This window comes from Halichoerus grypus, chromosome 9 (assembly GCF_964656455.1).
Source record: "Halichoerus grypus chromosome 9, mHalGry1.hap1.1, whole genome shotgun sequence".
Taxonomy (NCBI): Eukaryota; Metazoa; Chordata; class Mammalia; order Carnivora; family Phocidae; genus Halichoerus; species Halichoerus grypus.
Genome location: NC_135720.1, coordinates 117,758,968 through 117,829,731, shown reverse-complemented (window position 1 = coordinate 117,829,731; position 70,764 = coordinate 117,758,968). Strand labels below are relative to the sequence as shown.

The 70,764-nt window shown below is 48.6% G+C and overlaps 2 protein-coding genes, 1 long non-coding RNA gene and 1 pseudogene across 4 annotated transcripts; 3 read left to right on the top strand and 1 right to left on the bottom strand.

The window, feature by feature from the left end:
- The first annotated feature begins 12,408 nt into the window (after positions 1 to 12,408).
- On the top strand, positions 12,409 to 16,064 carry LOC118523053 (patr class I histocompatibility antigen, A-2 alpha chain-like). The gene is made up of 7 exons (XM_036072466.2): positions 12,409 to 12,552; positions 12,811 to 13,080; positions 13,283 to 13,558; positions 14,154 to 14,429; positions 14,545 to 14,658; positions 15,098 to 15,132; positions 15,530 to 16,064. The coding sequence occupies exons 1-4, from the start codon at positions 12,486 to 12,488 to the stop codon at positions 14,363 to 14,365; spliced, it is 825 nt and encodes a 274-aa protein (XP_035928359.1). The 5' UTR covers positions 12,409 to 12,485; the 3' UTR covers positions 14,366 to 14,429; positions 14,545 to 14,658; positions 15,098 to 15,132; positions 15,530 to 16,064.
- Positions 16,065 to 42,893: 26,829 nt separating this feature from the next.
- LOC144379104 (uncharacterized) lies at positions 42,894 to 45,786 on the bottom strand. Its single transcript, XR_013441346.1, has 2 exons — positions 44,172 to 45,786; positions 42,894 to 43,910 (listed from the first exon to the last, which is right to left on the bottom strand). It is a non-coding gene; the product is annotated as an uncharacterized LOC144379104 (long non-coding RNA).
- Positions 45,730 to 49,230, top strand: LOC118523051 (DLA class I histocompatibility antigen, A9/A9 alpha chain-like). 2 transcript variants are annotated; one of them, XM_036072464.2, is made up of 8 exons: positions 45,730 to 45,879; positions 46,164 to 46,433; positions 46,637 to 46,912; positions 47,516 to 47,791; positions 47,912 to 48,019; positions 48,454 to 48,486; positions 48,624 to 48,671; positions 48,804 to 49,230. In XM_036072464.2, the coding sequence occupies exons 1-8, from the start codon at positions 45,807 to 45,809 to the stop codon at positions 48,806 to 48,808; spliced, it is 1,089 nt and encodes a 362-aa protein (XP_035928357.2). In that variant the 5' UTR covers positions 45,730 to 45,806; the 3' UTR covers positions 48,809 to 49,230. The 2 variants fall into 2 exon arrangements, with proteins under 2 accessions (XP_035928357.2, XP_077911737.1); XM_078055611.1 differs by lacking the exon at positions 48,624 to 48,671.
- Positions 49,231 to 53,478: 4,248 nt separating this feature from the next.
- Positions 53,479 to 66,961, top strand: LOC118553418 (twinfilin-1 pseudogene; annotated as a pseudogene).
- The last annotated feature ends 3,803 nt before the right edge of the window (positions 66,962 to 70,764 follow it).

The following is a 70,764-nucleotide window of genomic DNA, read 5'->3' as shown; positions in this document are numbered from 1 at the left end:
ATTACTGTTTGGGACTCATTCATTCAATAATATATATTAAGCACCTAGTAATGCAGGCACTTTTCTAGTCACTAAGATAATTCAATGAATAAAGTAGATACAATGTCTGGATCTCAATTCTAGTCAGAGGGTCAGATAGTCACTCTACAAATCATAAGCACCCATATCCATAGTTCGTTAGGTGTAACATCTTCATGACCTACTCTAGGTATGAATGGACCCACCCATATTTGGATCATTATGATGAACTATAAGATCAAGAAAAAACATGATAGGTCTTTGGGTCCAGAAGAGGGGCCTGTTGCCTCCACAGAGCAGGGTGGGAGACTACAGGGGTTATGGTTAGGGAGGGACTTTCAGAACCATGGATCTCACAGATCTCTTGATTTCCATGGGAAAGCTTAATTTGGGGGGTTTCCTGTGAAGAAGGAAATGAGTCAAAGAGAGCTATGGATGGAGTCTCAAGCCCTCTGGGAAGCAGAGCAGTCTGAGTTGAGTTGGTACCTAAAACACCTATCCCTTCAACTGCCCCATCTTCCTCAGCCTTCTCCCCTCCATATCTGCCTCTGCTGACCACCACAACTGGGGCCAAGAACAGAAGATGTGGTGAGCAGACTGCTCACAATTTGCCTCAAACCTAAGCCCCAACACTGGTCTGCTTCAAGGATGGAATAGAGTAGCCCATGACCATGGAGAGTATAACTGGAAAAACCAGACTTATACAGGTTTTCTGGATGACCAGGCCTTCCACTGGAAGGAGAGCTACAGAGAGGTTGGAAGAGGGCTGGGGCCATTGTCTAGGAACCACACAGAAAGAATGGTGCTGTTGGAGTACCGTGTAGAATGAAAGGCCAGGCCTCTGACTCTGCTCCACATATGACTCTCCCCAGCACCCTCTCTCCCATCTTGGGTACCTGGCCTGACCAGAAATTTCAGTATACCTGACAGTCCCTGCAGTGTGCCCGTTTCAAGGTAAAGGTGACCTATGTGCAAAAAAAGTTACATGACTGGGACCTGAAGAACCATGCCCCCCTTATCCTGGTGCAGCGGGAACTTCTGGAGCCCACTGAGGCAGAGTCAGAGGGTAAGGGGGATTGCAAGCTGGGAAGACTATCTAAGATGGGGTACATGGGCTAGGTATTCCTTTAAAAGCCATGGGATCTCTCCTGTTTTTGGAAAGGTACAGGAAAGTCAGTGATGTGGATGAATCTTTCCCTTTATCCTGCTCCAATGCCAGGTCCAGGGCTCCCACTAAAAGGGCCTCCTCTGGAGCTAGAGACCACCCCAGCTCTGTTTCAATCATCACCTCAAGTGTCAAAGCCAGCATCATCTCCATCAGCTGTTCCAGAACTGGAACAAGTGCTAACATCTTCTGCATGTGTGCCAGGTCCTGAGCTGCAGTCTGCTCAACCATCAACTTTACTGGGTACTATAACCCCAGCTCTAAAAATAGAGACAGATCCAACTCCAGCCCCAGAGGCTTCCTGCTACTGGTGTGTAACCCCAAAGAACCAGCTGAATGAGGAGAGGCTCGACCTCCTGGACTTCCCTCCCAAGCGGGTGGCAGAGCAACTGTCACACATAGATGCATTGAGCAGCTGGGCGCTCAGGGCAGGGCAGGGGCAGGCTTTTCTTCTGCTCTCAGCTGTCCCACACCTGCCTTTCCCTGTTGTGGACTCCTAAGGTCGGAGTCCAAATCTCAGCTCCACCACTCACCAACCATGTCAACCTGTCAAGGTCCTTAAACCCAAGCTTTCACTGTCCAGCTGCGGATTATAGAGATAGACACTGATGAGAAGTGATGCAGAGTTACTGTGTAGATAAATGAGCCAGAAGAGATAGATAAATGAGCCAGAAGAGATAGACAAATGGGCAGGCCCTGGTCCTTTGGGTGGGGGAAGGCAGCTCACTGTGTGCAGCCAAGTCCATGGGTCACCCATCTGCCTTGGATGCTGAGCACCCTCAGCACTTATTAGGCATCTGATGTGTACTTAAGTTCAGGGCAGACAGACAAACCTGTGATTGTATCTATCATGTGAGAATGTGTATCTGAAAGGGAAGTAGGACCAGAGGGATGAACAGTTGGAGGGGAAGATGCTCCTTTGTGAGGAGCCATCTTGAACTGCCACCTGGAGCTTGGAGTTAGTGAGGATGATCAGGGTATAAATGCTCTCCCTCCTTCCCTGCCAATATTTGCCCCTGGGGCATCCTGTACTAGGTTCCTTCAGTGGAAAAGAATGGAATGAAATCCAGGGACTCCAGAGACAGGGTCATAGTGGTGGAGCACTGGACAAAGGTGGCCCAGGTATGCTATGGGAGTCCCAGCTGAGTTGCGCTCCTGAGTCTCAGGATCTGCTCTTCCTTGTATCAGTTCTCAGGGTTGAAGTCCCTGGTCTAAGCCCTAGGGACTGTGCAGTCCCTAGACTCTTCCTTCCAGGGGCATACTGACATTTACTTGCATGGCCCAATGTTGGAATGCTCAGTTCCTACCTGGCTGCTTCCTTGGAGTGAGGTAAAATCCTGCCTCTCCCCAGGAGAGTTACTCTGGGTCTTACACGTGCCTTTCTGCAGGTCCCTGTCTCATCCAGGAGCGGAGATTTAAACTGAGGGGGACTGAAGCTCTCGAGCAAATAGGGTTCCTGCTTCCCACCTGACAGCTCATTCTCTTCCTTCCCCAGGCCTGTCAAATCCTGCAGAACTCCTCCCTGCTTGCCATTCTCTCGGCTCTGCAGACTGCCTCAGTTCACCGCCTGAAGAAGACATGGCAGAAGGTTTCCAGGTAAGTGTGCCTCTTTCCATAAAAGGATCAGGATGGATGAGGGATCTTCCATAGGCCTGTTGTTTTCCCCCCGTCAGTCAGCTTGGACCTCCTGGGAGGCAGTAAACCCTGAAAACAGGACCTGGACTGGTGGGCTGCTCTCTCAGCCTCCCTGGGGAATAGACCACCTTACCTCCTGCTTTAGAAATCAGTTTTCCTAAATGTCCTACACTAGACTGAGACGAATTAAATATTTTCACTTTTACTTTACAGTTTTACTAAACTCTCTGCCCAACTGAAACCAAAATTGACCAAAACAGAGCTACTCCAATAATATGGGAATGGAGGCACTAGATGACCCTCATGAGAGCTCCCTCCCACATCCTATAAAGACCTTAAGGCTCAGAGGAACTCAGAGGAAACCCTTATCCAGGCAGTTTGACACATTTGGGTTCTCAAATAAAAGGGACTTGCACTCAACCCTGCCACATTATTACTACATTGATCCTGCCTTCTTTCCCCCTATTCAGGAAGAGCTTTCAAAAATTTAAAATGCTGTGCATTGAAGACAGCCCACAGAGTAGGAAATGTGCAGGTCTCGAAAGAGAGGAGGGGTGTGCAGGGAACAGGGTCCTGAGTGGATGAAGTAGGGAATGGCCTGAAGCATTCCTTGGAGAGGGGAAGCCTTTGGCATGAATGTGGTGACAACCTGGGGGGAAGATTTCACTGGGGCTGGGACGATCAGGTGCTGCTCAACCAGACTCCCTAGCCTGCACACCCTGTCTCTCTGTGTCGACAGCTGGTCCAGATGGGGGCCGGTACAAACCTTGAGAGCCCAGAGGACAGGCCTCTGCTCAGGGATGGGGTTGGGATGGGTTGAGGGCCACAACGATGATGTGAACAATGACACTAAGTCCTCAGGAGACCATGGGCGGTAGGTGGGTTCTCACTTTTCCTGATGAGAAAACAGGCTCAGGGAAGCCAGGCTGCAAGCTCAAGATCACACATGGAGTGAATGCTGGAGCTGAGATTGTTCTAAAATCACTCATGTCATGCTTAAGGATAATGTGGCATTGGTATCAGCTGATTTGGGTCAGATGTCCAGGTTCTGAAGTAAAAGATGATGGCGGGAAGTAGACTGAGGGTATTATGGTCTCAAGGAATTTGTCCTTCGTCCTGCAGGAGCAGCAATCTAAATTTGCCACCCTGGTGATGGACCTCCAGAGAACCCAGAAGAGGCTGCAGAAGAAGGTGAGTGTGCCTGAGGTACAGGGCCTCCAAAGTCAGAGGAGAGGGTCTCCTTCCTGATAGCTGGAAGCCTCCAAATCAAGACAGGTGGGGCCTTCCAACTCTAGCTCTGCCTCCTGTTGCCACAGTTTCTAAAATTCTTATTTTGAAGTGACCAGGAGGAGGGTCTATAAAGCTGGATACAGAATGGTTTTGTGCATGGGGAGGGGCCCAGGGCTACATACTCTGTGATTTTCTTCTTTTTTTTTTTTTAAGATTTTATTTATTTATTTGATAGAGAGAGAGAGAGAGAGCACAAGCAGGGAGAGCAGTAGGCAGAGGGAGAGGGAGAAGCAGGCCTCCCGCTGAGCAGGGAGCCTGATGCGGGGCTCGATCCCAGGACCCTGGGACCATGACCTGAGCTGAAGGCAGACGCTTAACCGACTGAGCCACCCAGGCACCCTGACCCTTGATTTTCTAAAAGCAGGCCCTGGAGGTGATTAGGAGGAGTCTGATGTTCTTGGAGGATGAAGGGCAGGGGAATTGAGGGAAGGCTGCTAAGCGCCCTAGGCCGCTCCACGTGGGAACCTGGGGTGGGCCAGGAGGCTGAAATGTTTTGAGGGGAGGGTCCATGTGGGCACCAGAGAGCAGGGACTCATCCCACCTACACAGGGTGTTTCCCCCTTCCTTGGCACTTTCCTCACTGACGTGGTGATGCTGGACATTGCAATGGAGGACTATCTGGAGGAGGGTGAGCCTGATTGTGGAGGAGGGACCACAATCCTGAGGTTTGGGAGCAGAGAGCCCCTGTACTGAGCCCTGAGCTCTCAGGACTTGGCAAACCTCCCTTCGTGACAGCCTCACAGCTGCCCCTGTGGGCTGGGATTTCTTGCCCATCTCAGTGATGAGTGAAGGGAGGCTGCACTTAGGGCACAGCTTGCGGTGCCCAAGACCGGTGAGGCTGCCTGAATGCAAAGCTGCACCAGGTTTGTCTGAATTGACCTGAGCCTCTACCTCTGAGGTTGCCTGTGGGAGGAGAGTGAAGTCAGGACCCTCCACATCAGCAAGCACTTCAGTAGCCTAGCAGCACCTTCCTACCTGAAGCTTTGGCCTCCCCTTCTGTCATCAGAGAGGGTTGTGCTACAGGGCGCCAGACTGTCCAACCCATATCCTCCTTTTGCTGGACCCCAGAGCCTGGCCTAGGTCCCAGTCCTGTTATCTGTGTATGCACAGCCCCCTCATGCGTCCTGGCCTTAATGCAGCATGAGTAGTGGTGGGTATAAGGAGCTAGTAATAACCAGGGGCTTTTTCTGATGGACTTTGATTGTCTGCTTTCCAGGGGAATGAGATCAACCACCAGAAGAAGAATAAGGTGAGCATCTGTACCACTTCCTGTAGGGAAGGGTAACAGAATGGATATCCGATATGTCCCTGGGAAGAACATTCCTTGGCTCCATCCCCTCCATCTCACCTTTACTGGGATAGTTTGATAATAAAGAATGACAGAGATCATGCTGCTCCAGGTAGCTGCAGATAATTACAACCTAGAGTCCGAGGATCCATTTCGGGCCTGATTCCAGTCTATGGAGCAGCTCGGCAAGGAGAGGTGAGGCCCATAAGGAGCTGGTGAGGGTAGGGTGGACTCTTTCTGGTGGCCATTCCAGGGATCCTTCTTCTGTGGTTCCCTGGGCAGCCTCAGGCCTTGCCGGGGGACCAGACTCCAGCTACTGGGAAAACAGTGGGAAGGACTCCTGAACTGAAGCTCCTGGTCAACTCACAGGTGTCACTCTGTCCTTTGCTACATCTTGTCCCGCCAGCTGGAGCCCTGGTCCTAGCTGACCAGCAGCACTCAAGAAAAAGTGGCCATAGTCAACCTCAGGGCTGAGCGAATATCCAATGGCAGTGCAAGGTTTCCTCAGCAGCTGGGGCACTTGTGGTGCATGCGCCCCATCTGTTCGACACCTCTTCCTCCCATCTCTTTACTTATTTGGAGGGGCAATATTTAATTGTCTTAAATAGTAAGTGATAGGTTTGAATATTATTATATTAAAGCCCTTTTTCTTTTAGAGCCCAGGAGTGTGGTTTGGTTCTTTTACTTCCTACAGTAACTTAAAAGATGTACAGACTTTGGCTATTGTATGTGGGAGGAAGGAGAAGAGCCAGTCCTCCTCCCTAGCTACCAAAGGCACCCCAAGGCCCCCTTTCTCAGAGGACAGGTTCATTTCAGTATAACGAATTTGGGCAAACAACAGAGACAGCCCCTCAGAACTCCTGAGATTTAGAGATTTAGAGGTTGCAGGTCCTTTCACAGGAATACCATCAACCACTGAAATTGGGTGTCTTTAAGAGTAACACTTGCCAGGGGCGCCTGGGTGGTCCAGTCATTGAGCGTCTGCCTTCAGCTCGGGTCATAGTCCCAGGGTCCTGGGATCAAGCCCCGCATCGGGCTCCCTGCTCGGCTGGAAGCCTGCTTCTCCCTCTCCCACTCCTCCTGCTCGTGTTCCCTCTCTCGCTGTGTCTCTCTCTGTCAAAAAATAAATAAAATCTTAAAAAAAAAAAAAAAAGAAAAGGAGTAACACTTGCCAGAACTACTTCCTGCCCCAGGACCGTGGCTGCCTTTCTGCACTTTAAAGGAAGGAGGACTTTTTCTTGCTTCTTTTATTGATGTGGGGTGTTTCTTTTTAATATTTTATTTATTCATTTGAGACAGAGAGATACAGAGAGAGAGAGCATGAGCAGGGGAAAGGCAGAGGGAGAGGAAGAAGCAGACTCCCCGCTGAGCCGTGAGCCCTATGTGGGGCTTGATCCCAGGACCTGGAGATCATGACCTGAGCCGAAGGCAGACACCCAACCATCTGAGCTACCCAGGCGCCCCTATGTGGGGTGTTTTTGGTTTTGTTTTTGCTTTTGTTTTGACCCAGTATTTGGAATTTGTAGTTTTCTAGTTCAATCTGTGGAATTGCATCAGCATTAAGTGGGAAAAACATGTAAAGAGATCAAATCCTGCATGTGGAAGGGACAAGGCCAAAGGAAGATAATTTGCAGATGGACTAAGGGCACGCAGGACTTTCCATCCTCAATCTCCATCTAAGGGCTCCATGTTCACCCTTACCAAGATGAGAATCCTCCTGGGATGCTTGTCAATGATCTCTGAATTCCTTTTCCTGCTTGTTTTGTATGTAGGGGAAAAGATGTTCAGTGTACCTTTAAGACCACAGCTGGTCCTGTTTCCATTAACATCTATGCTTACATATGAGCTAAGATTTCCAGCATTCCAGCATTTCCTTATGCAGTTATTTTTAAGGCAGAAATTCCCTCAAGGCCTAGCCTCTTGGTCAGATAAATGGTAGCCACTGTTCCCTGGCTGGGACCTGATGGGTCAGAGATTGGTTCTCTTGCCAGGATAATGGTCCATATCCCTGACCAAAGAAACCCCCACACTCTCCTTGCTGGCCAAGGTGACTTTTAAGTCCATGTTGTTCTGATGTCCATAGTCTCAGACATTCACCAAATTACACACTCAGTCTCAGTTTACACACTTACACTGACTTGTCCTAAATTGCTGAGCTTGACCCCACAGATCTTGTAGCCCCTGAGGTAGCTCTACTCTTTTCCACCATCTTGTGCTCTGGTTATGTCATAGGGCTCCCTGACAAAATTCCTGTTAGGAGCTTTGAAAGATGACAAATGAGAGGTGAGGATTCAGGGGGTTCCATCAGGGGAATGCCACCAAACTGATGACCAGAGCAACCAAATAGCAATAAATACATTCCTATCAATAATCACTTTGAATGTAAATGGCCTAAACGCTCTGATTAAAAGACACAGGGTGACAGAGTGAATTAAAAAACAAGACTCATTAAAACAACAACAATAAAGAACAAGAATCATATGATCCTCTCAACAGATGCAGAAAAAGCATTTGACAAAGTACAGCATCCTTTCTTGATCAAAACTCTTCAGAGTATAGGGATAGAGGGTACATACCTCAATATCATAAAAGCCATCTATGAAAAACCTACAGCGAATATCATTCTCAATGGGGAAAAACTGAGAGCTTTCCCACTAAGGTCAGGAACGTGGCAGGGATGTCCACTATCACCACTGCTATTCAACATAGTATTAGAAGTCCTAGCCACAGCAATCAGACAACAAAAAGATATAAAAGGCATCCAAATCGGCAAAGAAGAAGTCAAACTCTCACTCTTGGCAGATGATATGATACTTTATGTGGAAAACCCAAAAGACTCCACCCCAAAACTGCTAGAACTCATACAGGAATCCACATGGTGGCAGGATATAAAATCAATGCACAGAAATCAGTGGCATTCCTATACACCAACAACAAGACAGAAGAAAGAGAAATTAAGGAGTCGATCCCATTTACAATTGCACCCAAAACCATAGGATACCTAGGAATAAATCTAACCAAAGAGGCAAAGGATCTGTACTCAGAAAAGTATAAAATACTCATGAAAGAAATTGAGGAAGACACAAAGAAATGGAAAAACGTTCCATGCTCATGGATTGGAAGAACAAATGTTGTGAAGATGTCAATGCTACCTAGAGCAATCTACACATTCAATGCAATCCCCATCAAAATACCATCCACTTTTTTCAAAGAAATGGAGCAAATAATCCTAAAATTTGTATGGAACCAGGAAAGACCCCGAATAGCCAGAGGAATATTGAAAAAGAAAAGCAAAGCTGGCGGTATCCCAATTCCGGACTTCCAGCTCTATTACAAAGCTGTCATCATCAAGACAGTATGGTACTGGCACAAAAACAGACACAGAGATCAATGGAACAGAATAGAGAGCCCAGAAATGGACCCTCAACTCTGTGGTCAACTCATCTTTGACAAAGCAGGAAAGAATGTCCAATGGAAAAAAGACAGTCTCTTCAATAAATGGTGTTGGGAAAATTGGACAGCCACATGCAGAAGAATGAAACTGGACCATTTCCTTATACCACACACAAAAATAGACTCCAAATGGTTGAAAGACCTCAATGTGAGACAGGAGTCCATCAAAATCCTAAAGGAGAACACAGGCAGCAACCTCTTCGACCTCAGCCGCAGTAACTTCTTCCTAGAAACATCGCCAAAGGCAAGGGAAGCAAGGGCAAAATTGAACTATTGGGACTTCATCAAGATAAAACCTTTTGCATAGCAAAGAAAACAGTCAACAAAACCAAAAGACAACCGACGGAATGGGAGAAGATATTTGCAAATGACATATCAGATAAAGGGCTAGTATCCAAAATCTATAAAGAACTTACCAAACTCAACACCCAAAGAACAAAGAATCCAATCAAGAAATGGGCAGAAGACATGAACAGACATTTTTCCAAAGAAGACATACAAATGGCCAACAGACACATGAAAAAGTGCTCAACAGCACTCGGCATCAGGGAAATCCAAATCAAAACCTCAATGAGATACCACCTCACACCAGTCAGAATGGCTAAAATTAACAAGTCAGGAAACGACAGATTTTGGCGGGGATGCGGAGAAAGGGGAACCCTCCCACTGTTGGTGGGAATGCAAGCTGGTGCAGCCACTCTGGAAAACAGTATGGAGGTTCCTCAAAAAGTTGAAAATAGAGCTACCATATGATCCAGCAATTGCACTACTGGGTATTTACCCCAAAGATACAAATGTAGGGATCTGAAGGGGTACGTGCACCCCAATGTTTATAGCAGGAATGTCCACAATAGCCAAACTGTGGAAAGAGCCAAGATGTCCATCAACAGATGAATGGATAAAGAAGATGTGGTATACATATACAATGGAATATTATGCAGCCATCAAAAGGAATGAGATCTTGCCATTTGCAATGATGTGGATGGAACTGGAGGGTGTTATGCTGAGCGAAATAAGTCAATCAGAGAAAGACATGTATCATATGACCTCACTGATATGAGGAATTCTTAATCCCAGGAAACAAACTGAGGGTTGCTGGAGTGGGGGGTGGGGTGGGAGGGATGGGGGGGCTGGGTGATAGACACTGGGGAGGGTATGTGCTATGGTGAGTTCTGTGAATTGTGAAAGACTGTTGAATCACAGATCTGTACCTCTGAAACAAATAATGCAATATATGTTAAAAAAAAAAAAAAAAAGAAGAAGAAGAAGATAGCAGGAGGGGAAGAATGAAGGGGGGGAATCGGAGGGGGAGAGGAACCATGAGAGACAATGGACTCTGAAAAACAAACCGAGGGTTCTAGAGGGGAGGGGGTGGGAGGATGGGTTAGCCTGGTGATGGGTATTAAAGAGGGCACGTTCTCCATGGAGCACTGGGTGTTATGCACAAACAATGAATCATGGAACACTGCACCAAAAACTAATGATGTGGGGCGCCTGGGTGGCTCAGTCGTTAAGCGTCTGCCTTTGGCTCAGGTCATGATCCAGGGGTCCTGGGATCGAGCCCCGCATCGGGCTCCCTGCTCCACAGGAAGCCTGCTTCTCCCTCTCCTACTCCCCCTGCTTGTGTTCCCTCTCTCGCTGTGTCTCTCTCTGTCAAATAAATAAATAAAATCTTAAAAAAAAAAAACTAATGATGTAATGTATGGTGATTAACATAACAATAAAAAATTTAGAAATTTTTAAAAAACAACAACAACAATAACAACAAAAATAAAAATAGAGCTACCCTATGACCCAGCAATTGCACTACTAGGTATTTACCCTGAAGATACAGATGTAGTGAAAAGAAGGGGCACATACACCCCAATGTTCATAGCAGCAATGTCCACAATAGCCAAACTGTGGAAGGAGCCGAGATGTACTTCGACAGATGAATGGATAAAGACATGGTTCATATATACAATGGAATATTACTCAGCCATCAGAAAGGATGAATACCTACCATTTGCATCCACAGGGATGGAGCTGGAGGGGATTATGCTGAGTGAAATAAGTCAAGCAGAGAAAGACAATTATCATATGGTTTTACTCATGTGGAATATAAGGAATAGCTCTGAGAACCAAAAGGGAAGGGAGGGAAAACTGAAGGGGAAGATATCAGAGAGGGAGACAAACCGTGACAGACTCTGGACTCCGAGAAACAAACTGAGGGTTACAGAAGGGAGGGGGTGGGGAGATGGGGTAACTGGGTGATGGGTATTAAGGAGGGCACATGATCTGATGAGCACTGGGTGTTATATGCAACTAATGAATCGTTGAGCACTACATCAAAAACTAATGATGTACTATATGTTGGCTAATTGAACATGATAATTTAAAAAAAAAGACAATGAGATACCACCTTACACCAGTTAAAATGGCCAAAATTAACATGAGAGGGAACAACAAATGTTCGCAAGGATGTGGAGAAAGGGGAACCCTCCTACACTGTTGGTGGGAATGCAAGCTGGTACAGCCACTCTGGAAAACAGTAGGAGGTTCCTCAAGACATTAAAAATAGAGCTACTTATGACCCAGCAATTGCACTACTGGGTATTTACCCCAAAGATACAGATGTGGTGAAAAGAAGGGGCACCTGCACCCCAATGTTCATAGCAGCAATGTCCACAATAGCCAAACTGTGGAAGGAGCCGAGATGTCCCTCAAAAGATGAATGGATAAAGAAGATGTGGTCCATATATACTATGGAATACTACTCAGCCATCAGAAAGGATGAATACCTACCATTTGCATCCACAGGGATGGAACTGGAGGGGGTTATGCTAAGTTCAAGTCAAGCAGAGAAAGACAATATAAGGAATAGCACAGAAGACCATAGCGGAAGGGAGGGAAAACTGGGAAGAAATCAGAGAGGGAGACAAACCATGAAAGACTCTGGACTCCAGGAAACAAATTGAGGGTTTCAGAAGGGAGGGGAGTGGGGGATGGGGGAAATGGGTGATGGGCATTAAGGACCCAGCACTGGGTGTAATTCGCAACTAATGAATCACTGAACATATTACAATCTAATGATGTTACTATACATTGGCTAATTGAATTTAAATTAAAAAGAAAGCAAATGTGAACATCCAGCAGTCTTCTAATGTGAGAGACTTCCAACGATGCAATATGTACAAAGATCAATATTCTCACTACCCTGTTTATTTTGGGAAATAGTTATTTTTCACAAAACAATTTTTTGTTAACATGCAATGGTTTAATAATATCATTCAAATGAGCTCATGAAAAAATTTTAAAACCTCTTTTATTCCTAGTATGGTAAATATTGATACCACTCAGTGCAGGAAAAGAGGGGTTAGGACAAAGTCACAAATCCCTGGGCCCGTCTCTCAGCGTCCCCGCGCGAGGGCGGTGTCTTGGGCGGGAAAGCCCAGGGTTAGGGAGTCCGCATCTCCCCTGGTTTCACTTCTCCCTCTCACAACCTCTGTCAGGTCCTCCTGCCTGGATCCTCATAATGCGACCCCAGTTCGCACTCCCATTGCGTGTCGGGGTTCCAGAGAAGCCAATCAGCGTTCCGGGTGTTTTCACCGGCCGCGGGGTGACTCAGCTTCTCTCCGGAACAGGTAGTTGCCAGCCATGCGTCCCCCAACCCTCCTCCTGCTGCTGCTGTCCGGGGCCCTGGCCATGACCGAGACCTGGGCGGGTGAGAGCGGGAGAAACCGCCTCAGCGTGGGAGGCGGGAGGGGGCTGCCGGACCCAAGCGCTGCTCCGCTCCGCCGCCTGGCACTCGGAGCCCTCACCTCCGCCCCACCCACACCTTGGTCCCGACTCTTCTCCGACCCACTGCCCCTTTTCCGTCGCACGAACCCCTCACCCCCTGCCCTCCCGGCCGCCTCCCCCTGGGCCCCGGCCCCGCGCGGGAGGAGGGTCGCGCGGGGTCTCAGCCCCTCCGCGCCCGCAGGCTCCCACTCCCTGAGGTATTTGGTCACTGTCGTGTCCCGGCCCGGCCGCGGGGAGCCCCGGTACGTGGAAGTCGGCTACGTGGACGACGTGCAGTTCGCGCGGTTCGACAGCAACGCGGCGAGTCCGAGGATGGAGCGGCGGGCGCGGTGGGTGGAGCAGGAGGGGCCGGAGTACTGGGACCGGGAGACGCGGGAGTCCAGGACGTGCACACAGATTCTCCGAGGGAATCTGAACGAAGTGCGCGGCTACTACAACCAGAGCGAGGCCGGTGAGCGACGCGGGCAGGGGACAGATCACGATCCCCATCCCCACGGCCGGCCAGGGTCGCCCCAAGTCTCCGTGTCCCAGCGACACCCCGAGGCTGCGGGACACCGCCGTCCCCCGAACGGGGAAGAACCCTTGGGGAGTCTACTCGGTTTGGTTTTCAGTTTAGGCTTTAATGACGATAGGTCGTGGTGGGCCGGGGCCAGGGTCTCATACCTTCCAGAGAATGTACGGCTGCGACGTGGGGCCTGATGGGCGCTTCCTGCGCGGGTACCTTCGTGATGCCTACGACGGCGCGGATTACATCGCCCTGAACGAGGACCTGCGCTCCTGGACCGCGGCGGACACGGCGGCGCAGATCACCCGGCGCAAGTGGGAGGCGGCCGGTGAGGCAGAGCAGCACAGGAACTACCTGGAGGGCACCTGCGTGGAGTGGCTCGGCAGGTACCTGGAGAACGGGAAGGAGACGCTGCAGCGCACAGGTACCAGGGGCCGCGGGGCCTCCCCGATCTCCCCTCCGCTGGGGCTGGCTTCCCACCAGGAAGGGAAAATGGACTCCGTGTCAGAACACCGCCCCTCCCACGGGTGGGGAGACGGAGATCCGCCCGGGTGTTCCTGTTCCTACTAGAGAGGGCCTCACCCGGAGGGCCGCTTCTCGCTAAAGGACAATCCAGTCTCTCCCCAGAGGCAGGTGGAGACCATCCCTGAAATAATCCATCAGCGGTCCCTCCATCCTGGCAATCACCTTGTAAACCATGACTTTCCCTCTCAAGGCCTTGTTCTCCATCTGAGAACATCCTTGGAGATCTGACTCCCGGTTTTCTGAGTCACTGACACTCCACCGCAGTCAGGACCATTAGTGTGTTCCCCACTCTAGACCTGCACTCTCCTGTCCTGGGATCTCTCACTGCTTCTAAAACATTATTCCAGATCCCTGAGTCTAGGCTGTTGTCAGGGTTTTGTGCTTTTCCCTTCTAAACCATTTGTCCTTTCCATCCTCAGGATGTTCACGAGTGCTGCTTATAGTGACCCATGAAGGTAACCCAAAGTGTGGACTTTCTGATTCTTCTTCCTCAGAACCCCCCAACACACACGTGACCCGCCACCCCATCTCTGACCATGATGTCACCCTGAGGTGCTGGGCCCTGGGCTTCTACCCTGCGGAGATCACCCTAACGTGGCAGCATGATGGGGAGGACCTGACCCAAGACATAGAACTTGTGGAGACCAGGCCTGCAGGAGATGGGACCTTCCAGAAGTGGGCGGCTGTGGTGGTGCCTCCTGGATAGGAGCAGAGATACACGTGCCATGTGCAGCATGAGGGGCTGCCCGAGCCCATCACCTTGAGATGGGGTAAGGAGGGGTTTGGGGTGGAGCCTCTTTGCAGAGAAAGTAGCTCTTCTGCAAAACATCTGCGAGGTTATGACTCAAGCCTGAGGTCTGAGCCCCTCACCTTCCCCCTTCCTAGAGCTGCCACCTGAGCCCACCATCCCCATCATGGGCACCATTGCTGGCCTGGTTCTCCTTGTGGTCACTGGAGCTGTGGTGGTGGGAGCTTTGATGTGGAGGAAGAAACACTAAGGTAGGGAAGGGAGTGGGAGGGGAATTTGAGTTTTCTCATCCCACTGAGAGGTTTCAAGCCCCAGGTAGACGTTTGTCCTGCCTTGTTAATGAGAAGTACCATCCACATACCTGTGCTTGCCCACTCTGGAGCCAGTTGCTAACATTAACTCTTTAGTAGACTTGTGCAAATGAAGGACAAATTTTTTACCTTTATATTTTGTTGTTGGGGACCTGATCCCCAGCAGTTGAAGGTCAGGGGCAATTCCCTGATGTAGACAGACCTCCAGAAGACAGTTGGTCCAGTGCCCCTACATCCTTTCTTCGTGTTTTTCTGATACAGCCATGAGTCTTCAGTTAACAGTTCTGGAAACTTGATTTTGGTACAGGTCTAGGGTATTCCTCTGGATACCATGACCAGCCTTCTCCCTGGCCTCTGACATGATGTTTTCTTCCCACAGTGTTAAAGGAGGGAGCTACTCACAGCAGACTGAAAGTAAGTATGGAGGGAGTGATCCCTGAGACCCTGGGATAGTGTAGACAGGACCCCATGGGGAGCTCACCCACCCCATAGCTCCTCCTCTAGTCTCCTCTCCGGTGGGCTCTGACCATGTCCTGTTTGTTCTCCCCTAGGTGATGACAGTGCCCTGCGCTCTGATGTGTCTTTCATGGCTCCTAAATGTGAGACCCTGGAGGGCCTGGGTTATGAGGATTGTTTGAATGGGACAGTATAGCATTTAGTGGGCTGTGGAGATGTCAACATTTACATGATTGACCTGAATTTGTTCATGATTATTTTCTTTCACAGCGTGAACCAGTTGCCTTGTGGGGGACTGAGTGATGCAAGATTTGTTCACACTCCCACTTTTTTTTTTTATCTATTTATTCGACAGAGTGAGAGAGTACTAGCAAAGGGAGCAGTAGAGGGAGAGGAAGAAGCAGGCTTCCCGCTGAGCAGGGAGCCTGACGCGTGGCTTGATCCCAGGACCCTGAGATCATGACCTGAGCCAAAGACAGACGCTTAACCCAGGTGCCCCACACTCCCGCTTTTTTTTTTACATCAAGAGCCCAGGACGTCTCTATCTGCTAATGGTGTCTGAATGTGTCTGTGTTCCTATTAGCATAATGTGAGCAGGTGGGGAAACTGGCCCACCCCTACCCATCATTACCTCTCCCCAAACTGACCTGTGCTCTCTTCCCTGATCTGCTTTCCTGTTCCAGCAGAGATGGGACTGGGTCATCTCCATCCCTGTCTTTACTTCATGTTTGACTGAGAAGTAATATTTTACTTCTCTACTGAAAATCTGGATATGAATTTGTTTTCTATTCTTGTCATATAGGACTAAGGTGGTAATAAAGGTAGTAAAGGAGAAGACTCCTAAAGTTGAGATGGGAAATAAATGGAAGCGGAGAACCTTCCAGAAGCTGTCTGATTGCTGTGCTGTCTGTTGTAGGTGGGGCAGGAGAGGCTGTGAGTAGCCAACTGTGGTCAGAACTGTGCCGGGTTAGTACTCAGTGCACTGTGGGCTTTAACATAGTCACTCCTCAGCTGAGTCATCTTTGCTATTCCCTGGTCCCTTCAGTGGAAACTTGTTCCACCAGGACCTGTGATCACAGGGACTCAGACATCACCTGTCTCTAGGACCATGGGCATCAAGAGCTTCCTTAACCAGGTCAGCCTAGGCTCCAGCTTGGATCAGGCCCTCAGCCCCCAACTTTCGGGTGGTTTATATAGAGAATTAGGCCTATGCTTATTCTTGTGTATGAGTTCTGGTCTCATGTTCCTCTGGTGTCCCCCAGTCTGTGACCACCACAGGGGTCCTATAGCCTCTCCTTGTTCCCACAAGGCCCAGTGAGCCCCTGCACACAGGATTCCTGTGGTAGCGCAAGATGAATTTTTTCAGACCCATCTCTTCTCCTTCTACAGCTGTTCTGGATCATTCTTTCCATCCTTCCCCCATCTTTTTTAAAAAGCAGATTCTGGAGTTAGAGACAGGATCTGATCGTTTCTCATCCGTATTAAATATCAGTTTGTCTTCTCTGCTCACTTACCTGCCCCCCTGACCTTAGATCTAGTGATCCTCGTTCTGGTTCCAATCCTAATTCGTAGAGTTATAAAGCAGTGTGTAATTTGAATTCACATTTGTCTGGAAAATATGACCCATAAGCCTACGTACAACTTTTCTGAATGGAGAACTGTTAATTGTTTCCTGTGCTGTGCAGGAGGGATGGTGTGGAATAGAGGCAATGGGGGTGGAGCAGGGAGACCAGCAATGGGGAGAAAAGTGGTAGCTGCCACGAACAGCTGTAGCCTGAAGCTCATCTAGAAGAGAGAGGTGCTCTATGCAGATCATTCATTCAACTGGTAATTGTCAGATACAGGAACAGTATTTTAGCATCTACGACACCTCAAGTGAAAAACAGGCAAAATTTGCCTACCTTGTGGGGCATATGTTCTGGAGTGAGGGGCAGACTGTATGCTAGTAACCAAGGGAAGTGTGTGTGTTAGAGGTTGGGGAGTACCTGTGGAAAGTGGTCCAGAGAGGTACCTATGCTGGGAGGGGATGATGGCTACTTCACTACAGCAATCACAGGGAGCCTCACCGAGGTGCCTTGGAGAGGTTTGAAGGTCATGAAGGAATTGCATAAGAGGAGGTCTGGGGGGAGCTCTTTCCAGGCAGGGAAACCCCAGTGCACACGCACTAGGACAGGAGCGTGTCCTGTGTTCACGGAAGGGCGAGGAGGCCACTGGGGCTGGAGCAGAGAGCAGCTGAAATGACATCAGATGTCCAAGCCTTAGGATATTAGAACAGTTTGAGTTTTCTCTGAGTGACATGTGGAGTTACAAGACGGTTTTAAACAGACGATCCACCCGGTACCACCTCTCCTTAGAAGCATCTGTTTGTAGCTGTGCAGAATCAAGCAGTGCAGGGTGAGTGACCAGTAGAGAATCTGTAGGAAACCAGTGCAGTGTCCCAGGAGGGGGATGTGGGCTGTACATCTGGGGTTGAGGAAGGAAGATAGTAGGAAGTGATTGGGTTCTGGATATATTTAAAGATGGACTTTGCAGCATTTCCTAATGGATTAATTCTAGGGAGAGAGAATGAGGAATCAGGGAGGGCATCCAACATTTCAGACTGCAAGCAGAAATGTGAGTGCCTTCAGTGGAAATGGGGAAGTGTCTGGAAGTAGCATATTTGAGTAAGCAGCATCACAAGCATCCAATTTAGGAAATGATTAATCTGAGATGTCTACTAGAAATACAAGTGAGGAGCACCTGGGTGGCTCAGTTGGTTAAGCATCCGACTCTTGATTTTGGCTCATGATCTTGGAGTCATCGCATCAAGCCCTGCATCAGACACCCCACCCCCACCCCACTGCTCAACAGGGAATCACTTAGGATTCTCTCTCTCCATCTCCATCTGCCCCTCCACCCTCTCTAAAATAAATAAATAAATCTTAAAAAAAGAAACACAGGTGAGGTTGGCAGGTGGATATAGAGTTCAGGGTAAGAGAAACATCTGGGTTGGAGAAATAGATGTGGGAGGTCATGCCATATAAACCAGGTTTAAAGCCTTTACTAGAGATGAAGAGATGAGGTCCCTAAGGGGGTGAGGGCCACAGAAGAGAAAGGAACAGGACCAAACCCTGGACTCCTCAAGGCTAAGCAAGCTGATCAGAGCACACACCCAGAGTGTACTGCATAGTTTGGTTCTGCACCTAGAAAACACAAAGACCAGGGAGGCCCACCCTTCAGTGTGCACAGAAAATTCCTGGACTATGAACATCTAGACAGTCTGGAGTAGAGTATGAGATTCTGGGTTGATAACAAGGTTGGTGCTGATGCTGCTGGTCTTCAGATCCCACATTGAGTAGCAAGCACATGAAGCAGGATCCCCACATGGCCGTGCATCAGCCTCTCCTGTAGGGATTATTAAGTAAGTGATTCCTGGGCTCACGCCCAACATTCTAAGCTGGTGGGTCTGGGGAGAGGCCTGAGTATTTGGTAACAAAGCCACAAGCCATCATGGGATTCCACAGATAGGGAAGCACTGAAGCCATTGATGAGAGCCCTCATTGTGGGACAGGGTCTTACAGACACATTTAAATAGTTTTTTTGTGGGGTGCTTGGGTGGCTCAGTCGTTAAGTGTCTGCCTTCAGCTCAGGTCATGATCCCAGGGTCCTGGGATCAAGCCCTGCATCGGGCTCCCTGCTCGGCGAGAAGCCTGCTTCTCCCTCTCCCACTCCCCCTGCTTATGTTCCCTCTCTCCCTGTCTCTGTGTCAAAAAATAAAAAATCTTAAAAAATAAATAAATAGTTTTTTTGTAGGAAGAAAAATGCAAGACATGCTGGGAGAAAGAAACATATTTTCTCTCCCGTGGGGTAAAACCAGATGAAAGATTTAGGAAGTGATTATCAGCTCAACATAAAAACTCTCATTGCTAAGAGTTGATCTTAAATGGTCACACACACACACACACACACACACACACACACAAAAGGAACTATGTATCATGATGCAGGTGTTAGCCAAGGCTATGGTGGTAATCAATTTGCAGTATATAAATGTATCAACAGGTTGTACACTTAAACCTACAATGTTTTATGTCAATTATTTCTCAATAAAACTAGAAAAAATTTCTGAATCCCTGCTCTCTGAAAGTATTCCCTCATGGATTTCTTGTTCCTTGTTTTGAACAACAGATTCCAAGTTGTTTTAATTGAAACTACATATATTTATAGAGAAACATGTATCTTATAATATAAATTATAAATACATAATATAAAAATATAAAGTATGAATAATATAAATATTAAAGCATATTTTAAAATATATGAAATATATAAATTACATGAATAGGAAAATATATACTATAGATAGAGAGTACTGGGCCTCATTTTATTTCAAGGAAAGCCACAGAACAGGCCCGAGGCTGCAGAGCCAGGAACAGAATCCACCATCCCACCCTAGGTCAAGGCCCAAATAGGAATCACTGCCCCCGGTGCTGGGCACAGATCCCACTGTTCACATCACCGCACCCTGAGGCCAGGACTGCCGTCGCTGCCGCTCTTGGCAGCTGGATGACACGACGGCCACTCATGCCACCTGTGCCAAGTGCAGGCAGCGCTGTCCCAGTTTCCGTGTCACCACATCCTGGGTCAGAGTCTGGCTTGTGCTCACCTGACTGGTGGAGCCTCCCTGTCCACCTGCAACAATGTGTGACATCCCGACTCTGATCTGGATTCCTGGGGAGTGACCAACACCCTTGGACTTGAACCCTTCATTCAGTCTGGTCTCTGCATTTCTAGCCACAGGCCTGCGAAAGGCCACGCATTCAGGTGGTTCCCAAAGTCACCCCTGTTGTAGGCAGACTCCAAGGTGGCTCCAGTGTTCCCATCCTCCAGTATTCATGCCCTTGTGTAATACCCACTTTGGGAACAGAAGCTGGACATAGTGACTTGCTGGTGACACATAGAATAGGGTGAAGTCATGCAGTGAGTATTTGGGATCACCAGGAGACAAGATGCGAGGGACCTGGAGTCAACTGTCTCAAGGTGCGCCATCCAAGGCAGCCTTGGACGTACAGAAATCTAAGAGCAGATTTCTGATGGAACCCCATGACAAGTGACCCTGCGTTCCTTCTCCATCTGAGGGGATTGATTCTTCTCCAGATCTCGACCTCCACAGCCACCACCTTCAGACAGGAGGAGGAAGAGGAATCACCAGCAGGGATTCTCATCCTGGCTGCAGTGAACAGAGGAATTCTGGGAAAAGGACGGGAAGGGAAGAGACACAGGTCCCCAAATATAACCGCTGGTGAGCCCCCACATGCCTCCAGGCACCCCCGTGGCTACAAAGATGAGAGAACAGTCTCCAGTCTCTCTGTGCTGCCCCTGGGGCCCAGCTCTCCCTTCCTCCAACACAGAGAGTGTCCAGGGAGCCCACGGTGCTGCCCCCTGTGTATCTACCTCTCTGCTCATCTCCAGAACAGACCACCATGGCCACCCGTCCTGGAAGTCCTCTCCTCTCCACATGCATTAGTTCAGGGTGCGCAGCAGAAACCCAGCTAACAGTGCTGTAAGCGGGACAGCAGCTTGTGTGTGTGTGTGTCCCACGTGTGAGGCGAGCCGTTCGGGGCTGTAGGGTCGCTCTGCACCACAGGGCTGTCCGGGCACGCTGGTGCCGATGCCCTGGGAAGTTCCCTTATTAGCATGACCCAGGGCACCTAAGACCATGTCCGTGGTCCATGAGCAGGGCAGGGAGAGCAGAAAAAGAGGAAGCTTCCCTCCTTTAAGGGCAACACCTACTACCTCATTCCCCGGGACCATAATGGCCGCAATGTAGTCACACAGAGAAGGAAACTTCAGGGGAGGCTGGTGAATGAATCTGTTTTTAATCTGAGTGACCATGTGCTGACATGAAATTGTGAAGACAGAAATCCTGCTTTCCCTTTACAACATGAATGTCAAGTCTTACCATCCTACTTCCTTTCCTCTCACTCCAACTGGAAGGCCCGAGGAGGGAGCTATAGGCAGGGTGGGAGGAAGTGCCCTGAGTAAGGGTGAGGCTAGACTTCGCCTCACCTCTCACCTTGGAGAACAGGCGTCACCAGGAAGTCAGTTGGAAGAAGAGGAGTCAGGGACAGCAGGGATTGGAAGGACATGAGTGGTCACCCCAGTGTCTCTCAGGCCCACACAGGATGTGCTTGCAGACTGAATAAAACGGCGAGGAATGAATTCTGCCCACCCACTGCTGGTCTCCCCCTTTTCCAAATTCTGGACAGCCCACCTCACACCCCAGATGCAGACACCACTGATTCCCTACAGCCTAGATGTGACCTCCCTTCCTGCCACCTCCAGCAAACACACTCCATCAGCCAATGTACATGCAGCTCTCCTGTCACTTCAGACCCCATGGACTCCCCTAGAGGGACAGTGAGGAATGCCTACTCCTGACAAGACTCACTGCTGGAGAAGGAGAAGCTGCCAGAGCCACAGAAGGAGGTGACCCTTAATGAGGCGGGTGAACAGTATACAGGAGTCAAAAGAAATGGTGGGGGCGCCTGGGTGGCTCGGTCGGTTAAGCATCTGCCTTCGGCTCGGGTCATGATCCCAGGGTCCTGGGATCGAGCCCCACATCAGGCTCCCTGCTGGGCGGAGAGCCTGCTTCTCCCTCTCCCTCTGCCTGCTACTCTGCCTACTTGTGCTCTCTTTCTATCTCTCTGTTAAATAAATAAATAAAATCTTTAGAAAAAAAAAAAGAAAGAAATGGTGGGCACTTGGGCGCAGCACCTGATTGTTTTATTAGAATCATGGCTCAGCCAATTGAGTCACTTAACCTCTGAGTGACCTTGGTTTCCTTGACTATAAGTTGGGGGTGATAGTTTTCCCCATCTCATATGGTTATTATGAAACTTTAAATGATTCAATTCATGTACATCCTTAAAACAGTGTCTGACACTTTTATCAGGCAGAACCCTGGGGAGGAAGAGAGTCCCACCAATGTAGCTTCTGTTTTCTTCTTCCTACTATGAAGATGCCAGTTGTCCCCATCACTCATCACCCCGAGCCTCTCTCACCTGCTGCTGACGGAGAGCTGCTCTGTCCCTTATAACCCACGGGGTGGGGGTGGGGCAAGCATGAACTGGCCCGGCTGGAGGCAAGGATGAGGAATCCTCAGAGCAGCCCGTGCGCACACACACACACACACACACACACACACACACACATATACAAACACCCAGACATGCTTGTACATGCTCACTCACACACGTATACACAAGCCGCCACACACAAATACCCATACACATTTCTACAGGATGGTGAACCCCTCCGCAGACAGACACACACATGAACGTAACACACTCCCTTCACATTTGCAAATTCAACTGGGGTCTGAGCTACTCCCATTTCATCTTTTAAAAAATTTCGGATCATGAGGGAGAGGGACCTGAGAATTTGTGTCCCACCAGAAAGAGACCCACTCTCCAGAAATTCTGGTACTTTCTGGATCCCATGCATGCCTGCTCTGGGGACCCTCCTACAGGAGCAGAAGCCCAAGGCAGGAAATGCAGGGACTCCTGGAGCGGCTCCTACCAGACCCCGCTGAGGGGAAATGCTGCAGAGAGCACTGTCCTGAGGGAGGAAGCAGGGGATTCAGAGGCGGCTCCAGGATTTACTGAGTGAGAACCTAGTGATGCACATGTGGGGAACGCATGGGTATGTCTGTGTGTGCGTGTGTGTGTGCACACACGTGCATTGTGTGACAGGAGAGACAGGGCACACAACATAACACAATGGGAAGACAATTATACAACTACCCGCCCTGTCCCCTGCCCCCTGTGAAAGTCATATTCCAATCCCACCCCATGGTGCACCCATAGAATGCAGAGATTGTGTATGATTTACTGCAAAGGAAACACTATTTGGCATTTCTACAATTAAAAAAAAATCCCTTCTACCTTGTCCAGACTCACTGGTGTCGTGCTCTCACTAGCCGTGTGAACATGCCATGCAGACCACGCCGCAAAGCTGTGTGAGAGCTCAGCGTGCTGAGCACATGGTGTCAGCGCTCAGAATGCACCGGAAGTCGTTAGCCACATCAAGAAGAACAGTTGAAGAACATTGTAAGTGAGCTTCACACGGGAACGTCTTGGGAACGGTAGAACTTTCTATACTAATACTGACGGGGTGATAGGAGCAGCGAACATGGAAACGGTGTCATCAGAAGGTCGCACTGTCCTCTGAGCCGTGAAGCGGAGCGTCGTACGCGGTGACCGAGGCTGTGACCAGACTGGGAGCCGCGCCTGTCCCCGCGGGCTCTGTCCCTGCTTCTGCTGGCGGCCGCCCTGCATCTAACAGAGTGAGACACCTGTGGGAAAAGTTACCAGTCTGGTGGGGCGCCTGGGTGGCTCAGTCATTAAGCGTCTGCCTTCGGCTCAGGTCATGATCCCAGGGTCCTGGGATCGAGCCCCGTGTCGGGCTCGCTGCTCCTCGGGGAGGCCTGCTTCTCCCTCTCCCACTCCCCCTGCTTGTGTTCCCTCTCTCACTGTCTCTCTCTGTCAAATAAATAAATAAAATCTTGGGGAAAAAAAGTTATCAGTCTGGCAATAAATCCGTATCCATGTCTTTTCACGTATGTCACGAGAATGTGTTCTAATCACTTACTTAAATGCTCGATTTAAGACTTGTAAGCATGAGGGTTCTGTTGATGTGAGGAATTCACTGCATCGGGTGTCGTCATCGGGGCTCAAAGAAGCTGGGAAACCGTTACATGGTGGGACAGACCGTGCCCGTGTTGCCACAAAGTTCCGGGTCTCAGACAAAGTGCTAGAGGAATTTCTGGATGTTCTCATTTGGTCCTGCGGGAGTCACTGTAGTCAGTGATTTCAGGCTGATACAGCAAAATGTTAACTCAGATAAATCACTTTAAATATTTACTTCAGTACATTTTGTATCCACAGGTTTATCTTGTTCACAGGTATTACGCATCCAGTAAATGATCATCTGAGCCGGTTGTCAGAGGGGCGGGGGTGGGGGCTGGGAACATGGGGGAGGGGCAGTGGGGACACAGGCTTCCGGTTCCCAAATGAGTAAGTGACGGGAATACCAGTCACAGCACGAGGAACACAGTGGATAATACTGTAATGGGGCTGCACTGGGCAGATGGGAGCTACACCTGTGATGAACAGAGCATGATGTGCGCACTTGTCACATCATTACCTTGTACACCTGAAACTAATGGAACATTGTGTCAACTATACTCAAAATTTAAATATTTTAAAAAATAATCCTATCACAACTTGAGTTGCATTTTACTTTAAGTGAATTGACATAGCAAACTCTAATATTGGGAATGGGAATTGTTAAATAAAATGTATAATGATGGCATCTACCTTACACGAGTCAGTGGTAAAAAAAAATTAAAAATAGAAATAAATAAACATCTGAGAAGATTCAATGCTGTATCTGAATATTTGAATGGAAAGCATGACACTGGGCAGGTCTGGCCTTCCCACAGCGCTAAGGTGGCAAAAGCAGCTGAACATGATGTCACACCTGTCAGAGTCACTTTATAAGTAATCGTGCAATCAGAGTAGAAAAATGTTTGGGAAATAAACTTTTTTCCAGAGTCGGCTTTAATGACTTGTCTATGAACAGAGATGCCAATACTGTCTTTAGCTTTAACAGAGTGGTGTATTACTCATTACAGAATCTGGATTAATTTGAGAAAAGAAGAATTAAATAGCATACACAAGTAATACAGGAATCAAAGAGGAAAAGGCAGATGATATTTTTTTCAAAAATTAATATGACATAGCATTTTATTTTATTCTATTCTATTTTAAAGATTTATTTATTTCAGAGAGAGAGCACTCCCGGGTGTGCACAAGCCAGGGAGCGGCAGAGAGGGAGAGGGAGAGAGAAAGCTAAAGCAGACTCCTGCTGAGCCTGGAGCATGATATGCGGCTCAATCCCAGAACCCTGAGATCATGACCTGAGCCAAAATCAAGAGTGGCGGCTTAACCTACTGAGCCACCCACTTGCCCCATGACATAGCATTTTATAGAAAAATGCCTATATCAAGAGAGAAAAACAATTAGATTATTTAATAAATTATGTGATTGGATTATAATTTAAATAAAATAAACACATAAAGAAGTTTTCAGTTTTAATTTAATTAACCCTGATTATTTACAAAACTATATGGATTTAATAATAAAATCAATCACATGGATCAAATACATTATAATAAATGATTTTTTGGACTGAGTGAACTACAGAGACATTAAACATAAGAATTTCAGACAACATTACAGGGGGGATATTCTAAATGCAGTTGTTAAAGTGAGAGGAGATCTAGGATCATGAACAATTTAGTTCACATACATAAAAGACAATTGAATGATGAACCCACTGAAAACTTTTTATGGGGCTCCCTTGTTCACACTGGCCTGTCACTGTCCTAATGACAACTATACAAAAAGAATCACAAAACAGTTTTGAATCTTAACAACTAACTGAGACATTTGTATAATGCCTTAAGAAGTAAAAGGTACTACAACTTACATCATTTGGAAGCAGTTTTATAACACACGGTTTAGTTAGAACACAGAAAGGCTATAACTTTTATATATATAACCTTTATTTATACATTGCATTATATATGTGTATATATATGATGTATATACATGTTATATATATATAACCTTATTTATACACCGTATTATTGTACTGACGGTCAAATGTAGTTAACGCTCTCCTTATCTGCACGCGCTTTGCCTGCAGGAGTCGCTGACTGACGGAATGTCTGACGTGACAGAAACCTGCAGAGGACCAGGGGGACAGCCGGGACGGGTCAGAGGCAAGCGTTCAGGGAGCGGACGGACGCTGTGTCGGCGGAGACGTCTAGAACCAGGAAGAACACGCCCGCGGCGGGAGGAACACAGTCGCTGCCCTGCTGGGGCTTCTCCTGCTCGCGTCCCCGCGCGTGGGAGGCTGCGGACTCAGGCAGCAGCGCATCTCCGTCTGACCCCAGGAGCCGAGCGCGGCAGAGCTGGGCTTCTCCGTCTGTGCACTCAGGAAGCCCAGGCCTTGTTCGCGGGCCTCGGGGGCCAGCGCTCGCTCGGCTGCAGGGCTGCGCCCGTGTGGGCAGAGGTCATGAACATCTCAGTCCCCAGCAGCTCCCAGTGGAGGGAAGGGCTGGTGGCGGGTTTCTCCCCTCTCTCCCAGGCTAAGCGCTCCTGCTGCAGCAGGGGGAGGGTCACAGGCAAAAGCCAGGCTTGTCCTCCCCCCTCCTCCCTTCCATCCTCACCCTGTGCCTGTTCAGGATGAATTCTCCTGGTCTGGATGTTTGCAGAGAGAAGCGCAGGCAGGACTGGCTGGAACTCATCACATAGCCACACATAGCAGCTGAGCAGACAGCAGCAGAGCAGAGGGGAGGCAACAATTAATACTGCTCAGTGGGCTGGAGAAAGGAGAAGAAACATGTGTATTCGTCGTCTCTCACCCCAGTACACCCGCACTTCGGGTTCCCCGGCAGCCCTCCGGAGCACCAGCACCTTTAATGTTCTAGCACATGGAGCTGGGGTGGGGCAGGGGCTCAGGGGCCACTGGGCCTTCGTGCACTCTTCTCTCGATGGTTCCAGTTAGAGCCAGAGCCATCCTTGCATCCCGGCTCACACCGCAATGCAGCAGAGAAAATGCTACTATTCTGTTGTTACAGGATTTTTGTTCGCTTAGTGTCTGTGGTTCTTGGTCACGCCTCTGTGAAGAATGAAGAGGAAGAGCAGACGAAGAGTGGTGGGCAGCAAAGCAAAGTTCATTGAGTGATAGTATAAAGCTCCCGGAGTGGGAGGGGACCCCAGAGTGTTGCTGTTTTGGCGTTTAAATCTAGGGGTTTCTATAAGCTCTTTCGAGGAACTATCTTAAACATCCTGATCGGCTGCTAGGGTGTGCCAATCAGGGTTTTGATCATGCACCTGTCTACCTATCGGGTTATTGTTCACATGTTGCTGGTCTTTTGGGCTGACATCTGGAGACTAACTGCCCCAACTTGTGATAGTGACCAATAGTTTATTTTTTCCCCAAGATTTTATTTATTTATTTGACAGAGAGATACACAGCACGAGAGGGAACACAAGCAGGGGGAGTGGGAGAGGGAGAAGCGGGCTTCCCGCTGAGCAGGAAGCCCGATGCAGGGCTCGATGCGGGGCTTGATCCCAGGACCCTGGGATCATGACCTGAGCCGAAGGCAGACGCTTAACGACTGAGCCACCCAGGCGCCCCAGTGACCAGTATTTTATGATTAATTGTTTTGTTTCAGGATGTTTTGCAAAAATCACTGCTGTAGAGGCTGTTAGACAGGATGCTATCATGGTCTTGTCTAAGCTGTAGAACAGGATGCTAGGGCGGTTCTGTCTTAGCTGTCCTGCTCCCTGTTTTCTTGTTGCAGACCCTGGCCCTGACTACCTAAGTGTCCAATTAACCTAGGACACCGTTAGGTAGAGGGATTGCAGGGGAGGGTTTGTTTTTCTCCATTTTAAAATTCTTTCCTGTGCTGCTACACAATATGGTGCAATCAGAAATGGGAAATGAGTGAGGCACCTGGATGGCTCAGTCCATTGAGCACCTGACTTTTGTTTTCTGCTTAGGTCCTAGGATCTAGCCCTGCCTTGGGCGCCGAGTCTGCTTGAGATTCTCTCTCACCTTCTGCCCGTCCCCGGCTTGCACATGCTCTCTCTCTCTTTCTCTCTCAAAATAACTAAAATCTTAAAAAAAAAAAAAAAAAGAATGGGAAATGGGAGAAGGAGAGAATTGACTTAGGCTCTCATAAGGCAAAGAGACATGAAAACAAAATAAGGAACAAACAGGAATTCCCATGTGAGAGGGAGTTTCAGCCATGTTTGACTCTGTGACGTCAGCCCGCTATTCCTCTCACAGCGTAACTGTCCCGTGTGAGGAAGGCGACCAGAAGTGCCCGATGACACAGCTGGTGGAGCCCAAGCCTGTGACCCCCGCCCCAGCGCCCCATCTCCTGCAGCAACTCCAGGGAGGAACGGGGGTCAGAGGGCATGCGGTGGGTCCCTCCTGACACCCCAGTTCCCTGTGCAGCATCAGCCCCACGGAGTGGGATCTCCCAGTGCTGGAGGACTCGCCACCTGAGAAGGAGGGTCACTCCTGTGAGAAGTCTGATTGGAAAATGAAAAGAAAAAAAACTAAACCCCAAACACACAAACCTTCTGATGATGCCCCATTCTGTCTCCCTGAAGCTTCTAGGGAAAAGACCCGTTTCTGACCCCTTAGAGTCAATCAATAAGTACAAGTCTTCACACAGCACCCTTCAAACATCTGAACTCTTGTCGTGAGCAAGGTTATTGCATCAGGCTAAAAGCAAACACAAGATGGCTGTTTTCAGTACAAAGGTTGATGTGATTAATCCAGCCCAGCATCACCGAAGTGTGAGGTTCTCCGGGAGGCCTTTCTGATGAGGCTGAGTAATTTACTGACTCTGATGATCTGCATTTGGGGCCTGCTATCCGCCAGGCAGTGGGGATGCAGCCGCGAGCAGGTAAAACAGGCTTGGTGTGTTTATATATGCAACCTTCGGCCTGAGGAGACAGGCATCTGGAATCTAGAGCAAGGACCCCATCCTGGGAGCAGCTCAGGACATCCTTCCTGAGCAGGGGCCATGTGACCCGAGCCCCCAGGACGGACAGGAGCTGACAGAGGAGGGATGGTGGATGGAGGCCAGCAGCTGGGGAGAAGTCCTAGCTACGGGACAGTGGGGCCGGTTCTCAGGATGGACTGGGTGCAGGGAAGTGGCCGGCAGCGGCGGCAGCGTGGAGCTGAAGCGGGCAGGCCTGGGCCCGGACCATCCGGATTCCAGAATGTTCTCCACCACCCCCTGAGCTGCGGGACCAAACACACTCCTTATCCATGGACGCCTCAGCCTCCTCCCCTGACCCGTGGCCGATGCTGCAGGGATGAGCTGACCCCTGTGACGTGCTCAGAACCGTGGCTGGTACGGGGCTGCGGCTGGACCACTGCTTCCTCTCGTGGCTGGAGGGAAACAGGTGGGAGGGAGGGGAGCAGGTGGCCTGGCGTGGGAAACACAGAGTGAGGGTGGGAGTCCATGTGGAGGAGGCCGCTGGGGCGCCGTGTGGAGAGGAGATGGGACCGGAGGAGAGTGCATGCAGGGGCGGGTCAGGAGGCCTCGGCAGGGGTGCCGCACTCGTGGCCTACGTCCGCCCTCTCCCTCCTGAACGACCCCTCTGCCATCTCTAGTCCTTTCCACACTCCTCACCACATCGTCCTCCCGTCACAGGTCAACCTGAGATGAGAAGAAATACTGAGCTCACTTATGACTATTCATGAGGAAAGGTGTGTTGGGGAGAGTTACCTGGAAAAGGAAAGAAGCCTCGGTTCTTTTTGCTGCCAACAGCAGAATCACAGGACAGGAAAGGAGAGTAAAGCAGAGCAAGGTTTTATTAAAGTCGCTCCAGGGGAGGGGAGGGCGTCAACAGACGCTAAGGCCCCGGTAACTCCGAGGTGTGGGCTTATACCAATGTTTTCTTTTGGGTGAAACCTGGGGTCGCAGCATTGGAGTGACAGGCCTGGAATGTATAATAATTAGCCAACAACCATGTCCTTTCCCAAGATGCATCGAAATGCCTGCAGGGGTCGAAAACCACAACATTGGTTCTGTTCTAGAGGCACAGGTCGATAAGGACAAGCCCCCGCATTCTGCAGGCACAACACACTTGACTTTCTCTGCTGGGGGATGTTGTAACCACAAACTGACTGCCAGATAGCTGGAAGGAGGTGCTCCCCTGTGGGGGCTCTCTGTCAAGGCATCAGACATCTAAGGTCCATCCTCCTGTCGCTCATGCCCAGCGAGCTTCCCGCCCAACATATCGAACATGCACATTGAACAAACATGTGTAACGTGCATCTGGTGTTCACTGTGGGGTGGAGACAACCTCAGGAGGAGGCAAAACGTAGCCCCTGATCTCCCGGAATGCTCTTCGGACAAGGAGAAGGGGCTCTGAGCTCCGAGAGCAGGTATAAATGAGATGGGGTCTTGGGCTCCTTATCCCCATGAGGAATGCAAGACTTGTCCATAGGCTGGAGCCTATCAATGGACCTGGAGCCCAGGCTTCTGCAAGGACAGCTGGTGTATGTGTGAGTGGGGTCTGCAAAGAAACAATAGCTCACTGGGAAGAAGCAGTTCTCTGAAAAACCAGCTTTACATTTTCTGCTAGTTCCAACCTCAGGAACGCTCTGGAGCGTGGTTTCAGTGCGCTTCTGTGAGCAGCACAAGGAAAGGGCCTTTTGCTATTGCCAGGAGGACCCGCATTCCTGTGTGTGGTTTGCAGCATCTCATAGAGCAAAAGGCCACCCAGTGCCGCAGAAGGAGGAAGATGCCAGGTCTTAGGAGGGAGGGAATCGTATGCTGTCTTGTCTAAATTTGGGACAGAGCTTTCGTGGCTTACGCTATTACTGACTTTAGACTTATAAAGGAAATTTTCAACTTTTCATAGTCATGGGCCCTGCTCATAGACTCCCAGGGAAACTATACTTTAATGTTTGCCAAGGTCAGAATGACTTAAGCGAACTTCAAAGCAAGGGCTCTATTTCTGCCCGAGCACACATTGTGCATCTGATTCGTTAGTCAATAACCTAAAAGAAACATTCTTCAGTAGAGAGAAGAAACTGACGGTCACCAGAGGGGAGGTAGGTGGGGGGATGAGTTAAATAGGTGATGGGGATTGAGGAGGGCACTTGTGATGAGCACTGAATCACTATACGCACACTTGAAATTAATATTACACTGTATGTTAACTAACTGGAATTCAAATAAAAACCTGAAAAAGGAAAGGGTAAAAATCTTCCTAAGTTCTGTTCCCACACCTTGGATGTCTGCAACCTTGCACATACTAAAAGCATAGTTAAACTTTGTAACTTTCTGGAATGTCTTTCATCATGATCGTTTGTAACTCTTTATGTAAAAACATGTATAACCCTGCCCCAAATGTTCTTTCCCCCCAGGGCACTCTCTTTTTTGTGAGGATTGTGTGTCCCCAGCAGCTGTCCTTACTTGGCTCCAGTGAAACTAGCTTCCTTTCTTTTAGAAATTCTGAAAGCTTTGTTCATTTTGCAGGGACAGAGGCATTACAAAAAAGTAAACTGCTGTATTCTTTTTTTTTCTTTTTTTTTTATTATGTTATGTTAATCACCATACATTACATCATTAGTTTTTGATGTAGTGTTCCATGATTCGTTGTTTGCGTATAACACCCAGTGCTCCGTGCAGAACTTGCCCTCTTTAATACCCATCACCAGGTTAACCCATCCCCCCACCCCCCTCCCCTCTAGAACCCTCAGTTTGTTTCTCAGAGTCCATAGTCTCTCATGGTTCGTCTCCCCCTCCGATTCCCCCCCTTCATTCTTCCCTTCTTGCTATCTTCTTCTTCTTCTTCTTTTTTTTTTAACATATAATGTATTATTTGTTTCAGAGATACAGGTCTGTGATTCAACAGTCTTACACAATTCACAGCGCTCACCACAGCACATACCCTCCCCAATGTCTATCACCCAGGCACCCCATCCCTCCCACCCCCACCACTCTAGCAAGCCTCAGTTTATTCCTAAGATTAAGAATTCCTCATATCAGTGAGATCATATGATACATGTCTTTCTCTAAATGACTTATTTCGCTCAGCATTAATACCCTCCAGTTCCATCCACGTCGTTGCAAATGGCGAGATTTCATTCCTTTTGATGGCTGCATAATATCTCATTGTATATATATACCACATCTTCTTTATCCATTCATCTGTCGATGGACATCTTGGCTCTTTCCAGAGTTTGGCTATTGTGGATATTGCTGCTATAAACATCGAGGTGCATGTACCCCTTCGGATCCCTACATTTGTATCTTTGGGGTAAATACCCAGTAGTGCAATTGCTGGATCGTATGGTAGCTCTATTTTCAACTTTTTGAAGAACCTCCATACTGTTTTCCAGAGTGGCTGCAGTGGCTTGCATTCCCACCAACAGTGTAGGAGGGTTCCCCTTTCTCCACATCCCCACCAACATCTGTCATTTCCTGACTTGTTAATTGTAGCTATTCTGACTGGTGTGAGGTGGTATCTCATTGAGGTTTTGATTTGGATTTCCCTGATGCCAAGCAATGTTGAGCACTGTTTCATGTGTCTGTTGGCCATTTGGATGCCTTCTTTGGGAAAATGTCTGTTCATGTCTTCTGCCCATTTCTTGATTGGATCATTTGTTCTTTGGGCGTTGAGTTTGATAAGTTCTTTATAGATTTTGGATACTAGCCCTTTATCTGATACATCATTTGCAAATATTTTCTCCTATTCCGTCGGTTGTCTTTTGGTTTTGTTGACTATTTCTTTTGCTGTGCAAAAGCTTTTTATCTTGATGAAGTCCCAATAGTTCATTTTTGCCTTTGCTTCCCTTGCCTTTGGCGATGTTTCTAGGAAGAAGTTGCTGCAGCTGAGGTCGAAGAGGCTGCTGCCTGTGTTCTCCTCTAGGATTTTGATCCTCTAGGATTTTGAAACTGGAAATAGTCCAGTTTCATTCTTCTGCATGTGGCTGTCCAGTTTCCCCAACACCATTTGTGGAAGGGACTGTCTTTTTTCCATTGGACATTCTTTCCTGCTTTGTCGAAGATTAGTTGACCATAGAGTTGAGGGTCCATTTCTGGGCTCTCTATTCTCTTCCATTGATCTATGTGTCTGTTTTTGTGCCAGTACCATGCTGTCTTCATGATGACAGCTTTGTAATAGAGCTTGAAGTCCGGAATTGTGATGCCACCAGCTTTGCTTTGCTTTTTCAACATTCCTCTGGCTATTAGGGGTCTTTTCTGGTTCCATGCAAATTTTAGGATTATTTGTTCCATTTCTTTGAAAAAAGTGGATGATATTTTGATGGGGATTGCATTAAATGTGTAGATTGCTCTAGGTAGCATGGACATCTTCACAATATTTGTTCTTCCAATCCATGAGCATGGAACGTTTTTCCATTTCTTTGTGTCTTCCTCAATTTCTTTCATGAGTATTTTATAGTTTTCTGAGTACAGATTCTTTGCCTCTTTGGTTAGATTTATTCCTAGGTATCTTACGGTTTTGGGTGCAATTGTAAATGGGATCGACTCCTTAATTTCTCTTTCTTCTGTCTTGTTGTTGGTGTATAGGAATGCCACTGATTTCTGTGCATTGATTTTATATCCTGCCACCATGTGGATTCCTGTATGGGTTCTAGCAGTTTTGGGGTGGAGTCTTTTGGGTTTTCCACATAAAGTATCATATCATCTGCAAACAGTGAGAGTTTGACTTCTTCTTTGCCAATTTGGATGCCTTTTATTTCTTTTTGTTGTCTGATTGCTGTGGCTAGGACTTTTAATACTATGTTGAATAGCAGTGGTGATAGTGGACATCCCTGCTGTGTTCCTGACCTTAGGGGGAAAGCTCTCAGTTTTTCCCCATTGAGAATGATATTTGCTGTGGGTTTTTCATAGATGGCTTTTATGATATTGAGGTATGTACCCTCTATCCCTATACTCTGAAGAGTTTTGATCAAAAAGGATGCTGTACTTTGTCAGAGCTTTTTCTGCTTTCTTTTGAGAGGCTCATATGGTTCTTGTTCTTTCTTTTATTAATGTATGTATCACATTGATTGATTTGTGGATGTGGAACCACCCTTGCAGCCCAGGGATAAATCCCACTTGGTCGTGGTGAATAATCCTCTTAATGTACTGTTGGATCCTATTGGCTAGTATTTTGGTGAGAATTTTTGCATCCATGTTCATCAGGGATATTGGTCTGTAATTCTCCTTTTTGATGGGGTCTTTGTCTGGTTTGGGGATCAAGGTAATGGTGGCCTCATAAAACGAGGTTGGAAGTTTTCGTTCCATTTCTATTTTTTGGAATAGTTTCAGAAGAATAGGTATTAATTCTTCTTGAAATGTTTGGTAGAATTCCCCTGGGAAGCCATCTGGCCCTGGGCTTTTGTTTGTTGGGAGATTTTTGATTATTGCTTCAATTTCCTTAGTGGTTATAGGTCTATTCAGGTTTTCTATTTCTTCCTGGTTCAGTTTTGGTAGTTGATACATCTCTAGGAATGCATCCTTTTCTTCCAGATTATCTAATTTGCTGGCATATAGTTGCTCATAATATGTTCTTATAATTATTTCTATTTCTTTGGTGTTGGTTGTGATCTCTCCTCTTTCATTCATGATTTTATTTATTTGGGTCATTTCTCTTTTCTTTTTGATAAGTCTGGCCAGGGGTTTATCAATCTTATTAATTCTTTCAAAGAACCAGCTCCTAGTTTCGTTGATCTGTTCTACTGTTCTTTTGGTGTCTATTTCATTGATTTCTGCTCTGATCTTTATAATTTCTCTTCTCCTGCTGGCTTTTGAACTGCTGTATTCTAAACATAAAAATAATACAAGAAGCTTCTCTTTCAATCGTGGGTTTTATTGTTAAAAATACTTGTGAATGCATACTAATTCACTTCTAGATGTTGGAGGCACCAAAAGGCATTACAATGTGTCTTCCCGTCGAATACAAAAACTTCAGTGTTGCTCTAGGATTTTACACTCTCTCTAAAATCCCCTTGAGATTTCTGAGTGTGAAAGAAACCGCATTGGACACAAAGTTGTATAGCAAACAAGCTCTAGATAAATGGGGCTTTTATTTGAGTGAGCAATACTGTTTGGACAAATGAAAACATTATGGGATTTCTAGAGAAGAAACTCATTATACATTCCATAGATATGCTTTGGCTGAAAGTGGCAGAAATGCAACCCAGGCTGTCAGAATGGGGGGGTTGTTGTCTTAGTGAGCACACGAAACTAGCAAGGATGCTACTGTCCTCAGTGTGACTGGAACCAGGGTGTGGAATGCAGCTAAAACCTCCCCATCTCTTATTTCTTCTTTTCTCTGTACTGGATCATTTTTCAGACCAATCACCGCTATAAGCTCTAGTTTTAGACCTTTCTAGGTTCGTCCCTCTGAGCTTGCCAACAAAGAAACACAGAGGTCTTCCTTCTCTGCACCAAGGGATAGAAGAGGCAGCAGGCCAGGGTCCTGGCCTCTCCAGGCGGGGGAGAGGGGCCACCCTCCAGGTTCCAAAAGGTGGGGTCTGACCCCTGCACAGGAGCTTCCCCCCTTGGTCATTTGGGCATGGTGTTCAGACGCCTGGGTTCTGCAGGCCTTGGGATAGGGGAGGGAACTTATGCGGGTCCTGGAGGAAATGTGAGGCAGAAGCCTGGGCCTGACACCTGACTTATGACCTTGTACCACTGCGGTGTCCAGCCTCCGAGCTCCAGGATGGCATCTCCATGGCTCCAGCTGCTGGGCCCCTCGCTGTCAGAGGCCCTGGGGCTGCTCCTCATGGAGCAGGGGTTCCACCGACTTCACAAGTAGAGACGGTTTCCAGGTGGCAGAGGCTGTGAAACAGGGGTGGACGGCAGGGGGCTGAGAAACCCTAGCCCAGGGAGTGGGAATCTGGAAACTCCAGATTCAGAAACCAGGGCCGGCCCTTCAGGGTGCACGGGACTTGCTCCCCCTTCCTCTCAGTTCCTTGAGGCCCCGGGCCTCCCCAGCATAAGGGGGTCCTGCTCTGGAGGAGGGGAAGCCCCTTAGCCACCTCCCCTCTCTCTGCTTTTCCCTTCTTTCCAGAATGTTTGAACTATTCATAGTGTCAGTGTGGAAAATGCCTGAACTTAATTACAGTTTCCTGACCAATGACAGAGCTCACCCCTGTGTGATGACCATCAGGTGACAACCAGAGACCTCTACCAGGGCCCCAGCCAGGAGTCCCTGCGCCTCTTCCAGACAGAACCCGTCCTCTCCCACAAGTGTCCCTAAGACGACCCCTTCCCCTGACCCTCTCGTCCCGGGTTCCTCCGCCTGCACTCTTGTTGGCCCCCACCCCCTCATGTCAGTACTTCCTCCCTCTGCTCACTCCTCCAGGAGCAGCCCCAGGTTCCAGGCCATCCCTCAGCGGAGCCCCTCCCCTCCTCCTCCCCTCCTTCTACCTGACCTTAGGAACTGAGAATCCAGAGCTGGTTCCCTGGAGGAGGACCCGTTCGCCCTGAAGCAGCAGCAGGAACAAGTGACAGGGACCCGGGGTCAAGGTCCCAGGAGGAACTGAGGGCACCCAGCATGTGTGTGGAGTCCACTGCGGACCTGGGAACCAGCCGTGATGGCCTGAAGATCTGTTCCTCCCTGAGGCCAGAGTCCATGGTCATTCAATGGGGAGAAACCACCTATGTCAGCATGTATTTTTGGAGACAATTCAGACGGAGGACTTGACACTGGATGGGGGCTTCCCCTGTGTGCACAGCCCCGTGCCCCTGCTGGGAACCCAGGGAGACCCTGGGGAGGTCTCTGGGGAGAAGCCCAAAGGGCGCTCAGGTCTCCCGCCCTCAGCCCTGTGGCCACACGGGGGCGCTGCGGCGCTCCGGTCCTGCACCGCCAGGGGGAGCACTGGGCTGAGCTGAGTCAGGCCCAGAGGGATGACCTGCAGGCTGGGCATGGGGGCGGGGGGCGGAGGAAGGGGCCTTCTGAGCAGCCCTGGGGGCAGGTGCAGGGGTGGGGCTGGGATCCGAGGAGAGGAGCGCTCTGGAGCCCTGCCCCGTGTCTAAGTTTCCATCTGTCCTCCCCATTTCCCCTCTCTCCAGCCCCTGGATGACAAGCCCAGGAAAACTGAAGAGTAGATCCTTGTTCCTCCTGGACTGATTCCCTCGCTGAGGGCTCTTTTACAAAAGACACTCCTTTATCTTAGAACAGTTGGAGATTTACAGAGAAGTGACAAAGGTAGTGCAGAGTCCCTGTGTGCCCCACACTCAATTGTCCTGTCGTTAACACCAATCTCACCGTCATGCATTTGTCACAGCTAATGACCCAATATTCATACGTTACTGCGGATCTCCACACGGGATTTGCTGTCATGGTTTTGTTTTCTCTCCCAAGACCCCATCCAAGTTACCACATTGAGTGCCATCATGTCTCCTTCAGGCTTCCCTGGCTGTGACCGTGTCTCAGAATGTCCTTATTTTTCATGGCCCTGACATGTTTGAGGAGATGGTTCGGGTACATTGTAGACTGTCTGTCATTGTGAATCAGGCTGACTGAGGCTGTGGGGTTTGGGAAGACCACACCTGGCTGGGCCGTTCTCCACGCAACATAGCAAGAACACGCAGTGATCCCTTGCTCGTCACGGAAGAAGTTCACCTTCACCCCCTGGCTAAGGTCGTCTTACCCACATGCTCCCTGTGAAGTTCCTTCTCTTGCTTTGTCCCTTTCCATAAAGTAGTCTTTGGAAGGAAGTCAGGATGTGCAGCCCACAGGGGAGGGCTGTCCCGCGGTGACAGTTTGCATGCAGGTTGTTGTGCAAACGTGAGTTCTCAAATGAAGTGGGTAAATACCTTACAGGGGGATCAGCAGCTTGTGTGCTTAGTCCATGTGTGACTTTATAAGAAACTGCTGACCGTCTCCCACAGCGGCTGTGCTATTTTGTATTCCTGCCCTTAGTGACTGAGGCTTTCTGGGCTCCCTGTCCTGGGCAGCAGGTGACACTATCAGCGCTTGGATTCCCGCCATCTAACAGGTGTGTGATGGCAGATCACTGTTGTTGTCTTTTGCATTTCCCCGGTGACACTTTTTGTTGAACATCTTTTCATATGCTTGTTACCCATGAGTGTATCTTCCTGGTAAGGTGTCTCCTCAGAGTTTTGCTCATTTTTGAAATGATTTGTTTTCTTATTGTTCCTTTTTAAAGGTTCTATGAGTATTCTAAAGAAGTCCTTTATCACATATGTGTTTTGCTGATGTTTTCTTCCAGTCTGTTACCTGGGCTAGTTTCCTGATGTAACAGTAGACATTAGGGCACAGGTGTATTTTTCAGATAAGAGACATGACAAATGGCTGACTGTGCTGGATTTGGCATAGAGGACTTGGGTGACTGGGGGATGAGGGGTTACTATGTGACTTCCTTATTTTGTGTATTTGTATCTATTGAATTATTTTGTATGTGAATGAATAATGTTTTCAAAAAATAAACTACTTTAAAATCCCTAAGAATTGACAGATCATCCTCAGACCATGATTGAAGAATCAGGTTCTGATCTTCTACTTTACAACAAATCATCTTTTCACTGAACTATTTTGCCTTTGAATTTCTATTTCTGAAGCAGGTGCGCTACATTGTATGGACAAATTCTCCCGGTAAAATAGCTTGAAATGCCATGTAACACAGAAAAAAACATTGCTTTGAAACCATGAATATTGATGAGATAGTACTAAATGAAACAAAGAGCACACCCTAAAACAAAGGGAAAGACCCTGCCTGGCCCCCCAGAGAGCAGGGTCCTGAGACATGGAACAAAGGCTCTGCGAGTCCCCTGCCCAGAGCGCAGACAGGTGGCCCAGCCCTGTGGGCACGCATGGCCCCTCACTCACCTGCATCATGCACTTGCCCCTGTCTCCTGGCTCAGCCATTCCTCCTACAAACATGCTGCCATGACTCCCGTTCAACAACATGAAGCAAAACTAAATAAACCAAAACAAAATCATCCTATAAAAACCCAGTGCTTGCTCCCAGGACTCCTCCAACTCCTGCCCCATCTCTGTGGCCTCCGTGCAGAACTCTTCCTGACCCATCTCACCCACGATGTTGTCCTTGTAGCCAATGGATAGAGGCACAGAGTTCTAGAAAGTCAAATATGTCTGTAGTTCTTGATGTCAAGACAGATGTGCCCAAGCTTCCATGCCCCCATTTCCTGAATCTCAGAGACCACCTGCATTAGTTCTTCTAGTGATTCTCTGATTATTGCTTCTGTGCTTCTAAGTACCTGCTTCTCACACCCGTTCTCTGGTCTTCAGGTTTATGCATCAACTTGAATGAATTGGCTCTTCTTTCACACACTCCCATCTTCCCCATATAATTATTTGATAATTTTGACAAGCTCAATGTGCAGTGTTTCAATTATTATGACCATGACATGCTAGTCACAACTGAGCATTTAGTAGACTATGATTATGTGCCCTTCCCTGAATCAACTTTTTATTTTCCCCGGAGTGAATAACTATCTTATCCCTTCATTTGCTTAGTTTCTGTTGAGCTCAGTTTAAATACTTCCTCCGCTCTCCCTGGGCAAGTCTTCATGAACACATTCAAGCCCATCCACTCTTCTCCCATCTTCTTGCCCGTGCAGCCACATGGCCTGCAGCCCTCAGTCCTGCCCCATGGGGACGGGATGCCTGCACCCCTGGGGCAGGGATGACACCTGACCCCCTGCAGCTCCTCCTGGGGGCCCTTGGCCTCTCTCCTGCTGGCTCCCTGTGGCCAGGATCCCATGTGCTCCCCCTGTTTGGTTTTCTCCATCATTTGTCCCACTTTGCCTACTGGTGTCCTGGGGAAGGAAACATGGAAAGTAGAACAGAAACTCTCACATCTGAGGAGCCCTTAGGCTGCCCTCGCCCTGAGTCACACGGTGACATGACAGAGACTCTGTGCTGAACAGAGTTGTCCTCAGGATTTGGGGCCCTTGTCTCATGTCTTCCGGCCCCCAGGCCTGTGTTGTTGCCTCTTGCAGTTTTCAGGGTGTCTGCCCTTCCACCCTCTTTCTGACATTTCATTGTGATGTGTCCTGGTGTGGGTCTCCTTTCATCTGCTCTAGGTAAGAATTTGGGCGGGTCTTTCAACATGTGTGTTTCTCCTTGTGAACTAGGAGAAATATTCTTGAAATTGTTTTCATCATTTCCTACTCAACATTCTTTTTAAAACAATCATTATTAACTTGTTGGAATCACTTGATTGAGAAACAAACAGGTCTTCTCTCCTGCTGCCATCACCCTCCCGATTGTACGACTTCAGGGAAGGACAACTGTAGTCATCCAGTGTATCCACTCAATTATTCATTTCTATGGTCATATTGTTCATTTCCCAGAGCTCTTTCCTGTTCTGTGATTGTACAGCACTGTGTGTAGTTGTGTTTTTGTTTCATATCCATATGCCTGTTGCATCCTGTGGATATGACTGATCCTAGTTAGGGGACCTGCTGGGTCTCCTGGTTTCTGCTTTCGTGATACCATGACCTTCCTCCACACAACACTCATCTCAGGAGCAACTTATGTTTCCCTCTGTCATTTCTGCTCCATGCCCATCTCCCACATGACACTGCCAGTGTCTCGTCACCAGGGTGTCACCCTTGCTCTGTGTTGTAGCTCTGGAGTCCAGCTGATTCTGAGCTCCTGGAGACCTCCAGATGTCCACTGGATGATAGGCTTCAGTGTGATTTGAGCAGGTGAGTCACATTGCCCCTTAATGTCGTCCTAAGCTCTGAGCCCAGCAACCTCCTGTCACAGAAAATTCTGGAACATTGCAACAATTCACTTGCATGGAGTGCACATAATACCCACCCCCTAATGGACAGGGAACAGTGAACGACAAATCAACAAGGCCTCTGAGAGCAAACCTTCTGGTTTGAACCCTGGCTGCACCACCCCCTTCTCCTCTCCAAGTCTCCCTTTCCTGTCCGTACAAAGGGATCCCCTATGGGGTGCCTCCTGGGTTTGCTTTCATGATTAACTGTGACTCTCTGTGTAAATCACATGGTGATAATCCCTGAGACATGTTAATGTTCCACTGTTGATACCATTATCATCTTAAGCCCTTCTTTGCCTTATAAACCCAAGTCAAGAAACATCCTTGACAATATACTTTTGAGAACATGTGTGATTGTCTCCTTAGGATAAACTCCTAAAAAAATTGTCTGTGTCATAATATAAGCACATTTAAATTGTGGAGATAGTTTACAAAAACACCTGTTAAAAATTGTATCCCGGTGTTCACTCCCATCAACCTTTATGATGGTGTGTTTTCCTGACCCTCTGATGGACACTCTCATCCCTTACTTTCACCTTTGCCAAGGTCATTGATTCTAAGTTTTATTCCTGTTACTTATTCCACATTCTCATATTTGTTTATGCTTACTTATTACCAATACAATTTGTTTTTGTAAATTTGTTTATAAATTTGTACAAATTTGTTTGACATTTCATTTCCTCCTTTCCAAATTGTTTTCTAACATTTTTTCATTCTTTTTTTCTTCCTTTTCCTTTTTTAAATATTTGAGTGCATTTGATACACAATGTTCCATTCCTGGGGTGCCTGGTGGCTCAGTTGTTAAGCGTCTGCCTTCAGCTCAGGTCATGATCCCAGGGTCATGGGATCGAGCCCCGTATCAGGCTCCCTGCTCCGCGGGAAGCCTGCTTCTGCCTCTCCCACTCCCCCTGCTTGTGTTCCCTCTCTCGCTGTGTGTCTCTTTCTGTCAAATAAATAAAATCTTTAAAAAAAAACAATGTTCCATTCCTTTCAGGTGTATAACATAGTGCTTCGCCATATAATCCAAACACTTCCACCCTTGGGTATTTACCCAAAGAAAATGGAAACACCAATTCTATAATTATGTTTTGAATGTGTTGCAGCTATTTTAAAAATGGAATTTAACAGAGAAGAAACAGCAGCCCCCCAACATCGGGAGCTGGTCTGACACTGACACTAGGCTCAGTGTGGTCAGAAGCTGGCTAATGTCCAGCCCTTGGCCACATTCTTCTCCTGTGGGACATAAGCCAGTCACCTCACAGAACATCAGCATCAGACAAGGACACTCTGGAACCATGACATCACTTTGTGTCATTACAGACAAAAACAAGGCACTGCACAACCCACAGAATAACACACACCTCCCTGTGTCAGCCAATGTGAGCAATCGGGGCTCCTTTACCATGACTGCTCTATCTCGCTCCGGTCTGGCCTGCTTAGAGAGGGGATTCACTGAGATGCTCAACCATGGAATCGCCCACACGTCCTGACAACACGCAGTCGGGAGTGGGCCCCAGCTTCCACAGATCCTCTCCAAAAAACTCATCCAAAGGCCATGTCCTTATAGGTTCCAACACCTTCATATTAGGATGCCCCATTGCCCCCAAAGGGGTGTCTTCTCTCTCACTGCAACAAGTAATAGATGTAACTTGAGTGCCCACAGGTGCTCCTGGTGGTCTTGGGCTGAAGAATAATGATGCATGTTACCTTTTTGTCTGTGAAAATTGTTTTTGTGTCTTTTAGTTTGATCATGACATGTGTTTGTATCTTTGTGAGTGCATGGTTGACATTCAAGAATTTCATGTCTTTCTTTATGGGTTTTCGTCATTGGGCCATGCTTAGAGAATTCTTCATCCCACAATTGTAAACATTTCATGCATATTTTCTCCTGGGTAGAAATGAAGAGCAGAGGGTTTCAAGGGTGAAGGGATACACAGAGAATTGTCTGAATTTGGGCAAAAGTATGAAGAGGAGCAAGAGGTAAAAGATAATAAGGTTGTGGAATCTAAGATGTACATCTTCTGCTTTATGATTTTTACAAGTATGTACAGAGCCTACAAGGTACATGTTGTACTCAATATATCCTCTCACCTGGGCTCGGTGAAGACTTATGAGCCTCCTTATGTTTACCACGTGAACTCAACTAACACCAAGACACCCAAAGTAATAGAGACAATGCTCCAGGGATGGGCATTGTGAACACTTATGACCTAGATGTGATACATCATATTTTGGCTAATGTCTGTACACTTCAGCTGTTATAATGCATGATAATTAAACTTTCATGCTATATTTTGAGGATATGTCTCAGACCCACATAGACAATCCATGACTTCCATTTGAACATAAATTTAATAAACATAGACCTATGAGTCACAGAGTATCTTTTCTGAGGAGGATCCAGAAAACTAAGAGCATTCTAGATTGGTAAGGTCTGAATAGTCTCTATAAACCACATATGGCTACTTAAATTCATATTCATTTAAAACAATTAAAAATGCCACTGCTCAGCACACCAGCCCCATTTCAAGTGCCACCTGCATCTCTAGAACCACATGCATCTCGTGGCCACCATACCGGACAGCGCAGATATAGAACAATTCCTCCCGCACAGAATGTCGTATCGGACGGTACTGCTCTGCGTGCTTTGCGGGCCGCGAGTCAGATGCATCAGACACATGGAAAGTGAAAAGACCAACATGATTTCTCTTACAGACAACATCAGATTCCGTCTGGGATGTGAATACATATGAAACTGGTGGGTCACAAAATCCAAGTCGCATATGCCTGGGTCTGGTGTCTTCGGGTGCAAACTGTTCCCGATTACAAAAGGGAAACCCCTGTCCCCCCACCTCCCTTCCCAGACTGGGGACCCTCTCCGCCATCACATTTCCAGGAGGTGAGTTCTCTTCTAGCTGCACTCGGGGGCTAAAGCCAGAGCTGAGTTTTCAGAGGCAGGAAGTGCAGCTCAGGGAAAGGGATTCTGCTGAGTGAGGACAGGCCAGGGCAGGACCAGCCGGGAGACTCTCCCAGGGTTATCAGAACAGCCGTTCTCAAAGTGTGCTCTGGGGAACACCTGACGTCACTGAGGCCCTTTCACAGAGTCCATGAGGTTAAATCTATTTTCTTAACATTACTTAGACATTATTACCTTTTCACCATGTTGACGTTCACACTGAGGTAAAACTTAGCAAGAACGGAGGTGACGGGTGCAAACTGCAATAGTTGTTATTCTTCACCACTACTTACTTCCGTAAAAAAAACAAAAACACTCTTGCTGCCATCTTTCTGCGCCACCATAGTGGTTGTCTGAATATCTTGGCAGATGCTCTCGAGAGCAGTAACAATGCCTGAGAGAGAGGCCAAACGCAGGTCATATTAGGCCATGCTCCAAAGTCATTGTCCCGTTTCTAACTGTGATGACGAAGCTCGGTTACATTGGGGAATTTGAAATCACTGCTGATCACAGAGCTGGGAACATTGTTGGGAACCTCAGGGGCAGGTTAAACACATTTGAAGTGAGCAGCCCCGGATTTGATGTACAACTTTAAGATCTACAAAAATGGCAGAAGAATCCTTCCAGTTTGGTTTCATTGTCCTGACAACCTCACCTGGCATCATGGACCATGAAGAAGCAAGACGAAAACACACAGGAAGGAAAATCCTGGCGTTCTTTGTCTAGGGATGTAATACATACCTGCAAATAGAATGCCTCAAAAACAAAAACAGAACAAAACAAGACTAGTGTCACTTTAAAATATCCTGATCAAAGCATTAAATATTACTCTCTTTATTAAATATTCTCAAATCCACATTTAAACATGTCTTATATGATGATGTGGGATGTACAGCACTTCCACTACATGCATAAGCCCCCAAGGAAGATAATTTGTGTGAATTTAATTGGCCTCCTTTTTTTTTTTTTTTTTCTTGTACAGAATGCCATTTTTCCTGAAGGAATGAATGAAAGAGAAACTTGGAATATTTAGACTAGGAGATTTGGCACACAGTTTCTGGAAAATGAATAGGAACTTACCCTTTCATGAACATCAAGTCACATATGACAGCTGAGAGTACTTGTTTCCTGGATCAAATGTCAGCTCTCAAGAGAAAATCAGAACTTTGGGAAAACTGCGATCCACCAAGAAACGACAGCTTCTCACTCCTGACACACTTTTCTGTTGGGATCTGTGGTAATCTTAAAACAAATCTGACTTTTTGATAATTCAATTCCAGTCTAATCAACACTAGAACACGTATATAACTTCATGAAACAACAGATTCCTTAAAAAAAAAAAGTCATGCATTAGTATAAGATCCATTCAGTGTGCAAGATGGGCCTGCGGATTTTAATGTAACAGAGAAGGACATAGGCATGATACAATTTCACGTTCCACTTTGCAAATAAATTACAGAAAGTAGTTGTGTAGTTTTAATGTAGTATCTAAGATGAACATAGAGAAGTATCTGAAAAGGTTATGAAACATGCTATTCTGCCCTATTTGTGCAAGTGTGTAAATTTTTTCATACATTTCAACCAAAACAACACAATAAATGCAGAAGCAAATCTGAACGTGCAGGGGTGTTCTAAGGAGACAGACAAGAAAGAGACCTGCAAGAATGTAAAACGCAACAAAACCACTCTTCTCACCACGCTGTTTATTTCGGAAATACTTATTTTTCATAAAAATAATATTTGTTTTCATGCCATGGGTTATTAATATGATTCTAAATGAATTAATGAATTTCTCAACCTGTTTTATTCCTACTATGGTAAATACCGATAGATATAACCCACAGACCCAAAATATCCCTGGGATCCTCAGTAATCTGTGAGACTGTATAGATATCCTGAGAACACGGCGTTTGAGAATCACTGACTCACACAGCTCCTGGGCCACGACTCAGGAAGACAGTGTGACAAAGAGAGCGCCGTGCAGTAGGTGAGGGGTCGGGGCAAAGTCCCAGGTCCCTGCGCCTGCCTCTCAGGGTCTCAGGCCCCAGGGCGGTGTCTGGGGTGGGGAAGCCCAGGGCCGGGGAGTCCCCATCTCCCCGGTTTCACTTCGTATCACAACCTGTGTCGGGTCCTCCTGCCTGGAGACTCCTGACAAGCCGCCGGTTCGCACTCCCATTGGGTGTCGGGTTTCTGGAGAAGCCAATCAGCGGCACCGCGGTTCCCGGTTATAAGGTCTCCGCACCTGCCCCGGGAGCCCAGCGGCGACTCACAGTCTCCCCAGACCGCGAAGATGCAGGTCGTGCTGCCCCGACCCCTCGTCCTGCTGCTGTCGGCGGCCCTGGCCGTGACCGAGACCTGGGCGGGTGAGTGCGGCGGCGGGAGGAAAGGGCCTCTGCGGGGCGGGAGCGAGGGGACCGCGGGGCGGGGTCGCGGGACCCCCGGGGAAGGCGCCTCTCCGCCGCCCCCGCCCCAGCCCCCCAGCCGCCCCCGGCCCCGCCACGGCCTGTGCTCCCCCGCCCCTCCCCGCCTCCGCCCTGCTCTCCCGCCCTCGGTGCCCCTCCCCTGCCCTCCCGGCCGCCTCCCCCTGGGCCCCGGCCCCGCGCCGGGACGAGGGTCGCGCGGGGTCTCAGCCCCTCCGCGCCCGCAGGCTCCCACTCCATGAGGTATTTCTACACCTCCGTGTCCCGGCCCGGCCGCGGGGAGCCCCGCTTCATCGGCGTCGGCTACGTGGACGACACGCAGTTCGTGCGGTTCGACAGCGACTCTGTCAGTCAGAGGATGGAGCCGCGGGCGCCGTGGGTGGAGCAGGAGGGGCCGGAGTACTGGGACCGGGAGACGCGGAGTCTCCGGGGCGCCGCACAGACTTCCCGAGTGAGCCTGCAGAACCTGCGCGGCTACTACAACCAGAGCGAGGCCGGTGAGCGACGCGGGCCCGGGTCCCGGTCACGACCCCCATCCCCACGGACGGGCCGGGGTCGCCCCGAGTGTCCGGGTCCGAGCGCCACCCCGAGTCTGAGGGAACCCCCGGCCCCGACCCCTGACCCGGACGAACCCGCGGGAAGTTTCGGGCGGTTTTACTTTCTGTTTGGACTTAATCCCCTGCCTGTCGGGCGGGGCCAGGGTCTCACACCTACCAGTTGATGTACGGCTGTGACGTGGGGCCCGACGGGAACCTCCTCCGCGGGCACGAGCAGTGGGCCTACGACGGCGCGGATTACATCGCCCTGAACGAGGACCTGCGCTCCTGGGCCGCGGCGGACACGGCGGCGCAGATCACCCGGCGCAAGTGGGAGGCGGCCGGTGCGGCAGAGCAGCTGAGGAACTACCTGGAGGGCACCTGCGTGGAGTGGCTCGGCAGGTACCTGGAGAACGGGAAGGAGACGCTGCAGCGCGCAGGTACCAGGGGCCGCGGGGCCTCCCCGATCTCCCCTCCGCTGGGGCTGGCTTCCCACCAGGAAGGGAAAATGGACTCGGTGTCAGAACACCGCCCCTCCCACGGGTGGGGAGACGGAGATCCGCCCGGGTGTTCCTGTTCCTACTAGAGAGGGCCTCACCCGGAGGGCCGCTTCTCGCTAAGGGGCAGTGGGGGAACCCAGTCTCTCCCGGGAGGCAGGTGGAGACCGTCCCTGAAATAAGCCATCAGCGGTTCCCTTGAACCCTGGCAGCCACCTTGGGAACCATGACTTTCCCTCTCAAGGCCTTGTTCTCCAATGACGACATCGCTGGCGTTCTGACTCCGGGTTTTCTGACTCATTCACCCTCCACCACAGTCAGGACCATTAGTGTGCTCTCTCACTTAGACCTGCAGCCTCCTATCCTGGATTGTCTTCCTGAATCTAGAACTTTCCAGGGTTAGGAGATCCCAAAGGCTAGGTTGGTAACTGGGCTTTGTGCTTCTTCCATCCAAACCAATGGCTGGGTCCACCTCAGGATGGTCACATGAATGCTGTTTCAGTGGCCCATAAAGGCCCAAGTGTGGATTTTCTGATTCTTCCTCAGAACCCCCCAACGCACACGTGACGCACCACCCCATCTCTGACCAAAGGGTCACCCTGAGGTGCTGGGCCCTGGGCTTCTACCCTGCGGAGATCACCCTGACCTGGCACCACAATGGGGAAGACCTGACCCAGGACACAGAGCTTGTGGAGACCAGGCCTGCAGGGGATGGGACCTTCCAGAAGTGGGCGGCTGTGGTGGTGCCTTCTGGACAGGAGCAGAGATACACGTGCCATGTGCAGCATGAGGGGCTGCCCGAGCCCATCACCTTGAGATGGGGTAAGGAGGGTTTGGGGTACAGCCTCTACTCAGGGAAAGCAGAAGACCTTCTGGAGAATTTCAGCAGGGTTAGGACTCTTGCCGGAGCTCTGAGCCCCTCACCTTCCCTTCCCTTTCCAGAGCCGCCTCAGCCCACCATCCCCATCACCTGGATCATTGCTGGTGTGGTTCTCCTTGCGGTCACTGTGGCCATGATTGGAGCTGTGATCTGGAGAAAGAAGCGCTCAGGTAGGGAATGGAGTGGGGAGATCTGAGTTTTCTTGTCCCTCTGGGGGGTTTCCTAGGTAGGAGACTGTCCTGCCTTGTTACTGGGAAGTACCATCCTCATGCATGGACTTGCCCACTCTGGAGCTGGTTACTAACGCTCACTGTGTAGCAAACACTTGTGAAAATGAAGGACACATTTTCATCTTGGTAACTCTGGTGATAGGGACCTGATTCTCAGCAGTCACAGGACAGAGAAAGGTCCCTGCTGAGGACAGATCTCCAGCAAGTCAGGTGTTCCAGTGACCCCACACCTTGTCCTTCATGTTTCCTGATCCTGTCCTGGGTCTTCAGTCACAACTCTGTAAACTTCATTTAGGACCAGGACTGGGAGCTTCCCCTAGGATCCCATGGCCCAGCCCTGTTCTGGCCTCTGACATGATATTTTCTTCCCACAGGAGGGAAAGGACCAGGCTACTCTCATGCTGCACGTAAGTTTGGAGGGAGTGATCCCTGAGACCCTGAGATAGTGTAGACAGAACCCGACGGGGAGCTCACCCACCCCATAGCTCCTCCTCTAGTCTCCTCTCCTGTGGGCTCTGACCACGTCCTGTTTGTTCTCCCCTAGGTGATGACAGCGCCCAGGGCTCTGATGTGTCTCTCACGGCTCCTCAAGGTGAGACCCTAGAGACCCCGAGTGGGGAAGGGTTAGGGCACTAGGGACACTGTGAGCATGGGGGGGTGTGGCTTTCAAGAATGTCCGCACTTAGGTGACTGACCTAAATTGGTGCATGATTTTTTTTCACAGTGTGAGACCAGCTGCCTGGTGGGGACCGAGTGATGCAAGATGTGTTCACACTCCCACTTGGTGACATCAACAACCCCTGACTTCTCTTTGTGCAAAAGATGCCAGATGTGTCTGTGTTCCTATGAGTACAACGTGAGGACATGAGGAGATTTGCCCACCCTGCCCACCACGACCCCTCCCTATGCTGATCTGCATTCTCCTCTCTGATGTGCTCTCCTGTTCCAGCAGAGGCAGGGCTGGACCATCTCCATCCCTGTCTTTATTTCATGTTGGGCTGAGTACCAATGACTTATTTCTCTATTGAAAATTAGAATCCAGATGTAAGTTTTGTTTCCTAATTCTTGGCATGTGGGGCTGATGAGGTAATAAAAGAGGAAATTTGTAAAGTTGAGACAGCAAATAAATGAAGCCTGAGAACCTTCCAGAATCCCTGTGTTTACTGTGCTGAATGTGTTGCAGGTCGGGGCAGGAGAAGGCTGTGAGGAGCCGAGTGGGGACAGGGCCCGTGCCCAGTGGTGCTCAGTGCATCATGGGTGTGACGTGCTCACCCCTCAGCTGGGTCATCTCTCTGCTCCGTGTCCTTGCCCCTTCTGTGGAACCTCGTCTCCCCAGGACCTGTGATCACAGGGACTTGAACGTCACCTGTCACCAGGACCTTGTGCAGCAAGAGCTTACTGTGACTGGGTCAGTCTACGCTCAGGCCTGGATCAGGTCACAGCCCCCATTTTGGGGTAGTTCTTTTTCAGTGTTCCTCCAGGGCATCAGGCCTGTTCTTGCTCTTGTGTACGAGTTCTTATCCATTCTCCCTGGGTGACCCCGTCGGTTACAGCAGCGGGTGTCCTTTGGGCTGTGGTCCCCTCAGGCCTAGGTTGTCCCTGCACACACGAGTTCTGTGGTATGGAGGGATGAACTTTCAGATTCATCCATGTCTTCCCCTCCCTCTAGAGCTGTTTTCTAGCTAATTCTTTAGATTCTGGAGGTAGAGAGAGGAGGAATCAGTTTCTCATCCTTATTAAACTTCAGTTAGTTTCTGTCTTCCCTGCTGCTCCGTCCTCTCTCCCTGCCCTTACTTCATTGATCCTAGTGCCGGCTCTGATCCAAGTTCATGGATTTATAAAGCAGAGTCTAACGTAGATTTCTATGTGGTTGGAGAAAAGGCCCCCAAAAGCCTCAGTACAGTGTTTCTGAAGAGAGAACTCTGTGTGCTGTGTGTGTGGGAGACATGGTGTGGGGGAGGGGGTGCTGAGCAGAGAGAGGGAGGGGAGGGCAGCCCTGTGAGAAGAGAGAGGCAGCCCGGATGGCGAGGTGGGCGCACGGGGGGTGGTGGGGGAGCTGCCACGGACCAGCTGAGCCTGAGGCACATCTAGAAGAGGGAGGTCCTCTAGCTGCTCATTCATTCACCTGATAATTGTCGTGTGTCACATACAGGACACGCTATGTTTACATCTGGGACAGCTCCGTGAGACTAAGAAGAGGGAAAATGTGCTGCCCTTGTGGAGATTAGTTCTAGTGTAAGGGGCAGCCTGCACTTGACCCTCGGGCAATGCGGGGATGGGGGCAGTGACCCCCACGTGCAGTCAGAAATCCAAGTACGGCTTTTGACTCCCTCAAAACATAAGAACTAACAGCCTCCTGGTGACTGGAAGCCTTACTGATAACATGAACTGTCGCTTCGCACATTTGCATGTTACATGTACTATATACTGTGTTCTTACAATGCATGAAGGTAGAGAAAATAGTAGAAATCATAAGGAAGAGAAAGTGCGCGGACAGTACTTACTGTAGAAAAGTCCGCATCCAGGTGCACACGCCCCGTGCAAACCAGCGTCACGCAGAGGTGAACTGTGTACCGTGTAAACGCAGTAATAAGGGAAGTGTTTACATGGAAGTTGGCAGGAGCTTTGAGGAAGGTGACCCAGAGCACCGTGCTGGGACGGGGACCATGGCTCCGTTACTCCAGGGATCAGGGAGCCTCACTGAGAAGGTGACCTCTGAGAGGTTTGAAGGTCATGAAGGAATTGTGTCAGAGGAGGTCTGTGGGGGGAGCTCTTTCCAGGCAGGGAACCCCCAGTGCACACGCACTAGGACAGGAGTGCATCCTGTGTTCACGGAAGGGTGAGGAGGCCACTGGGGCTGGAGCAGAGAGCCGGTGACATGAGGTCGGATGTCAGCCTCGTCACGGAGGCCTGAGGATATTAGAAGGGTTTTGAGTTTTCTCTGAGTGAGGCGTGGAGTTACAGGAATGAACAGATCGATGGGATTGACTTTCTTGAGCAGCATCTGTTTGCTTCTGTGCAGAATCGGGAGGTGCAGGGCGAGCGACCAGTAGGGAATCTGTAGGAAACCAGTGCCGTGTCCCAGGAGGGGGATGTGGGCTGTACGTCTGGGATGTGAGGAGGGAAGCTACTAGGAAGTGATTGGGAGCTGGAGATATTCACAGATGGACTTTGCAACATTTCCTAATGGATTCTGGGTGGTGAGAAGGAGCAATCAAGGAGGGCATCCAGTGTTTCATACATAAAATCTCTGCGTTACTGAGAGTGTAGATCTTAAATGTCTGCACCACACAAAAGGAAATGGTAACCATGTGACATGATGCACATGTTAGCCATGCTATGGTTGTAATCGTTATCAGTACAGAAATGTATCAATCATCAGATTGTACCCCTAAATTCACACAAGGGTGAATGTCAATCATATCTCTATAAAGCTGGTAAAAATGTCTGAAATCTTGCTCTTGGAATCTCCTCCCTACGTGGGCTTCTGACTCCTTGGGATACGTACGTACAGTTACAGAGAGACTTAGGGACGAGAGAGGGTGTCTGAGGCCTTGTTTTATTTCAAAGAAAGCCACTGAACAGGCTTGAGGCTACACAGCCGGGAGCAGAATCCACGCTGGACCCTCGATGGGGGCCCACATACAGCCAGCACCCTGCTACTGGGTATCGATGCCCCTGTCCACACCACCGACTCCCCTGAGGGAGGACACTGGGCCCTGAGGCTGGGACTGCTATCGCTGCTGCCCTGACCACTGCATGACCCCCTGTGACACTGCTCGGACCCCCTGCGCCCAATGCACGGACGCTGTCCCAGTGTGTCTGTCACGTGTCCTGAGTCAGAGTCTGGCAGGGGGTCACGTGACTGTTGACGCTTCATGTCATGTCCAACTGCAAGACTGGCAAAGTGGGTTCTCCTCTCTATGGATGGAGGTGGTCTCTGTCCCCAACAAGATTCCTTAAGTGTGGAATTCCTTCATGTGGGAAGAGATGTACGAGTTCTGGGAATGGACGTTGGGGACGAGGAATGGAAAAGAACGACAAATTTCAGCATTTGGAGCCGTGATCTGAGACTAGAACTTGATCTGGACACTGTAGGCTCTCAAGTCTGCTTGGATGAAGGAGTGACTCATAAATGGCCTCTTTCTTTTTTTTTTTTTTTTTAATTTTTATTGTTATGTTAATCCCCATACATTACATCATTAGTTTTAGATATAGTGTTCCATGATTCATTGTTTGTGCATAACACCCAGTGCTCCATGCAGAACGTGCCCTCCTCAATACCCATCACCAGGCTAACCCATCCTCCCAACCCCCTCCCCTCTAGAACCCTCAGTTTGTTTTTCAGAGTCCATTGTCTCTCATGGTTCTTCTCTCCCTCCGATTTCCCCCCCTTCATTCTTCCCCTCCTGCTACATTCTTCTTCTTCTTTTTTTCTTTCTTAACATATATTGCATTATTTGTTTCAGAGGTACAGATCTGAGATTCAACAGTCTTGCACAATTCACAGCGCTTACCAGAACACATACCCTCCCCAGTGTCCAACACCCAGTCACCCCATCCCTCCCACCCCACCCCCCACTCCAGCAACCCTCAGTTTGTTTCCTGAGATTAAGAATTCCTCATATCAGTGAGGTCATATGATACATGTCTTTCTCTGTTTGACTTATTTCGCTCAGCATAATACCCTCCAGTTCCATCCACGTTGTTGCAAATGGCAAGATCTTATTCCTTTTGATGGCTGCATAATATTCCATTGTATATATATACCACATCTTCTTTATCCATTCATCTGTTGATGGACATCTTGGCTCTTTCCACAGTTTGGCTATTGTGGACATTGCTGCTATAAACATCGGGGTGCATGTAGCCTTTCGGGTCCCTACTTTTGTATCTTTGGGGTAAATACCCAGTAGTGCAATTGCTGGATCATATGGTAGCTCTATTTTCAACTTTTTTTTTTTTTTTTTTTTTTTTTTTTAAAGATTTTATTTATTTATTTGAGAGAGAGAATGAGAGAGAGAGAGAACACATGAGAGGGGATAGGGTCAGAGGACGAAGCAGACTCCCTGCCAAGCAGTGAGCCCGATGCGGGACTCGATCCAGGGACTCCAGGATCATGACCTGAGCCGAAGGCAGTCGCTTAACCAACTGAGCCACCCAGGCGCCCTATTTTCAACTTTTTGAGGAACCTCCATACTGTTTTCCAGAGTGGCTGCACCAGCTTGCATTCCCACCAACAGTGTAGGAGGGTTCCCCTTTCTCCGCATCCCCGCCAACATCTGTCATTTCCTGACTTGTTAATTTTAGCCATTCTGACTGGGGTGAGGTGGTATCTCATTGAGGTTTTGATTTGGATTTCCCTGATGATAAATGGCCTCTTTCAACTTAGTCCCCTGATGGTTGTTGTGGGCCCAGCGTTGATCTACTCCAGTTCCTACTCACACGTAAGTGGACTAGCATTGTTGGGTGATGAAGTGATTGCTCAACATGTCTTCTCCTGGCCTTGGTCTCTTCCTGGGATTAAAAACCCAGATCTGTATCACTTCAGATGATCTGCACATATACACTGACATTTATGTTTCTTCTTACATGCACATATTTCTAGGGAGAGTGTGCGTAATTTTATTTGGTTTTATGTGGCCTCCACAAAAGTATGAAAACCCGTTCCAGTGTAGACACTATTCTACTTCATCTCTGGTCCACAAACAGCTAATTATCACAGTGTTTTAGCAGATCCAATGACATGATAGACATGCTCAGGTTTGCTTGGCAATGACCAGTCTCAGACAGGAGAAGGTAGAGCTTTCTTGCTTACACTCACTTTCAATTTCTCTATGTATCTTTTTAAGGGCTGATTAACAGTTCACAGACCAGTGCTGGCTCACAGAAGACACAAATCATCATTGGTTTAGGTGACTTACACTCTAGCACCTACTCTGGTGCCTAATAAATAGCAGAAATGAAAAACAGTTAATGAGGATTCCATTTCCAGTAACACAGTAGACTAAGGTTTAAGGCTGCCTCCTGTCCACGTGAGGTGATGAGCACTGGGTGTTACATGCAACTGATGAATTACTGAAGTCTACATATGAAACTAATGATGTACTATATGTTGGATAATTGAATTTAAATAAAAATTTTTTTTAAAAAACAAGTCTGCCTCTTCTCCTAAAACAACTAAAAATGATAGAAAAAAAACATAAAATCATCCAAAGTGTGGTAGAACAATCAAGAGAATAATCAATTAGCCCAAAATAAATATGGGCCATAAGCCAGAGAGAACAGTTCTGAGTCTTAGGGCATTTTTCAAATCTTGAAAATCTTAGCTTGGCTTCTCAGGCTCATGAGTCATAAAGAGGAAATCATGCCAAGAGTTTCTTCATGTGAGGAGCAGGAGAAACATCCCCTCCCTAAAAATCAGGGAACCTAAGATTCATATCCTCAGAACGAGGTGACACAAATCAAATCTGTTCTATCTTCAAGTACAGGAACATTCTAAGGAAATTTGCCTTTGAGTCAGGAAAAAGTGAGCAAACAACTATTTCAAAGAATTTGCAGACACGGACTAAGCCGTCTGTGATTTGTAGTCCAAATTTTCTTTACCATTGGCTATTGGGCCAAAATAACTTCATGCCAAGTAGTTTAGTTTATAACTGTCCTGGATTGGTGATGACCCAAAAATTGTAAGAAAGAAATTTCTCTAGGGAAACGTCTATTTAACCTGTGTGTCAAAAAATTTACACAGAAAATTGCACAGAGAAAAAACAACCCAGAGCAAGAAATGTAAAGTTCACATGGAAGAAAGACTGTGATTAAGTAACTTTAGGGAGAGTGAGTAGTAAAAGGCTCATGAAACTTCAATATTGGAATCATAAGACATAAAATATAACATGACCAGGATATGATATAAATATATAAACTTATGTTATTTGAATATATATTATGGATATGATATAAAGGAAAGAAAATCACAAAATTTAAAATATAGAAAAAATGCAAAAGCAAAAGCACCTCTTAAGAAAATAACTACAAAATAGGGGCGCCTGGGTGGCTCAGTTGGTTAAGCGGCTGCTTTCGGCTCAGGTCATGATCCCAGGGTCCTGGGATCGAGCCCCGCGTCGGGCTCCCTGCTCGGTGGAGAGTCTGCTTCTCCCTCTCCCTCTGCCTGCCTCTCTGCCTACTTGTGCTCTCTATCTCTCTCTCTGTCAAATAAATAAATAAAATCTTTTTTTAAAAAAGAAAATAACTACAAAATAGAGTGATTAATGATTAAATAATGAAAATATTACAGTTTATTCACTGAATAAGAAGTTTTCGATAAAAGAGGAATGAATTGAGGGGCACCTGGGTGGCTCAGCTGGTTAAGTGCCTGCCTTCTGCTCAGGTCATGATCCCAGAGTCCTGGGATCAAGCCCTGCATCTGGGTCCCTGTTCAGCGGGAAGCCTGCTTCTCTTTCCCCCATCCCTCTGCTGCTCCCCCACTTCTGCGCTCTCTCTCTCTCTCCCTCTCTCTTAAACAAATAAAATCTTAAAAAAGAGAGAGAGAGAAATGAGTGAGGCATGGAAAACAAAAAGCAAAAAGTAAAATGGCCTCATAAATCCAACAGTGTCAATATTAACATTACAAGTAAGTTGCTTAAATAAGTCAAAGTGCAGAGTGTTAGACTGAACACAAAACAAGATCCACCTATGCTGTCTACAGTAGACGCACTTGATCTCAGTTACAAATAGATTAAAATCAAAGGGATGGAAAAAGGTATCTCAGGCAAATAACCATAAGAAAGCTGGAGTGGATACACTCATTAGCCAAAAGGGACTTTAAAAATGCTAGTAAGATAAACAGGATGACTTTATACTGATAAAATGGTCAAGTCATCAGAAGAATGAAACAATTCTAAATATATATTCACCTAATAATTCAACACCCAAATACACGTAAGCAAAACTGACAGAAACTGAGAGAGAATCAATATATCACTTTCAATAATGGACAGAACAACTATGCAGAGATCAATAAGGATAAAGAAGACTTGAACCATACTATAAAACAACAGTGTAAGTCTGACATTTATAGAACATTCCAACCATGAACAGAATATACATTCATTTCAAATGCACATGGAGCTTTCTTGAGGATAAGCCATATCCTAGGCCATAAAAAAAAAAAACAAACAAACAACTCAGTGAATTTAAAGGGGTAAAAATAATACAAATATGTTCTCTTATCACAGTGGCATGACACCAGAAATCAATAACTGGAATAAATTTGGGAAACTCACAATAATGCAGAATTAAACAACACACTTCTACATAATCAAAGGGTCAAAGATATCAAAATGGAAATCAGAAAATACTTTGAGATTAATAGAAATGAAGACAGAGCCTACCAAAACCTAGAGGGTCCTACTAAAGCAGTGCTGAGAGGGAAATATATAGCTATAAATTATATGAAAAAGAAACATCTCCAATCAATTACGTACACTTCCACGATAAGTCAAAGAAGAAAGAGGAGCAAACTAAACCAAAAGCAAACAAAAGGAAGGCAAAAATAAAGAGTAGAGTAGAAATTAATAAAATAGAGAAAAGAGAATAAAATAACAATGTAGGGAACTATCTAAATCAAATGTGATCCTTTGATAATCAACTAAACTGACAAATCTTTAACTAGACTCATTAAGAAAAAAAAGAAAAAGACAGAGAAATGACCCAAATTACTGGGATCAGCAATGAAAGAGGGGATATTAGGACTGACCACACAGAAATAAAGAGAATTATGAGATTACGATGAACAATTACATGCCAAAAAATTAACTTACTTGCATAAAATAGACAAAAATGCCGAAAGACACAAACAACTAAAGCTGACTCAAGAATCTGAATATACCTATACCATATACCATCTGAATATGACTATAATAAGGTAGAAGATAGAGTCACTTGTCAAAAACTATTCCACATAAAAGCCCAGTTCCAAATGGCTTCACTTGTGAATTATACCAAATGCTGAAAGAATTAATAACAATTCTTTACAAACTCTTCCAAAAAGGAGAGGAGGGAACCCAACTCACTCTACCAGGCTAGGACTATTCAGATACCAAAACCAGACAAAGATATCATAAGACAAGAAAACTACAGACCGGTATCTCTTATGAATGTAGATACACACACACACATACACACAGATTTCAACAAAATGTAGCAAATCAAATCTAGCAACATATAAAGAGTTAAATACAAGTCTAATGAAATTTATTCCAGGAATGCAAGATAGGTTAAACATCCATATCAATCAATGTAAAACACCATATTACTATATTAGAAAACAAAAGCCACATCCTTATCTCAACAGATGAACAAGAAGCATTTGACAAAATCGGACACCCTCTCATGATAAAAACTCAACTAACTACTAACAGAGGGAATTTCCTCAATCTGAATAAAGGCACTTCTGAAAACCCTTAAGCTAATATCTTACCTAATGGTGAAAGACGGGTTGTTTTCCTCCTGAGATCAGCACCACGAAAAGGATGTCCACTCTCACCACTTCTATTACACATTGTGCTGGAGGGGACCCCTGGGTGGCTCAATCATTAAGCGTCTGCCTTAGGCTCAGGTCATGATCCCAGGATCATGATCCTAGGTCCTGGGATGGAGCCTGCATCCAGCTCCCTGCTCCGCGGGGAGTCTGCTTCTCGCTCTCCCTCTGCCTGCCGCTCCCCCTGCTTGTGCTCTCTCTCTCAAATAAATAAAATATTAAGAGGAAAAAAAAAAAAAAAGGAAACGCCAAGTGAGGCTGTCAGGCTCGCCTCTTGGTGGGTTCAAGGCAAAAGACTCAATCAAGCCGAAGAAGAGGAAAAGGAAGGGTTTTACTGACAAGTAAAGGAGAACACCGCGGGCATTTCCCAAAGCAGTGTCTCCCTGAACAACAAACTGGGGAAGTTTTCAGCTGAGGGTGCAGATGTCACTGACCCCTCTGATGCAGGACACCTGACCCTTGGTCGGAACTGCTGTCTCTGCTGCTCCTGGCACCCGGATGACACTCAGGCCACTCGTGCCAAAATGTCTCTGCACAGACTTAGTGCCGGAGCCCGGAGCCCGCGGCCGCCGCCACGTCCCATCACACCCGCCTCGAAGCAAGTGACGATGTTAGAGGTACCTTTGCCAGAGCGAGAAATGGAAAATACCGACTTCTAAAAATATCTATTGAAAATGAGAAACTCGTGATCGGATCATGTAGTCAGCCCTCAGATTCCCGGGGGAAGGACTATGACTCGTTTGTTTTACCCCTCCTGGGGGACAGACAACCGTGCTATATAGTATTCAGGTTAGACTCTCAGAATGCCAGGGATATGAATGGATACTCATTGTCTGGTCTCCAGAACATTCTCGTGATCGTCAAAAAATGTTGTGTGCGGCAACGAGAGCAACTCTGAAAAAGGAGTTTGGAGGTGGCCACATTAAAGACGAAGTGTTTGGAACAGTAAAGGAAGATGCATCATTACATGGATATAAAAAACACGTGCGGGCACAATCTTCTCCTGCCCCATTGACTGCAGCTGAGGAAGAATTACGGCAGATTAAAATTAATGAGGTATAAACTGACATGGCTGTGGGTACAAAGATCAACACTACAAGGAGTAGCATTTCCTCTTTCTCGAGAAGCTTTTCAGGCTTTGGAAAAATTAGTAACAGCTCAACTATGTGCAGTTGGAAACAGACATAAAAACGAAATTATTATTTTGGCCAACACAACAAATACAGAACTAAAAGATTTGCCAAAGAGAATTCCCAAGGATTCAGCATGTTACCATTTCTTCCTGTATGAACATTCCCATGAAAGAGACTATTTGGAGTCCATAGTTTTTATTTATTCAATGCCTGGATAATGGATGCTATATTCTAGCTGCAAGAGCCCTCTGTTAGAAACTGTAGAAAGATAACTACAAATGGATGTCATTAGAAAGATCAAGATAAGGGTGTCTGGGTGGCTCAATTGGTTAAGCGTCTGCCTTCAGCTCCGGTCATGATCTCAGGGTCTTGGGATCGAGCCCCACTTCCGGCTACCTGCTTGGCAGGGAGCCTGCTTCTCCCTCTCTCCCTGCCCCTCCCCTCCGCTTGTGTGCTCTCTCTCTCTCTCTCAAATAAATAAAATACTAAAAAAAAAAAGAAGGAAAGATCGAGAGAGACAATGGGGATGAGTTGACAGCAGACTTCCTTTATGAAGAAGTACACGCAAAGCAGCATGCACATAAGCAAAGTTTTGCAAAACCAAAAGGTTCTGCAGGAAAAAGGAGAATTTGAAAACTTATTAGGGGTCCAGTTGAAAGTGAAGCCACTGCTGATTAAAATCATTATATTAAGCATTACAATACTAGTTTTTTAAAAGTCCAGCTTTTAGTACAGGAGAACTGTTATACCGCTGCATGCAGGTCAGCTCACCAAGCTTTTCACTTCTGTGTGTTTTAAAAATCAAGGTTACAGAAGATTATATACGATGTGCTATTATTAATTTTCTCATACTGTTTTTTAAGCAGTGTGTGAAAGTATTTTTGAATTGTTACCACTTTTTAATGGAATTCTTCTGGGCACTGTCCTCTCCATTAGAGTGTTTTTCCAACATTATCCAAGACTACAAGGCTATATCAGGCTCAGGATTATTTTGTCTTTCAGTCGTAGGGTAGTTTTAATGTTTATGTCGATACATAGTAGGGAAAAAACTGAATAATGAGAAAAGCTCCTGTGTTTTGAATTTACCACCTCATGGGCAGTGGCCAACAGCCAGGCCGCATGGTTGGGCAGCCGGGCAATGGAAACAAGGTCTATTAAAGGGATAACCACATGGGGGCCGGACCCTCGATCACTACCGGAATTTGAGGGGTGCATTAAAGGAGGACATGCTGATGCTCATCACAAGAACCACCTTCTGAGTTTGGAAGTTGATTGAAATGGATGAGTGGGTATCCTGGTGTCGTCCTCTCTTGAGGTAGCCACGTAGGTCAGTGAAATAAGGGGACAGTGGGGGCTGTGGCAATGCAGAGAAGGGCTGAAACTCTATAGTCCACTTGCATCCTCTGTGGCCCAAAATACCAAAAAGAACTGTTCTGGCTGCCAACCAAACTGTAGGAAAGCCTTGACCGTAGCCGGCAAGTCAGAGCAGTACCGCTAACCCCGAGGGGCTACAAATGGGCCTTGACAGGAACTCGTATTCTGGATTGGGCTTTGCTCACCCAGTGGTAGATGCAACTGGTCAGAGTGCTATTAAAAAAAAAAAAACCAAAAAAAAGAAAACACAACACAGCTAGACATCACTTAAAAATTAAAAAAAATAAAAAGCACAGAGAGGACTGGTCCTGTGTGGACAGCTCAGGGAAATTTTACACGTGCACACCTCCACGTGCCACCCCCCAGAGCAAGATGCCGAGCACGCTGAGCCTCGCACAGATTCCCAGTCAATATGTCACCACAAAAGGTAACCACTCTCTGACTTCTGACATTATAAATTAGTCCTGATCTTCAACTGCACATACAAAGAGTCATACTCTTGTGTGTGTGGCTTCTTTCACTCGGTGCCCTGTCCGTGAGATTCACCCACGCTGTAGAGCGTAGCCACAGGCCAGTCTTTTTCGGGGCTGCGTGGTATTCCGTTGTATGGACATGCTACAATATATGTATCGATTTTCCTGTCATATGCATTTATGTCATTTCCCATTTGGGGCAATCATACATAGTGCTGCTGAGAACATTCTTATACATGCCTATTGGTGCACATGTGAGAAAAAAAAGATACTGCACCAGTTTGGAATGCTCGGTGACATTTCCTCACACCAAAAAAACAGTGACAAACCATAATGTCCCACAAAGGGCAGAGAGACATGCTGACAGAGTAACAGCTTCATGGAGAATGGGAACAGGCAACGGACACATTGTGAAAACAGGGTGTTGGGGCCATGCAGGCATGAAGTGCTGGTTTCCACACCTTCCCAAGTGTGTGCTCCCACCCAGCATGAGCGGGGCTACAGGACGGTCCCCACTACACACTTTTTCCTGGGGGATCGGAGGAGGAGGGTAGGGGACGGTTTCAGTGTGACTCTACAGTCCTTCCCAAGGGAGAGGACCTCGGTACGACTGTGCTTCACCTCCGCACTCGCTCATCCTGCCCGGTGCCGAGTCTCAGGGCAGGGATGCAAGTGCGCGTGCCAGAAACGGGACGCGCTCCGAAGCAAGACACTGTAACTACTTCGTTAAACCCTGACGTGGGAAATCCGAAGGGCCTGAGGGGAGGGCTGTGCCTTCACCCCATCCGGCAAAGTTGGGGCTGACGGCGAGCACAGCTACCTCACCTGGTGGCCCCTTACCTGCCAGTTCTGTCCGGGTGTGACCCTCCCCTCTACGACCGAGAGTGGACTGAGCAGCGGGGGGCGGGGCTTGCCAGGCTAGTGTCGCTGCCCACAGTGTAGACCAGCACAGCAGCCACACAAAGGCAGAGAGTTGGGTATAAATGCAGAGAAGTAGAAATAGTAGCTGAGGGTAAAGGAATGGATAAATTCACTACGTAACAAGGGAAATCCCATATTACGTTAACCCCTCCGAAGAAGTGTGAGCAGGAGATGACACTGTCTCTTAGCTCAATTATCCCAGATGCCTGAGAGAGAAAGCCGTATGCTGTGAGCACATTCCTGCTTCTGGAACCTGGCAACACTGAACGGACCCAGCAGACCGGAGCGACCCTGGGAGACCCTGTCCTCCAGCAGGATGGTGGGCAAACTGTCAGTGGGACGCGGGTACCGTGTCAGCATCTCTGCAGTTCCGGTCCTACTGCTACACGGGACCTGTGCTCAAAGACCAAGGCGTGGCCTGTGGGATAATACAAATATTTGGTCTCTGTGCCCGGTTCCTGGCCCTGAGCCTCCCAAGCCCTTGGGATCTCCTGAGAGATAAGAGCGTCTCTAGTATGCTAATGAGATGACTTGGCTGAGGGTCCTAGATAGCTTCAGGTTGGGGCTGGTGACCAGGAGGACCAAGCCACGGTTAGAGAGTTGGAGCCATCAGCCTCGCTCCCCGACCTCCGGGGAGACTGACCTCCATCCCCCACAGCCAGTGACTGAATCAAGCATGCCTACGTCATGAAGCTTCTATGACGTCTTCTCAACAATGGGGTTCACGGAGCTTCTGAAATGGCGAACACGTCCACGTGCTCTGAGGGTGGCACATTCCAAGTCCACAGTGACAGAGCCTCCTGCATGGGGACCTGCACGCTCCCACACTCCTGCGCCTCTTCATCCGGCTGCTCATGTGGATCCTTATAATAAATCGTAACGGTAAGCATGGAATTCTCCTAAGATCTAGGAGTCGTGCTAGCAAATGACTGAACATCCAGGGTACCCCCAACTTTGTAGCCAACTTGAACAACAGCGCAGGGGACATGGGAACCTGAGAGTGGAGACTTGCCCGTGAGCTGAGGGCAACCTTGCCGGATGAGTCCTTCCACCTGTGCGTCGCATGCTCACTCCAGGTGGACCGCGTCAGACGTGAAATGAATGAATCGGAGGACACCCAGGTGGTGACAGGGAATCAGAGAGCTGGTCAGGTGGGGGAAGAAAGCCTCTCCGCTCCACAAAGAGAAACTCAGAGTGAAAGCAAGCAAGTTAACACTGTACCTCATCTCGTCCAGGAGCAAAGGATAAGCAGAGCGGAAGCATGGCTATCATGTCCGTCCATCTGCGACCAGCTGTTCACGGTCCCGTTACAAAAGGAGACAGCAGGCCCAGAATGGAGTCACTGATGCTACGCACCACGGAGAACGTCACACTTAACCTACTGCAGCTGCAGCTTCTCCCAGAAATGCGACCTGCAATCGGCCACCGGAACGTCCTGCTCAGCGCTGAACGGACGCCGCCGGGAGACCGCCTCCTTTCCCCTTAGCAGGGCCCCCTCGCTCACAACAAGGCCTCGTTTACTCATAGTTTCCTGTTTTCCCCTCCCCTCTGCCTTGACAATCCTTTCCTCTCTGCTACTGGAAGAGGCTCCTTGCTGTGTGCTAGCTGGGGGCTGCCCGAGCCATGAACTGCTGAAGAACCCGACCTTCCATGTGCCCAGTTGGCGTGAACAGTCCCGACTTTGCGGGACACTCCAGCTACCCTAGAAAGCCAGGCCGGTGCTCTGGGCTCCTTCACTGGTTGGTTTTTCGTGCTTGGCAGCGGTCACGTAAAAGCTGACAGATACTAGAGACTCTCTCCCCAGAATAGCGCCCTGCACAGCGAAAGAGAAACATTCACGGACACGTCGGCGCACACAGACCCACTCACGTCTTACAGGCCCGGGCGATGTCGTCCTTGCCAGAGCAAAGGCAGGGCACATACAGGCCACCAGCCCACCTGGCCAAACTGCAGTGGACAACAGCTGGGTCTCACCACGTGCCATCCGGGGAACCACAGGAGAACTGTCATTTATTAGCCACGTGGTCCTTCGGCCAAGCCTGAGCGCCTACAAAGCACCTGATGGAGCTGCAGCCTCAGATCTGTGCTCCAGGACCAGCGATGAGTCGCTTTCTCCATCCCGCGCCCCCAGCCCCCCAGCGGCCTTCCCACAGGAGGACAACTGCCGGGTCAGGGCTTTCAGAGGAGCCCGCCTCCCTCCTCCCTCCGCAGAAGAGGAGGACCTGTTCTCCCCACAGCCTTCCAGTGGGACCCGGCCCGAGGCTCTGCCAGACGGGGGCACACGCTGGACCCGACGCACGACCCGCTGACAGACAGAGGCTGCCACTGCGCACGAGGCGTGTGACAGGTGACGTGAGTGGCAGTGCGACCCCAGGCCCAGGGGCAGCCGCGGCGGCCAGTGTCCCGCCTCAGCGGAGTCCGCCATGCGCGCGGGGACATCTGTGCCCGCGGCAGAGGCCGGGCTTGCGGTGGCACACGCAGCCTGACGCGCCACTGCGGCTCGGGCCCCGGCCGCGCAGCTAAGCCCGTCCCTGCTGGTCCCCAGGCCGCACGTCACATACGCAGAAGACGCCCGGCCGACGCGTGTGTGTGCGCACTCCCTGTCGTCTCAGGTCGGGCGGCGCCGGACCGCAGCGTTTGCTCAGAGGAAGAGCTGCGGGGAGCAAGCGTCCGCAGATGCGCGCCGTCCCAATGCGACCCGCTCCCTGACGCTCCCCCGACGACACCCGCGATGAAGCAAGGGGTGCATCTCCCACATCACACCGCACACGACAGCAAACGTCCTCCCTCCTCTTTACGGGGGGGGGGACAGACGTAAATACGATTTTAATGCCCCGCGCACCCTGGCCTGCTCTCCCCCCGACCTCAGCGGCTCCCCATCCGGCTGAGCACCAGGCCCCAGACCCACAGGCTCCGAGGATTAGGCACAAGGTCAAGGAATCCCCTATTTAACAAGCCCCACGAGCAAGGCTGAGGCACAGCCACGGGGGAATCCTCATCTTCGTTCCCGCGGCTCAAAGTGTGCTGGGAAGACCAGCAGAAACTTCACGGTCTTTCCCAGACGCGAGACGCGCGTGTCCCGTCTGTGGCGCACGACCTACGCCAGTCACGGAGTGACGAGGGTGGAGCACCTCCCCAGTCCACAGGCACTACCCTTACTCTGCGGCCGCTGCAGCCCGGACAGCCCTCCCGCTGCCCCTCCTCCCTCCGCAGCGCCCCGGACTCCCTCACCGCGCCGCCCCCCTCCCTCCCTCCCTGCTCTCACAGCGCCTCCCCTGCACACCAAGGCCATTCCCGTTGCCAACAAACCGCCATCCTCGACTCCCAGGTGCTCCTTCCCAGCCGAACAGAAATCGAAGGAGACTCTGCTCGTCCGTAGCTCCTTGACTGGGGACTGGAGCCCGCACGGCATCAGGAGGGCAGAGCGCGGGCAAGCAGAGCTGGGGACAGAACAGCAACGAATTTAAAATGCCAGGTTCCCGCACGCCCCCCGTCTGCTAATCCAGAGTCTGTTCGTCTGAGAAGACTGGGGAAAAGATGGAAAGAACAACCGAGCCCCAGAAGGAGGGCAAGTCCTGACTGAGTGTGAAAATAACCTCTGGATACTACAGATTCCCGGCGCGGGGGCTGCCCTGGGCCTTGTGGAGACACGGCCGGGCCAACCACCTCCTGCCGCTGTCAGACAGGAGACACCCGAAGCTCAATGAGATCAGACTCCCACGGAACATGCAAAGAGGCCTAGTCCTCTACAGAAACAAAGGAACAACAAAGAAACACCCAAAGATGGGCCGGGGGCCCAACCCAGGCCTGAGCCGAGGCTGACCCGGCCATGCAACGTTGCTGCCCACCGTCAGTCCCGGAGGCAGGACAAGGTCTGGGTGATGTCCGAGGCTCTGTCATCTCAGGTCCTACTGGAGGGACAAGGACAAGAGAGCAGAGAGACTCCCCACCTGAGCAGTGACCATGTCACACCCCCGTTGAACTGAGCACCAAGTGGGCATGAGGCTCCTCCACACGAGGCTCCTCGCAGCCTTTTCCTGTCCCCACCTAGAGCAGACCCAGCACACCAAACTTGCAGATTCTGGAAGGTTCTCAGTGCTTCCATTTATTTCTTCTCTCAAACTTTAGGAAGCCTCTCCTTTCACTAACTCATCCACTCCTCATGACAAGAAATGGAAAAACCCAATTCACCTCCAGAGTCCTATTTTCAACAAGGAAGTAAGAAGCTGTAGCTCAGTGTAACATAAAGTAAAGACAGGGAAGGAGATGGCCCACTCGCCCTCGGCTGGAACACGAAAGCAGATGAGGAAAGAGGACACAGGTCGGTCAGGGCGGGGAGAGGGGGGCAGTCGTGTGCGGAGGGGGGCAGTCTCCCCACCTCCTCACATTACGTTAATAGGAACACAGACACATTCAGATGCCCTTTGCAGAAAGAGAAATCAGGGGTGTTGATGTCACAAGGTGGGAAAGTGAACACATCTTGTGTCGCTTGTCCCCCACAAGGCAGCTGGCTCACACTGTGAAAGAAAATAATCATGAACAGATTCAGGTCAGTCATATACATGTGGACTTTCTCAACAGCCCACCACATGCTCAAAGTATCCTCCTCAAAGAATCCCCGCTACCCAGTCATGGCCCCTTCCTCCCTCCCCTCCTCCCGTCAGGCCCTCCAGGGTCTCACCTTTAGGAGCAGAGAGAGCCCTGGGGACTGTCACTGCCTGGGGCAGGACAGACAGATTGTGGTCAGACTCACAGGAGATGAAACCAAAGGAGGAGCTGTGGCATGAGTGAGCTCCCCGAGGGGTCCCGTCTACACTGTCTCAGGGTCTCAGGGATCACCCCCTCCATACTCACGTGCAGCCTCAGCTAAACTCCTTCCTCTTCCACCTGGGAAAGAAAACATCCCATGGGATGCCATGGAGGAGGCAGGGCCCGAGATCCTAGATGATATGGATAGCCTGGACCACAGGGAAGTTTCCAGAACTGTCACTGCAGACCTAAGGCAGGATCAGGGACAGGAAGAAAAGAGATGGCAGGGCGAGACCAACCGTCCTCCTGGAGTCTGTCCTCAGCACGGACCTTGCTCTCTGACCTGTGACTGCTGGGAATCGGGTCTGTCACCACATTCATTGGGGTGATTAATCTGTCCTTCACTCTCACCTGTGCTTTACTACGTTGAACGGAGCCATGAGCCGCACGGTGCACGAGCACATGAGTGCGGTCGGCTCTGCCCACAAACAAGCCAGGACAGACTTCCACCTGGGCTTGAAACACTGCAGAAGGACAAGAAAACTCAGAGCACCCCCCTTTCCCTACCTGAGCTCTCCCTCCTCCACATGACAGCTCCAACCACCAGAGCGCCAGTGACCACAACGACAACCAGACCAGCCACGATGCCCATGACAGGAATGGGGGCCGAGGAGGGGACGCTGGGAAGAGATAAGGAGAGGGCCTTGCCCCCCAGCTCTCAGCCCCGACCCTACTGAAGTTCTCCACAGGAGCTCCTCATGTCCCTGACAGGAGGCTCCGTGCCCAAGTTTCCCTCCTTACCCCTTCTCAGTGTGAGGGGCTCGGGCAGCCCCCCATGCTGCACATGGCACGTGCATCTCTGCTCCTGTCCAGGAGGCACCACCACAGCAGCCCACTTCTGGAAGCTCCCATCACCTGCAGGCCTGGTCTCCACATGCTCTGTGTCCTGGGTCAGGTCCTCCCCATCGTGGTGCCAGGTCAGGGTGATCTTCCCAGAGTAGAAGCCCAGGGCCCAGCACCTCGGGGTGACCTCATGGTCAGTGATGGGATGGCAGGAGACATGTGTCTTCAGGGGATCTGAAGAGAAGGGTCAGAAAATTCAGGAACTTAGGGAGGAGTTAAGATGGCGGAGGAGTAGGAGACCCTAAGTTCAGCTGGTCCCTGGAATCAGCTAGACGGTTATCAAATAATTCTGAACACCCAGTAAATCAACGGGAGATCTGACAAAAGAAAGCCTCCAAGTCTACAAGCAGAAAAGCGACCCCAGTCTGGGCGGTAGGAGGTGTGGAGACGTGAATCCGGGGTGAAATATCGGAGGCCACGGCGGAGCGGAGACAGCTTGCTTAAGGAGGCCACCGCAGAGTGTTATAAGCAGCAGAGCGCAACATCAGAACTTCTAGAAGTCGGCTCCAGTGAGGGACGTCCCTGGCTTAAAGGTGCTCCGGGGGCGGAGTGGGGGCGGAATCCAGGTGGGACAGTGTGGTCTCCGGATCCCGGGCTCGCAGGAAGAGCAGGGGTGCCTGAGTGCGGCGGAGCTCCCGGGCGGCGGAGCGGGGAGCCGGCTGCAATCAGCGGGTCTAGGCGCCGGCTTTCTGCTCGGTGTCGGTGTTGCCCTAACCCGGGAACCGCTGCGCAGCCGGCAAACCACTCTCCGAGCAGGGGGCCCAGCAGGCGGGAGAAGCACAGGAGACCCCCCCTTCCCCGCCCCCCAGGAGGAACTGCAGGGGGCCACGCTGCGGGAGTCCGTCCAGTTTGGAGTTTTGAAACTCGGTCACATGCCTGACATAAAATCGCGTGGTCACAGGCTGGGTGAACAGAGTTCCGAGGGCAAGCAGGGAGACCACAGTGACTGACTGCTTCTCGGTGCGGGCTCACTGAAGGAGGGGCGGGGGGTGCATTTTCAGCTCCGGGCTAGAGAGCAGGGTGCAGCCGTATTGATCCCGCGCATCGGAGCTGGAAGCCTTCGGGGAGCAAAGCAGCGCCACCTGGTGGAGTCCAGAGCTGCTTACACTGCGCCCGGCCTCTGCCAGGGAGGAGCAATTCCACTAGGGCAAAGTCCCCCCGAGAATCCGCGCAACACGCCCGGCCCCCAGAAGACCGGCAGGGACAACTGATCACAGGGGCTGCGAAGCTTCAGCTCTTGGGGAAACCAGTATATAGCATCATGGGTTTTTTTATTCTCTAGTCCTTCAGTATTATTTTTTGTTATTTTCTTATTTTTTCATTCTTTTTTTATTCTTTTTAAATTTTATATATACTTATATATTTTTTAAATTTTTGTTTCCTTCCATTGAATTTTATTTTATTTTTGTATATATATGTTTGTCTTTCTTATTTTGGGATCTAGTTTCTCTTAATAAGCTGACCAAATCACACCAAGGATCTAGTTTTTTGTTTTGTTTTGTTTTTTGTTTATTTCTTGTTTTGTTTTGTTTTTGTTTTTTTCTGTTTTTTTTTTCTGTTGTCGTTGTTATTATTATTTTTTCTCTCATTCTTCTATTCTTTTTTGGACAAAATGATGAGATGGAGAAATTCACCCCAAAAGAAGGAACAGGAGGCAGTACTCACTGCCAGGTATTTAATCAATATGGATATGAGTAAGATGTTTGAACTAGAATTTAAAACGATTATAAAGATACTAGCTGGGCTTGAAAAAAGCATAGAAGACACTGAGAATCCCTTAATGTAGAAATAAAAGAACTAAAATCTAACCAGGTATTAAAAATGCTACTCTGAGATGCAGTCCCAAATGGAAGCAATAAAAACGAGAATGAACAAGACAGAAGAGTGAGTAGTGATACAGAAAACAAAATGTTGGAAAATAAGGAAGCTGAAAAGAAGAGAGAAAAGAAACAATTATATCACGAAGGGAGACTTACAAAACACAGAGATTCCATAAAGTGAAACATAATATAAGAGTCCCAGAAGATGAGGAGTGGAAGAAAGGGGCAGAAGATTTATTTGAACAAATTATAGCTGAGAACTTCCTTAATCTGGAGAAAGAAATAGGCATTCTAATCCAGAAGACACAGAGAACCCCCTCCAAATCAATAAAAATAGGTCAACACCTAGACATATAATAGTGAAGCTTGCAAATTTCAAAGATAAAGAGAAAATCCTAGAAGAACCTCAGGACAAGAGGTCCTTAACCTACAAGGTTAGACGTATAAGACTGGCAGCAGACCTGTCCACAGAGACCTGGGAAGCCAGAAAGGACTGCATGATGTATTCATGGTGCTAAATGAGGAAAATATGCAGCCAAGAATACTTTATCCAGCAAGGCTGTCACTCAGAACAGAAGGAGAGATAAAGAGTGTCCAGGAAAAACAAAAACTAGAGGAATTTGTGAACACTAAACCAGCCATGCAAGAAATATTAAAGGGGATCCTTTGAGTGGAGGGAGAGCCCAAAAGTAACAAAGACCAGAGAGGAACAGAGACAATCTACAGGAACAGCGACTTTACAGGAAATACAGTGGCACTAAATTCATATCTTTCACTAATTACTCCGAATGTAAATGGACTAAATGCTACAATCAAAAGACATAAGGTATCAGATTGAATAACAAAACAAGACCCATCCATATGTTTCTTAAAAGAGACTCATTTTAGACCCAAAGACAACTCCAGATTGAAAGTGAGGGGGTAGAAAACCATTTATCATGGCAATGCACATCAAAAGAAAGCTGGAGTAGCCATCCTTATATCAAACAAACCAGATTTTAAACCAAAAACTAATGAAAGATGAAGAAGGACACTATACAAAAGTGTCTATCCAACAAGAAGATCTAATAATTGTAAATATTTACGCCCCTAACTTGGGAGCAGTCAAATATATAAACCAATTAATAACACAATTAAAGAAACTCATTGAGGGCGCCTGGGTGGCTCAGTCGTTAAGCGTCTGCCTTCAGCTCAGGTCATGATCCCAGGGTGCTGGGATCGAGCCCCGCATCGGGCTCCCTACTCCTAGGGAAGCCTGCTTCTCCCTCTCCCACTCCCCCTGCTTGTGTTCCCTCTCTCGCTGTCTCTCTCTCTGTCAAATAAATAAATAAAATCTTTTAAAAATAAATAAAAAATAAAGAAACTCATTGATAATAATGCAATAATACTAGGGGACTTTAACACCCCACTCACAGCAATGGACAGATCATCTAGGCAGAAAATCAACAAGGAAACAAGGGCTTTGGATGACACACTGCACTTCACAGATATATCCTGTGCATAATATATATATTCCAGATATATGTATTCCAGATATATATCTCTAGACAAAGCCCCACTAAAAAGGAGAATTACAGACCAATATGCCTGATGAACATGGATACAAAAATTCTCACCAAGATGCTAGCTAATAGGATCCAACTGTACATTTAAAGGATTATTCACCACAACCAAGTGGGATTTGTTCAGGGTGGTTCAACATGCACAAATCAATCAGTGTGATATACTACATAAATAAAAAAGGAACAAGAACCATAGGATCCTCTCAATAGAT

Bases quoted from the DNA above. Each gene is read 5' to 3' on its own strand.
- LOC118523053 (XM_036072466.2), top strand. From the start codon at position 12,486: ATGCGTCCCCCAACCCTCCTCCTGCTGCTGCTGTCCGGGGCCCTGGCC. The intron at 12,553-12,810 runs GTGAGAGCGGGA...CCGCGCCCGCAG, and splicing joins CATGACCGAGACCTGGGCGG to GCTCCCACTCCCTGAGGTAT. The intron at 13,559-14,153 runs GTACCAGGGGCC...CTTCTTCCTCAG, and splicing joins GGAGACGCTGCAGCGCACAG to AACCCCCCAACACACACGTG.
- LOC118523051 (XM_036072464.2), top strand. From the start codon at position 45,807: ATGCAGGTCGTGCTGCCCCGACCCCTCGTCCTGCTGCTGTCGGCGGCC. The intron at 46,913-47,515 runs GTACCAGGGGCC...ATTCTTCCTCAG, and splicing joins GGAGACGCTGCAGCGCGCAG to AACCCCCCAACGCACACGTG. The intron at 47,792-47,911 runs GTAAGGAGGGTT...TTCCCTTTCCAG, and splicing joins GCCCATCACCTTGAGATGGG to AGCCGCCTCAGCCCACCATC.